The sequence below is a fragment of the Triticum urartu genome, chromosome 5A (genome assembly GCF_056163025.1).
Source record: "Triticum urartu cultivar PI428250 chromosome 5A, HENAU_Tu73, whole genome shotgun sequence".
Classification (NCBI taxonomy): domain Eukaryota; kingdom Viridiplantae; phylum Streptophyta; class Magnoliopsida; order Poales; family Poaceae; genus Triticum; species Triticum urartu.
Window position 1 is genome coordinate 494899920 of NC_141877.1, and position 72089 is coordinate 494972008.

At 47.2% G+C, this 72089-nt stretch overlaps 2 protein-coding genes, 1 long non-coding RNA gene and 1 pseudogene across 7 annotated transcripts; all 4 read right to left on the reverse strand.

Annotated features, from left to right (window-relative positions):
- Positions 1–27772: 27772 nt before the first annotated feature.
- On the reverse strand, positions 27773–28075 carry LOC147972229 (respiratory burst oxidase homolog protein A pseudogene; annotated as a pseudogene).
- Positions 28076–28784: 709 nt separating this feature from the next.
- On the reverse strand, positions 28785–32180 carry LOC125510018 (respiratory burst oxidase homolog protein B). Its single transcript, XM_048675107.2, has one exon. The coding sequence runs from the start codon at positions 31799–31801 to the stop codon at positions 29039–29041; it is 2763 nt and encodes a 920-aa protein (XP_048531064.1). The 5' UTR covers positions 31802–32180; the 3' UTR covers positions 28785–29038.
- A 3811-nt stretch (positions 32181–35991) lies between these two features.
- Positions 35992–38970, reverse strand: LOC147972230 (uncharacterized). The gene is made up of 4 exons (XR_015602470.1): positions 37533–38970; positions 37296–37437; positions 36530–36591; positions 35992–36335 (listed from the first exon to the last, which is right to left on the reverse strand). It is a non-coding gene; the product is annotated as an uncharacterized LOC147972230 (long non-coding RNA).
- Positions 38971–41028: 2058 nt separating this feature from the next.
- Positions 41029–52901, reverse strand: LOC125510019 (uncharacterized). 5 transcript variants are annotated; one of them, XR_007284440.2, is made up of 8 exons: positions 47135–47850; positions 46869–46983; positions 46642–46757; positions 44232–45536; positions 42334–42439; positions 41971–42011; positions 41731–41893; positions 41029–41408 (listed from the first exon to the last, which is right to left on the reverse strand). XR_007284440.2 is itself a non-coding variant. In XM_087521368.1 (8 exons), exons 2-8 carry the CDS (start codon positions 47267–47269, stop codon positions 41406–41408), a joined length of 1878 nt encoding a protein of 625 aa, XP_087377494.1. In that variant the 5' UTR covers positions 47270–47277; positions 52783–52901; the 3' UTR covers positions 41029–41405. The 5 variants fall into 5 exon arrangements, 4 of the variants coding, with proteins under 4 accessions (XP_087377494.1, XP_048531066.1, XP_048531067.1 ...); XM_087521368.1 differs by lacking the exon at positions 42334–42439 and adding an exon at positions 52783–52901 and having other exon boundaries at positions 47135–47277; XM_048675109.2 differs by lacking the exon at positions 42334–42439 and adding an exon at positions 47940–48085 and having other exon boundaries at positions 47135–47277.
- Positions 52902–72089: the final 19188 nt, after the last annotated feature.

The window sequence follows — 72089 nt, forward strand, 5'->3', positions numbered from 1 at the left end:
ACCATCCTAACCAAGCTCCACCATAAGCTTTTACTTGTGTAGGTGTGAGAAACCGACAAGAATTTGTACCAATTGGGCTATTTCCTTGTCCTACATTGGAGTGATCATCGATTCACTTTCAACTCCGGTCAAGGTACATTTGGTATTCGTTCTTCTCTTTCTACCACTCACACTTGTCTTGGAATGATGGATAGGCCAAGTACTTCTACCAACCCACTCTTCATGGAGCAAGACGACATGAACTCCTTCGTCACCAAGAGTCACCTCTTTGGTGCACAACGTGCTTTGCATCAAGAGCAACAAGCTATGAGTGAACGCATCGACAACCTTGCCGCCGACTTGCGACTTTCCGAGCAACGTACAAGGGACTACTTCGACCACAAGCTCGATGATCACAAGCAAGAGAATGACACAAGGATGGACGAGATTCGTGCTTTGTTGCTCAACCGCTCTTCTTCCACTTCAAGAAGGAGCCGTTCAAGTCACCATTCCGACTCAAGTACACCGACATCGAACACTCCTCGTCGAGCCACGCGCACCGACCGTCAAGCAAACCTCAATCCTCTTCGGGATACCGACTCTCAAGAGCACCGACGACGTCAAGCCGAAGAAGCCTTTGCGCTAGCTCGGGAACGACAACAACAACGCCAACATGAAGAGGAAGAACGCGTGCGTCTACACCAAAATGCACAAGATGTCGAGGCTCAACGTCAAGAACAACAATTCCGTGACGCTCAAGCACTTGAGGCACAACAAGCTCTACGCGATGCGAGTCGAGCCGTTGCCGACCGAGGCCGACAAGCACGTGAACAAGAGGAAGCACTTCGCGAAGAACTTCATGAACGATGATTTCAAGCTCGCCTGCATCGTCTAGTTCCCTCTCGAGCTCGACGCGTTCCTCCACAAGCTCGCCAAGACCATCAAGTTCATCAAGAGCATGAAAACAATGGGAATCCTCCGCAGGAAGAGAAACACGAGGTTGAAAACCCTCCGCGTCAAGAGCACCACGAGTTGGACAATCATCTACAACATGGGCGTCATCATCCCCGACCCCAACACAATGAAGAGCAACGCTACGGCAAGCTCAAGTTCACCATGCCCAAGTTCAACGGAAGCAACGATCCCGAAGAATACCTTTCATGGGCATTGAAAGTTGACAAGATCTTCCGTTTGCACAATTATGAAGAAGAGAAGAAGATCGCGATGGCATCCCTTGAGTTCCAAGACTATGTCCTCATTTGGTGGGAACAAGTCATTGAGCGCCGCGAGGCAAGAGGTGATCCACCCATCACTACTTGGGCACAAATGAAGGATGTCATGAGAGCACGCTTCGTGCCTACCTACTACAACCGCGACCTCTTCAAGAAACTCCAACAACTCAAGCAAGGAACCAAGAGCGTTGAACAATACTACAAGGAGATGGATATTGCAATGATAAGAGCCAATGTCACGGAAGACGATGAACAAACAATGGCACTCTTCTTGAATGGCCTCAACCATCCCATCAAGAAGATCGCCGACTTCCAACCATACTCAAACCTCATCGAGCTAGTGCACCAAGCCACCAAAGCGGAACGACAAGTGCAAGATGATTTCAAGTATGCCAAGTTCTCGTCCAAGACCTACGGCTCCTCTTATCAAGCTCCCGCGACTTCGGCAACTCCTACCTCAACTAGAGAATCACCAAGTACCGGCGACAAGTCAAGTTCCAAGAAAGCTTCGTCAACTACAAGCCATCCTCCTATGAGAAACTTCAAGTCGAGAGCTTCATCATCATCTACCCCGACCGATGAGACCGTCAAGACGAGTTCCTTCGAGTGTTTCACTTGCGGAGGCCGAGGCCACAAGTCCTACGAGTGCACCAACAAGCGAACCATGGTCTTCAACGACGATGGCACTTATGACTCCATGAGCGAAGGTGCAATGGAAGCCCTCGAGAAAGTCGCCACGCACCGCCAAGTGAACAATAAAGAAGAACAAGTATTTTTTGATGAAGACTCAAGTCCCGCACTTGTTGTCTCCAAAGTCTTGACCCTCCAACATCACCAAGAAGAAGACCAAAGATGCAACATATTCCACACCAAGGCCGGCATCAATGGACGATCCGTCAAGGTCATCATCGATGGAGGAAGTTGTCATAATCTCGCAAGTGAAGAACTTTGCTCCAAGCTCCAATTGCCAAAGACGAAGCATCCACATCCATACAAAGTGCAATGGCTTAGCGACTCCGGCACTATCCAAGTTGAGCACCGAGTACAAGTCTCCTTCAAGATCGGCGCCTACGAAGACACCTTAGAGTGCGACGTCGTTCCAATGACCGTTTTTCATCTTCTACTTGGACGGCCATGGCAATTAGATAGAGGAGTCGTACACAATGGCCTAACGAACCACTACATCTTCAAAATGAAGGGCAAGGAGTACGTCCTCCGTCCAATGTCGCCAAGTCAAGTGATCACCGACAAGCACGCCACCCATCGTGGAGATCATAATGAGAGAGCGAGCCACCAAAAAGAGAGTGAGCGCCACAAGCCAAAATCGAGTGCCTCCACGATGAGCGAAAACAAGAACCTAGTTCTATTAGCCACCAAACGTGAGATGAGAGAAGTGTGTGAGAACCCATCTAGTGTCCTACACTACGTCCTCGTGTGCAAGGACAATGCACCACAAACTAACACTTCTTACACTCTTCCTCTAGTGTTGTCTTCTCTTTTGCAGGAATTTCAAGATGTTTTCCTCGATGAGCTACCTCCGGGACTACCTCCACTACGAGGCATTGAGCACCGCATCGACCTCATTCCCGGAGCACCGCTTCCGAACAAAGCTCCCTACCGCGTCAACCCCGAAGAAACCAAAGAAATCCAAAGGGAAATATTGTGTCTCCATGGTGTGCCAAAGACAATTGTCTTGGACCGCGACGTCAAGTTCCTTAGCTACTTTTGGAAGACCCTATGCGCCAAGCTCGGAGTCAAGCTACTCTTCTCCACACCATACCATCCTAAAACCGACGGCCAAATGGAGGTGACAAACCACACACTCTTCGCTCTACTTCGAGTACTCATCAAGAAGAACATCAAGGAGTGGGAGGAGTGCCTACCTATCACCAAGTTCGCCTACAACCGCGCAAGACACTCAACAACCAGCAAGTCGCCTTTCGAGGTCATTTATGGATTCAACCCATTGTCACCATTGGACATTCTTCCTCTACCACTCCAAGAGTGCATCAATTTGGACGCAAGTGCGCGTGTGACATGCCTCAAGAAGATGCATGAAGATACAAGAAACACCATCGAGCGCCAAGTTCAACGCCTTGCGACCAAGCTCAACTTTCAACAAGCAACCTGTGGTCTTCAACATTGGTGATCGAGTGTGGCTACACCTTCCCAAGGACCGCTTCCCACAAGAACGCAAATCCAAGATTCGACCACGAGCGGATGGACCCTTCAAGGTGCTTGCACGCTACAACGACAACGCTTACAAGATCAACCTCCCGCGTGACAAGTACAACGTGAGCGACATCTTCAACGTCAAAGATCTCTCTCCCTTCCATGGTGATGAAGATTTTGATCCGAGGACGGATCTTCCCCAAGGGAGGGGAGATGATGCGGAGCATCCCAAGGTCATCCCCATGGACCTACCATCGTCTCATCAAGTGCCTACCGGACCCATGACTCGATCACGTGCAGGAGCCCTTGAAACCGAGGTGACATCTCTCCTCTCACAATTCCACTTCGATGCACATGAAGCATGGCTACTACCTCATACAGATACTTTGTGCATACTCAGGTACAATGGAGAAGCTAAGGAGCAAGGACAAGAAGAAGAGGAAGAGGAAGATGGATGAGAAGACGGAGAAGAAGAAGGGCTGCCGGAAAAGTCCCAGCCACCGGACGACTGGCCGGGACCGGACATCCAGCGCCTGAAGCATCAGCCGAGTCCCAGCCAGCGGACGTCCGGTCCAGGCCGGACGACCGGTGCCCCGACACCCAAAGCAAACAAGCGGACGTCCGGTCCGGACCGGACGACCGGCGCACCTGCACCCAAACCAAAGTCAGCGGAAGACCGACGCCTCCAGACGTCCGGCACCCCCATCACAGAGCGGAACCAGCGGACGACCGGAGGACACCGAACGTCCGGCAGCTCCTGAGACACCGGACGACCGGTCCCCAGCGGACGTCCGGTACCTGTCTGCGCACAGTGTTCGGGCCCGAGGCCCATGTACCCCTTCACTTCGCCCCCATTTGCACTTAGACTATAAATAGACCCCCCCCCCATTCATCCTAGCTAGGGTTAGCGTTGGTTTAGCTCATACTCAGAGATAGAGCTTCGCTCATCCACATCGGATCTACACCTCGTGAGAGACCGCGGCCTCTTCGGAGAAGATCCACCTTGGATTCAAGACCCCTTTTCAAGGGAAGATCCCCTTGTGGATTCAAGACCTCCTCATGGAGAAGAACCGGTTATCGTGTATCGTCCCTAGTTGTCCGTGGATTCGTGTATCGTTCTATGTACTCGAGGATCTAGCCCATGTGTGACTTATTCGTGTCGGTTTAGTGATTTCCTCTTGTGTTTCCCTTCCGTTCATCCTCGTGTTCTTCGTGTTTTCCCCGGGATCCGCTCCTTTCGTGAAAGATCGGCCGATTAGGGTCTCTACCCTACATCACGTGAGTTCAATGCAGGTGATTATGTATTGCTATACAACTCTCATTTAAGATTTTTTGCAGGAAAACTTCTCTCTAAATGGGAAGATCCTTACGTTATCGAGGAGGTCTATCGTTCCGGTGCCATAAAAATCAACAACTTCAAAGGCACAAATCCGAAGGTGGTGAACGGTCAAAGAGTCAAACATTATATCTCAGGTAATACCATAAATGTTGAAACCAATATTATTGAAACCGTAACCCCGGAGGAATACATAAGGGAAACTTTCCGGAACGTTTCAGACTCCAAAAAGGAATAGGTACGTGGTACGGTAAGTAAACCGACTCCAAAACAGTTCTAATGACAATATTTCTTTGTTTTGGAATATTTAATAAAATAGGAAAATAAGAAGCAGACCGGAAATGTAACATCCCAAATTTTCAATTTGGAATGTTATACATTAGATCATCAATGCATATCATATTTCTTTTGCATTCTGGTTGATCCTAGAAATTCTACGCAACTCAATGACCCACGAAGAGAGTTGGGGATTTTGATATTTTCATATTTGAGTTCTCTCAAATTTTGAGAATAGGATCATTTGATTTTATTTATTTTATCATCAATTATTTCTATTACAAAAATATGAGAGAGGGAATAAAATGACTTTCCCAAAACAAAGAAATATTGAGGATTTAATAATAAAATCAAATAAGTTTTTATTTCGGAGTTTTTCGGTGTTTTATTTGAATTTAGGAAAAAAGTGCATTTTTCAGAATTGCATTTAGGTCCCAAATAAATGTTCACCTTGTGAGGCTTGATTTTAGAAGGCCGTGAAAATTTATTTCAGAATTGTTGGAGTCCGTTTAGTATTTCTTTTTATTCTTTTCTTCCGAGCGGATTATAAAAAAAAACCCGCGCCCGACTGGGCCAAGGGCCCAGCCGAGCCAGGCCGGCCCAGCCGCCGCTGCCTCCCACTCGAGTAGCCGCCGGACTCGGGAGGAGTCCGAGCCGGAGCCGCCTCGCCGCCGCCCGACCCCCTCCCCAAGTCAGCCCCCCCTCCCTCTCTTAAATAGCCGCCCCACCGCCGCCCTCTCCTCACCCCGCCGCCCCGCACCGCAGCCCGCCCCCGCCGCCTGCGCTGCTGCCGCCGCGCGCCGCACGTCGCCTACCGCCGCCGTTGCGTCGCCCCGCCGCCCCGCATAGCCACCGCCGCCGCCCGGAGCCCCGCCGGAGTTTCGCCGGAGCCCGAGCCGAGGTAGCCGCCCCGCCGCCGATTTTCTGAGAGAGACCGCTTCGGTTTTTTTAGAAAACCCTAGTTTTCGTTTTTTTAGATCGTTTTTTCGGTTTTTATTTATTTAGCGAGCGTTCGCTCGTTCGTTCGTTTTAACGAACGCATTCATCGTTTAGTTTCAGATAACGAACGTTCGTTCGTTAATCTGTTCTTCGTTTTTCTTTTTTCTCGGATTAAATCCGCGATTTTCTGATCGTGATTCCTGATCCGATTTTCATTTTAGTTTAACTTTTCGCTCGTTTATCGGAATCAGGCGATTCAAGCGCCTAGGGATTCGTCTCGAAACCCTCTATCCGTTTAACCAACTTAAACAAGGTTTTGCTACTGTAAAATTTGCCCTAGATCCAGATTGCTAGAACGAAGTTGTTTTCTTTCGCCGTTTGTCTTTCGTTGCTTCGTTCGATTTGATTCTTTTGCCAACCGGAGTTCTTAAGTTGAACCTTCTGGTTAGATCTCTTATTTGAGTTTTACCTGTGCATTAGATGAGTACTTATTGTATGCTTGTTTGTTTGTTTGCGATAGAGTATCCGGAGTGCGCCGCCTGTTACTTCGAATCGCTAGGTTTCCCGGATCATCAGCAAGGCAAGTAACACTTTGATCATACCTTCTCTACTACCCAGTTTTATTGCATTAGATCAATCCTCACACATTGCATGATTAGGATCTAATTAAATTATGGGATGGGAAGTAGATGAGGTAGTACCTATTACCAGTTTATTTTCAAACCTTTGGGAGTTACTTCTACGTTTGCTTATTATGCCATGCTATGCTAGTAGACGTGGATTGGGTGAGTGAAATCCATGACAGATGTGAGATTGTTAATTAATGGTTTATCTAAGGTGGCAACTTAAACACACATCTGGGTGGATTGAGGCACCTGGGTATTCCAGGACTTGCCTGTTTTCTTTTGGACCGCCACCCAGGCTCAAAGGGATCATAAGACTATTCATACTAGAAACTTCCGTGTGCAGCCACAAGCTATTATGGGCTCTAGCATAGTTGACTAAGTCGTGCGAACTCTTACAGTGGTAGACTAGCAGATGTAGGGGATGTAGGTGGTACGGTCTACCCGATCGTAAGGTGCTAGCGCTTCTGAAAGACTATGTCTCGGTCATCCGTCTTCTCAAACACCGTGTAGTGCGAGAAACCAAACGGAGGCGATCGAGTCTTGTGGGGAAAAGTGCGCAAACCTTTGCAGAGTGTAACAAACTAATCATGATTAGCCGTGTCCCCGGTTATGGACATCTTGAGTATCTAGTACCTGGATTTTCATGTGAATCTCAACATGTTACTCTAAATTAATTTTGTTGGGTTATGTTTAATGATGATGCTTAATTGGGATTGAGAATGCTGTCGACCATTCTCAATGTTTAACAACTACCATGATAGTTAAATAAATTTATTCCTTTGAAGTAGGGAAAAATTGGCTTTACGCAAAAACTGTAACCATAGAGCTTTCCACCAGCCAAATATGCATATAGTATAGCTGTTTCATTCCATTACTCTCTGTGTGTCACATTGCCAGCATATTCCATGTGCTGACCCGTTTTCGGGCTGCAACGTTAATGTTGCAGACTTTTCAGACGACGATTAAGGAGTTTAGGTCGTGGTTCTATACTCAGTGATGTCGTTGGAGTTGATGGACTCACTTATCTTCCAAGCCTTCCACTGTTATCGTTATTAGATGGCCTTAAGCCATATTTATTGTAATAAGTTCTCTTTTGAGACACTCGATGTAATAAGTGTGTGATTGCTACTCTGCTATAAATCCTCCGAGTACTGTGTGGTGTCAGCATTACTGATCCAGGGATGACACCAGAGCACAGAGATCAGACTGTTTGAGGTCTGGTCGCTACAGAGATGGTATCAGAGCACACCCTGATTGTAGGACACGACCACTAAGCTAAAAGACCTAGATCACTATTCACTCTCTTCTCTTCTAACTTCTCATCTTTTCTACTCTTTAGGATGGCGGATGCAAGGAACAAGTTCACACAACCGGATGAAGATACACCCTTTGGACGACACTTGAAGGAAGTCACTAGATACCTGAACATAGGAGTACCAAGCTTCACGGGAACCTACAACGCCACTTTACCTGAAGAAGAGCGCTGGATGATTCAAGTTCAAGTTCCAGGCAGGACGTTCATGCCAGTCACTAAGCCCATAGAGTTTTCATTTGATGCACCAACTTGGAGTCTAGGAAAGAGCATGGCAGCTCACATCGCCATGGGACGCATTGGAGAAGTCTACCGCAAGGATCTCAAGGATACTATCTACCAGATTTGTGGGCGCCGAGATGAACACTGGGAGATGATCAGCACTAGGAAGGATAGATCAATCGCAGCTTTTATCCAGGAATTAAACCAGCACATTCGACGACAGGAGAACCAGATGTGTGCCGACATGATAGATCTGAAGAAGGCTAAGACTAGAATCAAGGAACTGGAGGAAGAACTCAAGGCTACACATGAAGATTATGAAGAAGAAATTGAAGTATTGGTGGAGAAGAATGACGACCTGATCAAGAAGATTGGAATATTTATGGGAGGCCCTACGCCAGTAGATGAAGACGAAGAACCCCAGGAAATTAACCCGGAAGACTACATCATCATCGACGGCACCGACTCGGAAGCAGATAGTAGCGATGAAAACTATGTTGATGAAGCTGGAGCAAATATCATGGAATCTGCAACCGAAGAATATTTCTAGTAGACCACCTCATCAGTAGTAGTAGTCCACCATGTAAATATAGTAGTCCGAGCACTTTTGCGATAGTTAGATCGATTGTATGCCTTTGTTTGATTGATTGAAGTGAATTGTTTGTTTTGCCTCATGTGCATATGGGTAGTGTTTTCTCTTTAGACCCCCTCTATTCTTAGATCTCATCTTTTCTAAACCCACAGATGCCTCCGAGACGTGACCCCGGATTTTCTTTCCCACCGGAGCTCACCCAGTTGATCCAGCAGTAGAACACATTGATGCAGTTGCTAGTCCAGAATCAGAATCAGGGGAACAACAACAACAACAACCCACCACCACCATCACCACCTGTTGACCACTTAGCCCGTTTTCTTAGGCTGAATCCGCCGGTGTTTTCCAGTAGCACCGAGCCGATAGTAGCAGATGATTGGCTCCGCAAGATAGCTAGGGAGTTGACCACAGCAGGATGCACAGATGCGGGGAAGGTGAAGTTTGCCACACATCAGCTAGAAGGACCCGCAGCATCATGGTGGGAGAATTTCACAGCCACTTTTCCTATAGACACTGTCACATGGGACCAGTTTCAGCAGGCTTTCCGTACTGCCCATGTTTCAGCAGGAGCTATGGCCATGAAGAAGCGTGAGTTTCGTAACTTGCGCCAAGGAGGACGGACAGTTGGCCAGTATGTGGAGGAATTTAGTAAGTTAGCACGTTATGCCCCAGATGACGTCGCTACGGATGCAGCTAAGCAAGAGAAGTTTCTGGAAGGACTGAATGATGAGTTGAGCATGCAGTTGATGGTAGCCACCTTCAACAACTACCAGGAGTTGGTAGATCTTGCTCTTATGATTGAAGGGAAGCAGCAGGAAATTGAAAATCGCAAGAGGACATATGGACAAGGAAAGTACAATTCAAGAGCTCAGCAGAAGCCACGTTTTACCCCTAGACCGGGAGGACACTTTCAGCATACCCATGGAGGAGGTAGCTCGCACAATCACAATGGCACCAAAAATGGTAATGGCAATGGAGGAAGCAACGGCCAGAACTGCACCAATCCCTCAACCCCAGCCAAGAAGGACCTAAGTCAAGTCACTTGTTTTAAGTGTTCGAAGACAAGACATTATGCCAATGAATGTCCTGAAGGCCAAAATGGCAATGGAAGTTCTGGGAAGAAGACGAACCCTTTCAACAGGGGACAGGTGAACCACGTTAGCGTGGAGGAGGTTGAAGCTCAGCCCGATGCAGTAATAGGTAAGTTTTGGTTAAGTCATTTACTGCACTAGTTCTTTTTGATACTGGTGCATCGCATTCATACATCTCAAGGGGATTTGTGGATAAGTATAACCTACCAACCCAAGCCCTTAGGTCACCCATGTTAGTAACCTCGCCCGGAGCAGAGTAGGTGGCTAGTCTATGGTGTGACCGGTTACCATTAAGGATTGGTAACTATGTTTTTCCCTCAGACCTAATAGTATTGGAATCTCAAGGATTGGATGTGATATTAGGCATGGATTGGTTATCAAAGTATGAAGGGAATATTGAATGTGCTAGTAAGTCAATTTTGCTTACTACCCCAGAAGGGAGAAGGATCAAGTATGTATCCCGGCATGTGCCAAAGAGGGCCCAAGTAAATTGCCTAACAGGAGTTGTGCAGGAGGAAGTACCAGCGGTAAGGGATTTCCCTGATGTATTTCCAGAAGAGTTGCCAGGCATGCCACCGGATAGAGATATTGAGTTCTTGATTGAGCTATTGCCAGGCACAGGGCCAATATCAAAGAGACCATATAGGATGCCAGCAAAGGATTTGGTGGAAATTAAGAAGCAGATTAAGGAGTTACTGGATAAGGGATATATTCGCCCAAGTTCTTCACCTTGGGGATCGCCAGTACTTCTAGTGGAGAAGAAGGATGGATCGTTAAGGATGGTTGTTGATTATCGAGGATTGAATGAAGTAAAGATCAAGAACAAGTACCCATTACCAATGATCAACGATCTGTTTGATCAATTGCAAGGAGCTAAGGTATTTTCCAAGATCGATCTGCGATCAGGATACCACCAGTTGAAGATTCGAGAACAGGATATTCTGAAGACAGCTTTTACTACCGGATATGGGTTGTATGAGTATACCGTTATGTCATTTGGTCTGACTAACGCACCTGCCTATTTTATGAACATGATGAACAAAGTGTTTATGGAGTTTTTGGATAAGTTCATCGTAGTGTTCATTGATGATATCCTGGTTTATTCGAAGAATGAAGAGGAACATAAGGAGCATTTGCGTTTGGTACTTGGAAAGCTCAGAGAACATCAATTATATGCCAAGTTCAGCAAATGTGAGTTTTGGTTGAAGGAAGTAGGATTCCTCGGACACGTTATATCTGGAGAAGGTATAGCAGTTGATCCCACTAAAGTTGATACCGTGACCACGCGGGAAGCCCCAACAAAAGTTGGAGAGATCCGGAGTTTTCTTGGACTCGCAGGATACTACCGGAGATTTATTGAGAATTTCTCAAAGATTGCGAAGCCTATGACAAAGTTATTAAAGAAGGATACCAAGTTCATATGGACAGAGGAGTGTGAGGCTAGTTTCCATGAGTTGAAGAAATGTTTGGTTACCTCACCAGTGTTGATTTTGCCAGACCAGACCAAAGATTATGAGGTGTACTACGACGCTTCACGTCGAGGACTTGGAGCAGTGCTTATGCAGGAAGGGAGAGTTATTTCATATGCCTCAAGACAACTGAAGCCTCATGAGTTGAATTATGCTATGCATGATTTGGAGTTAGCAGCCGTAGTGCATGCTTTGAAAACATGGAGACATTTTCTCATTGGAAATCATTGTGAGATGTACACGGATCATAAGAATTTGAGGTACATTTTCACCCAGAAGGAGTTGAATCTCAGACAAAGGAGATGGTTGGAGCTTATCAAGGATTATGATATGAAATTGCATTATCACCCCGGAAAGGCTAATGTAGTAGCTGACGCATTAAGCCGTAAGAGCCATGTCAATACATTAATGACGGGAGAAATCCCAAGGAGTTAGCGGATAATCTTCGTGAACTATGTGTGGAAATAGTTCCGAGAGGCTATGTAGCAACATTGGAGATTCAGTCAACTTTGATGGATAGAATCAGAGAAGCTCAAAAAACTGACAAAGAGATTGCCGCTATAAAGGAGAAACTAAGCAAAGGAAAAGCTAAAGGATTTCGTGAGGATGAACACGACACCCTATGGTTTGAAGACCGCGTTTACGTGCCCAATGACCCAGAGATCAGGAAGTTGATTTTGCAAGAGGCACATGATTCACCATATTCAATTCATCCAGGAAATACCAAGATGTATCTGGATTTGAAGGATATTTTCTGGTGGACCAGAATGAAGAAGGATATAGCGGAGTATGTAGCCGTTTGTGATGTATGTCAGAGAGTAAAGGCAGAGCGTCAGAAGCCAGCAGGATTGTTACAACCATTGCCGATACCCGAATGGAAGTGGGATAAGCTAGGCATGGATTTTATCACGGGATTGCCCAGGACTCGTTCAGGCTATGACTCAATTTGGGTTGTAGTTGATCGATTGACGAAAGTAACTCATTTCATCCCAGTAAAGACCACTTACACCAGTGCTAAGTTCGCAAAGATATACATGACCAGGATCGTATGTCTGCATGGAGTTCCAAGGAGTATCGTATCAGATAGAGGAACCCAGTTTACCTCAAAGTTCTGGAAGCAGTTGCACGAAACTTTGGGTACCAGGCTAGAGTTCAGTAGAACTTTTCATCCACAGACAGATGGACAGACCGAGAGAGTCAATCAGATTTTGGAGGATATGCTGAGAGCTTGTGCGCTAGATTATGGATCTAGTTGGGACGACGAATTTGTCATATGCAGAGTTCTCTTACAACAACAGTTACCAAACCAGTTTAAAGATGGCCCCTTTCGAAGCCTTATACGGAAGGAGGTGCAGGACACCGTTGTCATGGGACGAAGTTGGAGACCGTCAGTTGTTTGGTCCTGACTTGATTAAAGAGTCTGAACAGAAGGTGAAGTTGATTCGCGATAGGCTCAAGGTAGCCCAGTCTAGACATAAAAGTTATGCAGATTCTAAACGCAAGGAGACAGTTTACGAAGTTGGAGATAGAGCTTATCTTCGAGTATCTCCACTTCGGGGAACAAAGCGTTTTGGAGTTAAAGGGAAGTTAGCACCACGATTTGTAGGACCATATCGAGTTTTGGAACGTATGGGGGAAGTGGCCTACAAGTTGGAATTGCCCAAAGGATTGTCAGGAGTTCATGATGTGTTCCACGTTTCTCAGCTGAAGAAGTGTCACGCGGAGATGGCTGACATACCGTTGAGAGAGACAGTGCCTTTGGAAACTGTTCAGTTGGATAACGATTTGACCTACGAGGAGAAGCCAGTCAAGATCCTCGAGTTTGCCAACCGAGTTACTCGCAGCAAGGTTATCAATTTTTGCAAAGTTCAGTGGAGCCACCACTCAGAGGATGAAGCCACCTGGGAGCGAGAGGAAGATTTGTTCAAGGACTACCCTCACCTATTTTCTAGCCAACCCGAATCTCGAGGGCGAGATTCATCTTAAGGGGGGTAGGTTTGTAACATCCCAAATTTTCAATTTGGAATGTTATACATTAGATCATCAATGCATATCATATTTCTTTTGCATTCTGGTTGATCCTAGAAATTCTACGCAACTCAATAACCCACGGAGAGAGTTGGGGATTTCGATATTTTTATATTTGAGTTCTCTCAAATTTTGTGAATAGGATCATTTGATTTTATTTATTTTATCATCAATTATTTCTATTACAAAAATATGAGAGAGGGAATAAAATGACTTTCCCAAAATAAAGATATATTGAGGATTTAATAATAAAATCAAATAAGTTTTTATTTCAGAGTTTTTCGGTGTTTTATCTGAATTTAGGAAAAAAGTGTGTTTTTCAAAATTGCATTTGGGTCCCAAATAAATGTTCACCTTGTGAGGCTTGATTTTAGAAGCCCGTGAAAATTTATTTCGGAATTTTTGGAGTCCATTTAGTATTTCTTTTTATTCTTTTCTTCCGAGCGGATTATAAAAAAACCGCGCCCGACTGGGCCAAGGGCCCAGCTGCCGCCGCCTCCCGCTCGAGTAGCCGCCGGACTCGGGAGGAGTCCGAGCCGGAGCCGCCTCACCGCCGCCCGACCCCCTCCCCAAGTCAGCCCCCCTCCCTCTCTTAAATAGCCGCCCCACCGCCGCCATTCTCCTCACCCCGCCGCCCCGCACCGCAGCCCGCCCCCGCCGCCTGCGCTGCTGCCGCCGCCGCCGCTGCTGCGTCGCCCCGCAGCCCCGCATAGCCACCGCCGCCGCCCGGAGCCCCGCCGGAGTTTCGCCAGTGCCCGAGCCGAGGTAGCCGCCCCGCCGCCGATTTTCTTAGAGAAACTGCTCCGGTTTTTTAGAAAACCCTAGTTTTCATTTTTTTAGATCGTTTTTTTTGGTTTTTTTATTTAGCGAGCGTTCGCTCGTTCGTTCGTTTTAACGAACGCGTTCATCGTTTAGTTTCAGATAACGAACGTTCGTTCGTTAATCTGTTCTTCGTTTTTCTTTTTTCTCGGATTAAATCCGCGATTTTTCTGATCGCGATTCCTGATCCGATTTTCGTTTTAGTTTAACTTTTCGCTCATTTATCGGAATCAGGCGATTGAAGCGCCTAGGGATTCGTCTCGAAACCCTCTATCCGTTTAACCAACTTAAACAAGGTTTTGCTACTGTAAAATTTGCCCTAGATCCAGATTGCTAGAACGAAGTTGTTTTCTTTCGCCGTTTGTCTTTCGTTGCTTCGTTCGATTTGATTCTTTTGCCAACCGGAGTTCTTAAGTTGAACCTTCTGGTTAGATCTCTTATTTGAGTTTTACCTGTGCATTAGATGAGTACTTATTGTATGCTCGTTTGTTTGTTTGCGATAGAGTATCCGGAGTGCGCCGCCTGTTACTTCAAATCGCTAGGTTTCCCGGATCATCAGCAAGGCAAGTAACACTTTGATCATACCTTCTACTACCCAGTTTTATTGCATTAGATCAATCCTCACACATTGCATGATTAGGATCTAATTAAATTGTGGGATGGGAAGTAGATGAGGTAGTACCTATTACCAGTTTATTTTCAAACCTTTGGGAGTTACTTCTACGTTTGCTTATTATGCCATGCTATGCTAGTAGACGTGGACTGGGTGAGTGAAATCCATGACAGATGTGAGATTGTTAATTAATGGTTTATCTAAGGTGGCAACTTAAACACACATCTGGGTGGATTGAGGCACCTGGGTATTCCAGGACTTTCTTGCTTTCTTTTGGACCGCCACCCAGGCTCAAAGGGATCATAAGACTATTCATACTAGAAACTTCTGTGTGCAACCACAAGCTATTATGGGCTCTAGCATAGTTGACTAAGTCGTCCGAACTCTTACAGTGGTAGACTAGCAGATGTAGGGGATGTAGGTGGTACGGTCTACCCGATCGTAAGGTGCTAGCGCTTCTGAAAGACTATGTCTCGGTCATCCGTCTTCTCAAACACCGTGTAGTGCGAGAAACCAAACGGAGGCGATCGAGTCTTGTGGGGAAAAGTGCGCAAACCTCTGCAGAGTGTAACAAACTAATCATGATTAGCCGTGTCCCCGGTTATGGACATCTTGAGTATCTAGTACCTAGATTTTCATGTGAATCTCAACATGTTACTCTAAATTAATTTTGTTGGGTTATGTTTAATGATGATGCTTAATTGGGATTGAGAATGTTGTCAACCATTCTCAATGTTTAACAACTACCATGATAGTTAAATAAATTTATTCCTTTGAAGTAGGGAAAAATTGGCTTTACACAAAAACTGTAACCATAGAGCTTTCCACCAGCCAAATATGCATATAGTATAGCTGTTTCATTCCATTACTCTCTATGTGTTACATTGCCAGCATATTCCATGTGCTGACCCGTTTTCGGGCTGCAACGTTAATGTTGCAGACTTTTCAGACGACGACTAAGGAGTTTAGGTCGTGGTTCTATACTTAGTGATGCCGTTGGAGTTGATGGACTCACTTATCTTCCAAGCCTTCCACTGTTATCGTTATTAGATGGCCTTAAGCCATATTTATTGTAATAAGTTCTCTTTTGAGACACTCGATGTAATAAGTGTGTGATTGCTACTCTGCTATAAATCCTCCGAGTACTGTGTGGTGTCAGCATTACTGATCCAGGGATGACACCGGAGCACAGAGATCAGACTGTTTGAGGTCTGGTCGCTACAGAGAGGACATGAGGCTTCGACGAGGGTGGAGGGCGCGCCCTACCCCCTGGGTGCGCCCCCTGCCTCGTGGGCACCTCGTGCGCTTTCCGGACTCCGTTTTCTTGCATGATATTTCTTTTGGTCGGTAAAAATTCATTATATAATCTCCCGAAGGTTTTGACCATCGTATCACGCAAAAATCTCCTATTCTTGTTTCGAGCTGTTTTCTGCCAGGGTTGTCAAGGCCAAGCATCATGTCATCTCCCTCCTCCTCCAACAATGAGGGTAACGATGCTTGGATAATGAAGATAGAGCTGAAGAGAGAAGAGCCCGGAGAGATCAACAAGGATGAAGGGATCAAGAAGGCCACGGAGGACCAAGTTCCGGCAACAGAAGACATCCTTCAACTTGATCACAATCTTCTTACCCCAACTGAGATCGAAGCTTTCAAGATGATTGAGTTAGCTCGTATACAAAACAAGTATCTCACACGTGAAAATATTTTGTTGAAGGAGCATATCATCGCACTCAAGGGCATTATCCGTAAGTTGGAAGACCTCCTACACTCGATGTGCGACAATCCATCATCACCAACACCCTCTTCACCGACAAAGAAGGAGATATAAACACATGGGTATGGCCACTCCCCTTGGCAACTTCCAATCTTGGGGGAGTGCCCCGGTATCGTATCACCATCACTTTTATCTTTACCGTTTTTCTTAGTTCGATCCTTTTGATAATATCTTGATCTAGTAGAATAAAGTTTTAGTATGATCTAGTTGTGAGTTTTGCTTTATGATCCCTCTATGTAATCGAGTCCGTAAGCTATATAATAAAGATTTGTGTTGAGTCAAAGGCTTGATGATTTTGCTATGATCTTGAGGGAATTAAATAAAATAAAAGAGAAGAAATAAAAATAAATAAAGAGATCATATGGATCTTATGGAGAGTAATGACTTCACATATAAAAAGTGTGATGAATAAAAGTTGTTGAGAGTTGACAAACATAGTTTTGGTCATCGTTGCAATGAATAGGAAGTAATAAAGAAAGAGTGGTTCACATATAAATATACTATCTTGGACATCTTTTATGATTGTGGGCACTCATTAAAGTATGACATGCTAAGAGTTGACGTTGGACAAGGAAGACAATGTAATGGGTTATGTTTTCTTACATCTGAGATAAATTATATTGTCATGGATCATCCAACATGTTGAGCTTGCCTTTCCCTCTCATGCTAGCCAATTTCCTTGCACCAGGTAGAGATACTACTTGTGCTTCCAAATATCCCTAAACCCAGTTTTGCCATGAGAGTCCACCATATCTACCTATGGATTGAGTAATATCCCTCAAGTAAGTTGTCATCGGTGCAAGCAATAAAAATTGCTCTCTAAATATGTATGACTTATTATTGCGGAGAAAATAAGCTTTATACGATCTTGTGATATGGAAGAAATAAAAGCGACGGGCTGCATAATAAAGGTCCATATCACAAGTGGCAATATAAAGTGACGTTCTTTTGCATTAAGATTTTGTGCATCCACCCATAAAAGCACATGACAACCTCTGCTTCCCTCTGCGAAGGGCCTATCTTTTACTTTTATCTTCTACCTTACATAAGATTCATGGTGATCTTCACCTTTCCTTTTTACATTTTATCCTTTGGCAAGCACAATATGTTGGAAAGATCCTGATATATATATAGCTAATTGGATGTGAGTCTTCATGAACTATTATTGTTGACATTACCCTTGAGGTAAAACGTTGGGAGGCAAAACTATAAGCCCCTATCTTTCTATGTGTCCGATTAAAACTTCATACCTATAAATATTGCGTGAGTGTCAGCAATTGTGAAAGACTAAAAGATGGTTGAGTATGTGGACTTGCTGAAAAGCTCTTATATTGACTCTTTCCTATGTTATGATAAATTGCATTTGCCTCAATGACTGAGATTAGAGTTCGTTGGTTCTCAATGAAGTTTATGATTCATACTTGAAATTGTGATTGAATTGTTACTTTAGCATAAGAGATCATATGACTATATATATATATATGTATATATATCATATATATATATATGTGTGTGTGGTTGTTCTAAGAATGATCATGATGCCCTCATGTCCGTATTTTATTTTTATCGACACCTCTATCTCTAAACATGTGGACATATTTTTCGATTTCGGCTTTTGCTTGAGGACAAGCGAGGTCTAACTTTGAGGGAGTTGATACGTCAATTTTTAGTATCGATATTTATTGTATTATGGGCTGTTATTACACATTATGTCACAATACTTATGCCTATTCTCTCTTATTTTACAAGGTTTACATAAAGAGGGAGAATGCCGGCAGCTGGGATTCAGGGCTAGAAAAGGAGCAAATATTAGAGACCTACTCTGCACAGCTCCAAAAGTCCTGAAACTTCACGAAAGCTATTTCCAGAATATATAAAAAATACTGAGCGCAAGAAGTTCCAGAGGGGGGCCACACCCTGGCCACGAGGGTGGGGGCGCGCCCTACCCCCTGGGCGCGCCCCCTGCCTCGTGGGCCCCCTGGTGGCCCTCCGATGCCCATCTTCTGCTATATGGAGTCCTTCGTTGAGAAAAAATTCATAAGCAAGCTTTCGGGACGAGACTCCGCCGCCACGAGGCGGAACCTTGGCGGAACCAATCTAGGGCTCTGGCGGAGCTGTTCTGCCGGGGAAACTTCCCTCCGGGAGGAGGAAATCATCACCATCGTCATCACCAACGATCCTCTCATCGGGAGGGGGTCAATCTCCATGAATATCTTCACCAGCACCATCTCATCTCAAACCCTAGTTCATCTCTTGTATCCAATCTTTGTATCCAAACCTCAGATTGGTACCTGTGGGTTGCTAGTAGTGTTGATTACTCCCTGTAGTTGATGCTAACTGGTTTACTTGGTGAAAGATCATATGTTCAGATCCATTATGCATATTAATACCCCTCTAATTATGAACATGAATATGCTTTGTGAGTAGTTACGTTTGTTCCTGGGGACATGGGAGAAGTCTTGCTATTAGTAGTCATGTGAATTTGGTATTCGTTCGATATTTTGATAAGATGTATGTTGTCATCCCTCTAGTGGTGTCATGTGAACATCGACTACATGAGACTTCACCATTGTTTGGGCCTAGAGGGAGTCATTGGGAAGTAATAAGTAGATGATGGGTTGCTAGAGTGACAGAAGCTTAAACCCTAGTTTATGCGTTGCTTCGTAAGGGGCTGATTTGGATCCATATGTTTCATGCTATGGTTAGGTTTACCTTAATACTTCTGTTGTAGTTGCGGATGTTTGCAATAGGGGTTAATCATAAGTGGGATGCTTGTCCAAGTAAGGACAGCACCCAAGCATATGATCATGATGAAAACTAGCTTGACGATAATCCCCATGTGTCCTGGAAGCGCTTTACTTCATATAAGAGTTTGTCCAGGCTTGTCCTTTGCTACAAAAAGGATTGGGCCATCTTACTGCACCTTATTTACTTTTATTACTTGCTACTCGTTACCAATTACCTTATCACAAAACTATCTGTTACCGATAATTTCAGTGCTTGCAGAGACTACCTTGCTGAAAACCGCTTATCATTTCCTTCTGCTCCTCATTGGGTTCGACACTCTTACTTATCGAAAGGACTACGATAGATCCCCTATATTTGTGGGTCATCAGGGTTCCGGGGGTTCAGTTTGTGAGACGTGGGTGTGCACAGAGACCATGGATCACGACAAGAGTCCGTGACCGCACGGTCAAGCCCTCTGCGGAACACGTAGGATGCCTCTTACAGATTACCTGCGCATTATCGAGTGATGAAGCAAGCACAAGTAGTAATCAATATATATAGAGAGAGATATGAACATGGTTCACCTTGTAACACACCCCGCACTCGCCGGAATATACTCAGAATCCCATCACCATTTTCTTGAAGGGCGCGGTAAGCATAGTTTCCCCGAAGACACATATGGCCAAGTCTTCAATTCATGCGCAAATCAACAAACAGAGACGTGGACGTGGCGATGAGTACACTATGAAGGTGTTTGTTTTGAGGAGTGGTAATGTAAACGTAAAGGTAATTACCTTTACCGTTACGTTTACAGACTGTATGGTAATGTAAGTAGTTCCCGGCGGCTGGGTTGGCGTGGATGGATCAAGAGGCTGCTGTGCTGGAATAGGAGGAGAGGATCGAGGGGAGGCGGCGGCACTGCACTCAAAGAGGGTCGACGAGGAGTGGCGGCGCTGCACTCAGAGGGCATCGTGAGGAGGTGACGACGCAGCCCTCGGAGGGGGTCGAGGGGAGGCGCAGTGCTGGACAGATTGAGCAGAGGAGTCAACTCTGACGAGGAGTATCGGTTTTAGCCTGGTTTTCCATAAATTAACCAGGCAATTCTTACTCTCTTCTTAATCAAGTCTTTTGCCTTGTTTCAAAAAAACTCTAGAGAGGATGGAGTCGTGGGGGGAGGCCGGATGGGCTCCTAGGTGGTAACGTACGTTATCGGTGCGGGGTTGGCTGTATCGATTGAGAAACAATTCCTTACTTAACACTATCTTAAATTTCGTTTCCTTATTTGACACTGAAAAAAAATTTCTTCCTTATGTAACAACGAGTCTAAATTTTATGCCTTTTATAACACTTTCGTCTATTTTGAGCCTAAATGACAACTGAAAAGATCCTTTTGCCCCTCATGTGGTATGTGTGTGTGTGCGGGGCAATAACACACGCACGCAACATCAGCACGAGGGCAGTAGCACACACAACACACACACAGCAGCACGCACACACACAGCACACACACACACACGCAACACACTCACAGGTAGCAGCACACACGCACGCATCAACAACACACACACGCAGCAACACACACAGCGAAGTAATATACATCCAGTATTGTAGTAAGTTCTTTCAAAATTATATCATACATGATTTTCTCCTTCATAAACTCCGCCACACCAGAAAAATATCCTGCCTCCGCCACTGCACGCACCACGCATGCACACAACAGCATGCACATACACACGCAGTAGCAAACTCACAAACAGCAGCACACGCGCGCGTGCACACGCACACACACACACACACACACACACACACATATGCAGCAGTAGCACATACATACGCGCACACAAACAGACGCAACATCACAGGCAAGCGCACACAAACATACCACATGAGGGCAAAATGGTCATTTCAGGTGTTATTTAGGTTTAAAATGGACATAAGTGTTATAAAAGGTATAAAATTTAGACTCCTTGTTAGATAGGGAACAAATTATTTATCAATGTCAAATAGAGCATAAATTTTAGACACGGTGTTAAATAAGGAATTCTCTAATCGATTGATAGCTAGCCTGTATCTGTATACGGAGGAATGCGATTACAGAGGCAAGGCAACAAACACTTGTAACGTTTTCTGTTTACGCCGTAAACAGGTGACGAGCAAGAATTGGCTAAAAACACCTCTTATAGAGGACGCGGCATGTAATCCAACAGAGATGTGGACTAGGAGTAGCTACTACGAGGGCGGATCAATGTAGGTCTGAATGGGTGTGGCAGCACGAGACCAATACGTGAAATACATTGTACTCCTTTCGTTTCATAATAGATGATCCAATTTTACACTAACTTTAGTATAATGCATGTTTCTACTTTTTTTAAGACAACCTCGCGAAGCTTTTTATTAATTCGTCACAATGTTTCTAAGAACGGATGGTAGATTTTCCGGGTGGCTTAACCACACATGACGGCTAACACCAGAAGATAAAACATACTTCGCTAAGTTGTGAGCTTCATAATTTGAACTCTTACTTTCATGACTAAAAACACCGTATTCACACCTCTCTCGCAAAATCATCTGCACCCACACACAGCCCAGCTCAACCTGGGAGAGCGCACAGCAGCCCAACAATGGCCCAACAGGCAACCACACATGGCAAAGTAAGCAACTTTAAAGAGTCTTCATCTATCCAGCTTTCAGCAATCGGAAATCCAAATTGGTTGCAGTTAATTTTGTAGCTCTACTTTGTCGAGATTCTAGGGTCATGCTTTTTTATTCTTCCTCAGCTATTTAATATTCCCTCTGTCCCATAACATAAGAACGTCAAAAACGTTCTTATATTTTGGGACGGAGGGAGTAGTTGATAGTAGTTAAGAAAGCAACGAAATCAACTAAAATGTAAATATTTTGGTGAATGTTAGGAAAAGTTTTTCCAAAGAAAAGCACCATACAGTCTTAGTTGCAAGGTTAGAAACGGAAGATGGATATACATTGGTCCTAAAATTTTAGGAAGAAAGTGTAGCTCTCTTGAGAGATCCTAGCCACCAATTTTGCCTCTACATTTCAGATGTGATTTACTTTTTTCAATGAATCATCTCTTGAGAGATCCTAGCCACCAGCATATAGTATGTGACGCGCTACCAACAGTACGTATTGATCTCTTTTTTTTTAACATCAGTACAGACACAAGCGCTTATATACACGCGCATACACTCACCTCTATGAACGCACACACGCGCACCCTATCCCTATGAGCACCTCTGAAAGACTGAGCCGGCATATCATCTTGAAATTTACGAAGTCACCGTAGGCGCCTCGTCGTCGACGGAAACGTCTCCTCCCATTGAATGCGCATCGCCGGAAACCCTGAAATAACTCCAGGAATAAATGCAAGCACCAGGATTTGAACCCTGGTGGGCTGGGGATACCACAGTCCCTCTAATCATCCAACCACATGTTGGTATGTGTTGATCTCTAGTGGTACGGTGACGATGTATATGGGAGTATATGATGATGGAACTCACAGTCGTAACGGGCGCTGTCCGGTGGCCCCAACCAGGTGGCAGTGCCTGTCTGCACCGCCGGCACAGCACCCTGTGAGGCACTAGCGAGCAGGACGAAAAGCATGAGGAGGAGCTGGAGCCTGCCGGCGCGGCTCAACGCCGCCCCCGCCGAGGTGATGATGGCCCCAGGCCGCGTGCAATGGGTGCACGAAACAAGCAAGGTGAACGTGGGAGGGGCGGAGAAATCAACCGAACAAGATTACACCACCAACCGTCAAGCTAATCATTGTTTGCATGCTTGGACTCGAGTCGATGGAACATATTAATTGATGTGTCCGCCCGTATGTGGACACATCCCCCCCCCCCCCCCGCGCGCACACACACACACATGTCGGTCCTGTGACGGCACGGGCGGAATCCTAGCCCACCGCCGTTGTCGCCCCTCCTTGGACTCCCCTGGCCATCGCCGAAGGGTGCTGGCTGGAGGCGACAGTGGCGGGGGGAGCTTGCTCGCGCGCCCTAGCGTTTACCATGGTGGGGGAGGCTCCACTCCTGATCTGCGCACTTCTCTGCTCCGCGTCGGCGACTTCTATCACACGGTGTGACGACTCCTTGGGCTTGGTCCGGCAGACACCAGGTTGCGTGCTCCAGTGGAGGTGGCTCTAGGAACTTCTGGCTACGTCACCGCCCATGTCCCGGTCCCACCGGATCTTCCCGGGTTAGCATGGCGGGGTGGCGGCCTGGTTTCCTGCTGGCTGGAACGTGCCCTTCTAGGGCAATCGATCCACTTTCCCCATAGCCCTAAGGCTGTGTCTCAATCTCCTACGCGAAAACGATAAGATACTGGAGACGGGGTCGCATGGCATGGGTCTTCGACTCTTGGTCTAATTCCACGACGGAGAGTCGGCATGGTGTAAAGTGAAGATTGGAGGAATAGAGCGAAATCCCCGTCTGGGGTATTCCAAAGGTGTAACCTACGCAACGAAAAAGGCAGGGGAGATGGCTGACGGGCTTGGCGATACTATCACGGGAGGATGCTGGATCTGATTGGGCGGCTGGATCTGGGCTGTTGGTTTTAGTTGGTGGTGAGAAGATGGTTTATCTTGCATGTGTCGGTGCATCGGCTTCGTGGGAGGCGGGCGGTCTAGCGGAGCTGCGGTGCGCGCAGGTGTTGGGTTGGGCGGTGCGCCAGACTAAACCTTGTCGGGCTATTGCCGGCGGTCGGTGTCCATGCACTTTGTTTCACTTTCTTTGAGGTGTCGGCGTGGAATCCATCCCTTGCACATCCCCAGATCCAGTTCTTTAGGTGAAAAGCTGAAAGAACATGCGGTGCCCCCATGTTTGGTTTTGGTAATTGATGACAATCTCTATGGACTAATGGTTGCCTTGAGTTATATTTGAAGGTTTTGTCCATACTTGGAGTACATGTGTTGGTTTCAAGGAGAGTTTGTGTCGACCAAGGTGTTATTCAAGGAATTATCCAAAGATTGGTCATGTGAGAGTTGAGCTTATTGCAAGCATGTCTTGAAGAAGAAGATTGTGTGATAATTCATGTCTACCTTCAAGACATCATTCAAATGAAGAGAATTGGAAAGGTTCAAGGATGATCAAGACTAAGTCAAGAGTGAATCAAGTTGATCAACTCACAAAGCGCAGAAGATGTACCGAGAGGGATCAAGTGATCCCATGGTATGGTAAGAATTGTCAATTACGCTTTGTGTACTAACACATGGTCTTCGTGAGAGTTCTTTGTGGGGTTAGGTTGCGGTGTGCAAGTTCAAGTGGAGCATCACGAAGAGATCAAATGCTTGAAGCTTGCCGTCCTTTGTGGTGATAATGGACTTGTGAAGATGTGCGGAAGAGTGGCTCACTCATAGTGGAGTATGGGGGAGCAATCAACTAGTCTTCATCGAGTCAACACAATCAAGAAAGGTGGTCCAACTTGAGGGAGTCAAGATTGTCATCATCTAGCTCAAGTGGACCATGTGCAAGGCAAAGGTTTGCCCTTAATAGGTTTTCTATTTTACCAGTCTCATGATGGTAGTTGGGAGACCGCGTCATAGGATCAATTGCCGTACTATCAAGGGGGGCTCTCGATGAGTAGCTTGATCGTATCGTTCGTAGAGAGCTCAAACCATTGCATCCTTGCATCATCTTTCTTGGTTCTTGTTTGGTTCTCTTTGTGAGTCTTAGAGCTTATGGTCATCTTGATGACAAGCTCGAGTTCATCGAAAACGGAGTTCACATGCATCTTCTATAATGTTTTCGATGTTGGAGGTTTTGCCAGTTCTTCTCGGTTGGAGGTTTCACTCCTCTATTTGTTGGCATACCTCCCCTGCCTCTTCTTACTATATCCAGTCGCTGTTTTGATGCTACTCGTCGTCTTGTTTCCAACAAGCTTGAGTTTGCTCAATTCGGAGCTCATATGCAGAAGTTATGGCAGTTCTGGTTTTCTTGAGAGTCGTTTTTGTCTGGTCTCAGCGGTAGTACCGCGTGCCCCAGCGGTAGTACCGCTTGGAGCTCTCAGCCGTTGTACCGCTGCTTCCGGGCGGTGGTACCGCCAACTTGCTCAGCAAAGACTTGGGCGGTTGTTCCGGCCAGGCACCGCCCAAGTACCGGTCAAGCCTCTGTTTTGATGCGGTACTCGGACGGTGGTGGCCCGGTTGGTCCGGTCGTACCGGTACCACCGGTGTCCGGAGCGGTTCGACCGCTCAGGACTTAGCCGCCCGAGTGCTCAAGGCCATGCGGTTGCACCGGCCCGGTACCGCTCGACTACCGCACTCAGGGGTGACTCCCTTCTGTTCCTATGCGGTGGTTGAGCGGTGGCTGGGCGGTTGGTCCGGTTGTTCTTCTCAACCGGTGCTACCGCCTGGTCGCCCGGTTGTACCGCCTGGTAGGGTTTTGCACGTATACTGTGAGTCCCGGTACAGGAGCGGTTGTACCGCTCGTGTGCGGGCTGAGCACATAACGGTTGGATTTTCCCCCTCCTATAAAAGGGGGTCTTCTTCCCCATTGACCCCAAAAACCTTTTGAGCTCGTGTTCTTCCCCCATTGTTGACCTTTTTTGAGCTTGCTAACTCTCAATCCCTCCATGGATTCTTGCTAGTTTTTGAGGGAAAAGAGAGAGGAGATCTAGATCCACATTTCCACCAATCACTTTCTCCTTTATGTGAGAGGAACCCCTTGGATCTAGATCTTGGAGTTCTTAGTGTTCTCCTTCTTGTTCTTCCTCTCATTTTCCTCCCTAGCATTAGTTGCTCCGGTGGGATTTGAGAGAGAAGGATTTGGGCACTCCGTGTGCCCTTGCCATTGCATTTGGTGCATCGGTTTGAGTTCTCCACGGTGATACGTGGAAGTGAAGTTTGAGAAGCTTATTACTCTTGGGTGTTTGGGCACTCTAGAGCTTGTTCCTCTTGGGTGCCTTGGCGCCCTAGACGGTTGGTGTTGTTCGGAGCTCAATCATTGTGGTGTAAAGCTCCGGGCAAGCGTCGGGGTCTCCAATTAGGTTGTGGAGATCGCCCCGAGCAATTTGACGGGTACCGGTGACCGCCCCCAAGGGTTGCCAAAGTGTACGGGTTCGGTGACCGCCCCCAAGGGTTGCCATTTGTAAGGGTTCGGTGACCGCCCTCAAGGGTCCCTTAGTGGAATCACGGCATCTTGCATTGTGCGAGGGCGTGAGGAGATTACGGTGGCCCTAGTGGCTTCTTGGGGAGCATTGTGCCTCCACACCGCTCCAAAGGGAGATTAGCATCCGCAAGGGTGTGAACTTCGGGATACATCATCATCTCCGCGTGCCTCAGTTATCTCTTACCCGAACTCTTTACTTATGCACTTTACTTTGTGATAGCCATATTGTTTCTTGTCATATATCTTGCTATCACATAGTTGCTTATCTTGCTTGGCATAAGTTGTTGGTGCACATAGGTGAGCCTAGTTGTTTTAGGTTTTGTGCTTGACTAATTAACCGCTAGGTTTATTCCGCATTTGTTCAAACCTAAATCGTAATCATTTTAAAACGCCTATTCACCCCCCTCCCCCTCTAGGCGACATCCACGATCTTTCAAAAGCTAATGCCCAGTCAGGTCGGGTGACGGCGTCGACATTGTCGCTTCCTCCTTTGGGGTGTCATATTGAAGACTTAGGATCTCATTCGAACTCTCTATGTGCTAGATGCTCATGGCAGTGCAGTCGGCAGACGCACGACCGACAATGTGGTGGTGTATGTCTAGTTTGGCAATGATGATGATGGCCAGCAGTATAGGGTTGTGACAATGCTTTGATTGTCAGATTTTCTCGATGTACTCGACATGTCACTTTTGGGTCTCGCTGTGTCGTTGCTTTGTAGGAGCTGCCCTTGAGGTGCCTAGGTGGTGACCATGATTGGTGGCTAGTGGTCTTCGAGGAGGTGTTGGTTGGCGCAAACTCTGCCCATTTCTCCTGTGTTTCGGTTGTCTTCATAGTCGGAGTTGTCTGGGCGCCTGACTTTTACCGGCGGGCGACTGTTTGACATGGACCGACATGGATTCTGACATTTGCAGCGACGAGGACTTTATTAGTGGAAGTCGATGGCAAAGACAGAGCCGCTAGCTCATGGAGGAGTGTTGACGATGACGCTTGGTGACGACCTCACCTTTGTTTTTCTTCTGACCATTGTTGCTCTATGTGGACTGTTGTAACGGGTTTTTTCGGTCTTCTATTAATTAATCAAACAACCCTCTTCTTTCCTAATGTCAAAATTCTAATGGGCCGACATCGAAAAACCGCTACATAGCTATGCACGTGGAATGAGACCCATACTTTCTTGAAAGTCTCTCCGAAGTTTAGCGCTTTTGTTCGTTGTGTGTGTACATATATCAGGGCTAGTACTATTTTTAAAGGGAATACCTGTACAAAGGGCATTTGGATTATTCTTTGGAGGCAAAAAAACAAATGTAATGGTTTACCCAACTTATCGCAATCAACCAATATCTACATTGATGTATGTACTAAATGACACAATTTTTCTTGCAAAAAGAAAAACTTCTTGTGACTGGGGGCTGGCTGCGGAAACTAAAAATTCTCCTTGTGGAACTCAAATTTGTTGCTCGTCTTCCTCGAGAAATCTTGCACAAGCTGCCACAGCTCCTTGATCAGCACCAACGCGCCGCAGGTGTGCTTGAGGGTTGATGTCCTTGTAGACGTTACGCCAGTTCGGACGGGTGAAGTGGGTCTTCATGCGGGCGCCGGAGACGACGTCGATGGCGTGCTTGGAGTGGTTGAGGGACTGAAGAATGGCGACGAGTGCCGACCGGGCGCCCCCTTCCTTGTAGACGCTAGTGTAGTAGTTATGGAGCTCGATGATGCCCTTCTTATCACTCTCGGCCACCTCGTCCATGACGTCGCGGAACTAGTTGAAGGAGCCTTCCTCCCTCGTCACCTAGTAGAAGTAGGTTGTGCCTCGTCTGAAGCACCGTGCCCCTCTGACCAGCCTGGACCCGTGCCTTCGCCGCCACACGAGGGTAGAAGGAAGCCCCGCCACCACCGACACGGGCCAGGTTGCGCCCGACGGCGCCTTTTGGCGGTGGCGAGGAGGAGGGAGTAGGGATGGGAGCTCGCTAGCCGCTACTCGCGGGAGCGGCGGGCGCAAGATGATAAGGTTTGTCTGCCCTGCTCCTAACTCCTGAGCGGCAACAACCGAATTATGCCACTAAGTACTTGAACTGCCAAGACATCTTACATTAGTGAATAGAGGTCGATGTGGTACTTCCCTAAGCACCATGCATTGTACGAGGCCTAAGTTGACTCGTAAGTATATGATTTTGTATGAAGAGCATTCGGTTATGGTGACATACACACCATAATAAGTCTCTATGAAGTTTAGCATTTTTTTTTCTTTTTGAGACCGACTATACATTTGATATTTTGGGGGGTAATTCAATTTTCCGACCATTAGATTAAGATTTAACGGTCATCCTTCTTTCTTCTTCCTCTAGCTTTTCTTTGGCCTCCAACCGATTCCTCCTCTCACAAGATCAACTTATTCAAATTGCAAATTCAGTCAACTTACATATAACTATTGTGTTTTTGTTAGTTGTATGTGTACATACACCTGAAGTGCTGATTGTATTTTTCTTTAGAAGGGAATATCTGTACAGGGGGGCATTGGATATTATTCTTCTATAGGCAAAAAAATCGATGAAACTCTTGACCCAGCTTGTCAAAATCAACCAACACCTACTTCGATCTATAGAACTGGGTGTGTACTGAATTAACAGAGTTTTTCCTCACGAAAAGAGAAACTTGTTTCTTTTCTTAAAAAAAAAAGGAGGAACTTCTTGTGACTGGGCTGGCTGCAAAGTTAGAAATTCTCCTTGTGGAACTCGAATTTGGTGCTCGTCTTCCTCGAGAAATCTTGCGCAAGCTGGCGCAGCTCCTTGATCAGCACCGGCGCGCCGCAGTAGAACACTCCGACGCGCTGCCCGGCGTGCTTGAGGGCGATGTCCTTGTAGACTTTGCGCCAGTTGGGCCGGGCGAAGTGCGTCTTGACGCGGGTGCCGGAGACGACGTCGACGCCGTGCTTGGCGTGGTTGAGGGACTGGAGCATGGCGATGAGCGCCGACCGGGCGTCCCCCTCCTCGTAGACGCTGGTGCAGTAGTTATGGAGCTCGATGATGCCCTTCTTGTCGCTCTCGGCCACCTCGTCCATGACGCCGCGGAACCAGTCGAAGGAGCCTTCCTCCCGCGTCACCCAGTAGAAGTAGGCGCGCCGCGTCCGGAACGACGCCGCCGACACGCTCCTGTCGCTGGGGCTGCCGGACTCGATGTCGCCGTCGAGCCGCTTCATGTTGTTGATGATGTCCTTGATGATGGAGATCATGGGCGTGGCCCCGATGCCCAGCCCCACCAGCAGCACCACGTCGTACTGCTTGTAGTCCTGCGCCGGCGCGCCGTACGGCCCGTCGATCAGCACCGTGGGGAAGCTGCTCGGGCTGGGCATGGCGGCGCCGCCGTCACCGGCGTACTCTGCCCGGAGCAGCCCGCTCTTGCCGTCCGTCGGCGGCCGGCAAACCTTCTCGAAGACGCTCTTGAGCTCCCGGGTCCAGTCGCCGAGCGTCCTGATGTGGACGCTGATGTAGTCGTCGTGCGGCGCCGACGTGATGGAGAAGGGGTGCCACTGGAACGGCGAGACGGCGGCGCAGTTGACGAAGATGTACTGCCCGCTCTTGCACCTGAATCCCTGCGGCTTGGAGAAGCGCAGCGACAGCACGTTGCCGGGGTACACGGCCACCTTGAGTATCTTCACCGGCCGCACGCTCGAGCGGAGCGCCCGCGCCAGCCGCTCGCACGCGTACATGACCATCGGCGCCGCCAGGTACATCCACGTCGACTTCTTCTGCCACTTCTTGGTGAGGTAGAGGAAGTGGCCGTGGACGATGAGCAGCGCGTAGACGATGATGAAGAGGTGGTGCGTGTACCAGAAGGCGTTGAACCCGGTGAGCCGGCTGAGCGGCCCCGGCAGGCGGACCCTGCCGCGGCGGAACCACGGCGTGGCGAGCGTGAAGGCGACGGCCATGAGCGCCAGCATCACCAGCCCCGTCCACCCCTCCGTGCCCTTGACGAACCACCAGTAGTTGGGCGGCTTGACGTCGCCGAAGAAGGGCTTCATGGGCTCGTACTCCTCCTCGGTGGCGTGCAGCAGCCGCGGGAAGTCGCACGCCAAATGGGAGATGATGTGCATCCCGGCGCCGACGGTGATCCCCGCGGCGATCACCTTGTGGAAGTTGAGGTTGTCGTCGAACGGCACGACCCGCCCGGCGGCGGTGCGGTTGCGGAGCCACGTGATGGTGTTGCGGCACACGGGGAGGAGCACGAGCGCCATGTTGAACTTGAGCGTCTCGGCGCCGCCCTTGGCGACGCACACGCAGTAGCCCATCACCTCGAACACGGCGCGCCGCCGGTACTGCACGAACTTCCAGGCGAAGAGGCCGGCGCAGATGGAGAACCACAGGATGATCACCCAGCAACGGCGCCAGTTGTCCTCCAGGAAGTAGCTGGCGCGGCGGTACCACCGGCGGAGCGGGTTGGGCTCCGTCGTCGGCTTGAGGTGCTGGCTCAGCATCTGGCTGAGGTTGCGGCTGCTGGTCGTCCCGCTCCCGCCCCGCGTCGGCTGGGTCGGCGGCGCCTGCAGCAGCAGCGTCTCCAGGTTGGACAGCTCGATGTAGCCGAGGTTGTCGGGGTCGAGCTCCTCCATGATGAGCCGGGCGTACTCTTCTGTGCGCTCCGTGATCTTCTTGAGGTCGTTGGCGGCGGCGCTGAGCCCGATGATCTGCCCGACCTCCGCCTCGGTGATCCTGCCGTCGGCGTCCTTGTCCACCATGTCGAAGAAGGTCTGCAGGCGGCTGTCGAAGCTGGTGTCGGAGATCTGGTCCCAGAACTCGAGCAGCTCCGCCTTGCTGATGCTGTCCCCGGAGATGTCCCGGCGCCGGGCCAGCGCGTCGAACAGCTCGCCGGCGAAGGCGAGCTCCTTCATCCCGATGCACTTGCCGAACTTGGAGCGGTGGAGGAGTCCGCCGTTCTCGGCGAGCTCGTCGAAGCGCTTCTCGACGGCGGGCCAGCCGTCGGGCTTGCTGATGAACTTGAGCCCCTTGAGCGCGTGCGCGGCGGCGGACTTGGACCGGTCGATGCGGCTGGGGCGGCGCTTGACGGACGCGATTTTTCGGAGCTCCTGCGACACCTGCTTGATCCTTGTCGACGCGTTCCGGAGCACGCCGCCGCCATGGGTGCCCCTGCCGGCGTACGAGGAGGAGCGCGTCTCCAGCGCCCGCGCCAGCAGCGTGACGTCCGGGTCCTCCTCGCCGCCGGCCGCCGGCTTGACGCTGTGCACCGCCACCGAGTCGTCCCGCACGTCGAGGGTGACCTCCACGTAGTCGTTGTCGTCGTCGTCGCCCTGGTGGTGGTTCCCGCGGCCGCCAGCGCGCAGCGGCGCGGACACGGAGTCCGCGAACCGCGCGCTCTTCCGCGTGGCGGAGCGCTTCCCCACCAGCGGCCCGCTGTGCGGCACGACCCTCTCGCCGCCCGCCTCCACGATGTCCCCCGCCCCGCCGCCCCCGTGGTTATGCATGACCGGCGGCCGGCTCTCGCTACCCCGCCCCCAGCAAAGTCAACCGGCGAACAGAAACCTCCAGGATGCGCAGCCAGGAATGAGCGCGCCGCGGAGGCTGGATATAATGGACGTACTCGCGGCCGGAGACCTCGTCGTGATTAGACTCACGTAGTAGGTGTGGAGGAGGAGATGGCAATGAGACCACGCACCGGAGCGCCAAGTAAGCAGTTCAATCGCTGCGCCGTACTACTAATATACTAGCAGCTAGCCGGGAGGGAGAGAGGGACTGTTTCAGCGCGGCGCAAAGTCTCGCGAAATTTATGTCGAAAAATTGAAGTCTGGTGAAATTCTCCGGCGACCCTTTCAGCCGGGCAACTCACCTACTCCGACCTACGCTACGCAGGCGGCGCGGCGTGCCCTCTTGGTCAGAACAAAAGGTCGCTTGACCGCGACCGCGCCGCGCTTGCTCCAACGGCCGCATGCAGATGCACGCACGCACGCGGTTTACGTACACGCACCAGGGGCTGGAGGTTGGAACAGGTCTCTACTCGCTGCTTAGCATTTATTGAGCATGAAACGACGCCGTAGCCTCTCGGTCGATGCATAGATGCGACGAGAATGGTTCCCTTTTTGGCGCTGAAACTCTTGTCTTGCTCGAAATGAAAGAAATCGGTGCACGCAACCGTGAAACTTTTAGTTTGCAGAAGATAATTAACGCGCAGTAGGTGTAGCAAAAAGAAAACAATGGTTCAAGTTGTTAGAAACATTAGAAACACACCCAGAAAAAAAGGTGTTAGTAAAGTTTTGAATTCCGAAAGAAAAAAAAAAGAAAAGAAGAGCTCGTGGAGCACTGAAATTTCAGCTGCCGGAGTAATCAGAAAATACCCGGAGGTTACCAAGCGATTTCTTGTTTGAATGAACTTTTGACTCGCGCAAAATTCACTTAAGATTCAAAAGTATCAACAACGGAAAGTTGCCTCGTAATGCGGTTTCTCGTGAGGTATCAAAGATTCGTGGTTACCGGACGATAACCGAATTTTCCGCCCGGTAACCAAATCACTCGTTAGGCAATCTCCAACGCCTACCGTCAAATCACCTGCAACCGTCGGAACCGCTCGGTTTGAACGTGGTGTGTCCTCTAACGTGAGCCTGTATACGTCCGATGAGTGGTCCGGACGCATTTTTCCTCGTAAAATGGAGACAAACTAGGTGGGGTTTCATTGGAGTCCGGACATTAGCCACGCAGGACTCCGACACCCCCGGCCCACTGAATCCTCCCTCCTGGTCCTATTTTTCCCAATCTGCCCCTTCTCCCCCCCTTGCTCTGCACCCCCACCCTCCTCCTCCGCCGCCGCCGTTGTACCTCTTCCGTCGGCACAGAGGCATTACCGGACCTCCGCAACCAGCATCGACGTGCCCACTCGCCTTTTACGACGGTGTTGTCCACCCAGAACTTGTCCGTAGGCAGGAACAACCCCCCCCCCCCACCACCACCACCACCACCCCCGGTCGAATTCGGCCATGGCAATCACCACGCTCGGTAGGTGTTCGGTCAAATGGCGTTGAGCTTATTTTGAATGACATGTCGTTTTTAGAGTACGAAGGATGACGGGATACGCGACTATGGAGGATGAGTTGTTGTGCAATGGGCGGTTCGACGTATCCACAGGTTTCGTAGACAAGAGAAAGGGAGGACCTTTTGGCAGCAAGTGCATGAATCATTTCACACGCGAAAGCACATTGTGCCCTACGACATGCACATCAACCAGCAACGCAATGTGAGGTCATTGTCGTATCGATGGTATGCCATCCAAACCTCTGTCACCAAGTTTTGTGGCGCGGTTGATAAGTTGAAGGCAAGGTGGCCATTGCGCGCGACAGAGGAGGAGATCGTAAGTTCTGCTTCTTCTTCCTCAACTTGTTGATTGATTGGTTCATTCATTCATTCAATGTTGCTCTACACATTGTGTAACCCGCATGCACTGTCGCCACCCGTGATGTAACACATGATGGAGGGACGGCCATTTTATGCATATGCACTGTTGGGTGAAGTTGAAGGGGTAGTAAGTGTGGGACATCAGGATCCATTAATCTCGCTGAATTTGACATATTGTTATACTAGACTTATTTACATGCTATGTATGAATGATTTGTGCTATTTTCTATCCGAACTTTGATAAAAATTCGCCTTGTTTGCATGAATCTCGCCTGATTAGTTGAAACCCGGCTTGAAATGTATGCGGGCAGCATTGGATGGTCGCCTTCCTCATCAGTATTTATGGGTCAGTATTGGAGATGCCCTAGGGCATTTTCAACGGCGACCCGTAAATTTCCTCCAGCATCCGTCTGCGGACAGGGGGGCCAGTCCGCGGAGACGGATGCGGGAGACCGCCATTCAACGTTGTCCGCATACATTTCAACCCGCATTTAAACTAATCGGACGACATTCATGCAAATCGACCGATATTCATTAATGTTTGGATAGAAAATAGCACAAATCATTCATACATAGCATGCAAATTAATTCTAGTACAACAATGTCTTAAATTCGACTAGATTAGCCGAATGTGTAACAAGTTTTTCATCAACAGATCATGGTCTCCCACACATACTTCCCCTTCAGCTTCATTCAACATTGTGTGTACGTAAATGGTCGTCCATCTGTCCTGTGGTATATCAAGGCGGTGCTACATAATGTCTAGACCAACATTGTGTGAACGAATCAATTAACAAGTTGAGCAAGAGAAAGCAAACTTATGATCTCGTGCTCTGCCGCGTGCAATGGTCACCTTGCCTCAAGCTGAAGAACCACATTACAAAACTTGGTGACGCTAGTCTGAAAAGCGTACAAGCGATACGATAATGACCTCACATTGCGTTCTTGAATGATGTATATGTCGTAGGGTGTAATGTGCTTTCATGCGTGAAATGATTCACGCACTTGCTGCCAGAAGGTCCCCCTTCTGCTCCTGCATACGAAATTCACGGATACAGCCAACCACGCATCGCACAACAACTCATCTTTCATGATTGAGTAGATCACCATTTTTCGTACTCTAGAAAACGACATAGCATTTGAAAATAAGCTCAATGGCAGTTGACCGAACAACTGACGAGTGTGGTGTCCGCCATGGAGGTTGTCGACAGGGGGCGAAGTGTACCTGGGTACAAACGATCCAGGGCGGATATCGCCGTCATCGAGGCGAGCGGGCGCGTCAGTGCTGGTTGTGGACGTCCGACGATGCCTCTGTGGGGGCCTGAGACGTGCAGCAACGGCGGCAAAGATGAAGAGTGCGGATGCAAAGTAAGGGGGAAGGAGCGGAGTGTAAGGAAATTTTGCCGGGAGTGGGATTGGGTAGGCCGGCGGTGTCGGAGTCCTACGTGTCTGCTGTTCGGACTCCCGCAAAGCCCCCGTTCCCTCCCATCACATTTTGTCTCCAATTTACGGGAAAAAAACACGTATGAACAGCTCAGCGAAACGATACAGATCCACGTTGAATGACTTCCACAGTCCGGACGTATGCGGGCGGTTTAAGAACCGCGTCGAAGATGCCCTCAATGCCCTTACTGATGAGGCGAGATGGACGTAGCTCGTGAAAGAAAGAAAAAACGACGACACGTGCATGTTGTCAAAGTGTCAAGCTCCCGTGCGGCTTCCAGGCGCGTGCAACATGGGCCTCCAGCCGTCTGCGCGAGCAGGAGGAGGGAGAACATATCCAGTGCACCGGCTCCACTGATGCAACGGATGCACCGAGAGAATCTGGACCACGGGATAGAGAGCAGACGGGCTGGATGTTAGCAGTAGGTGCCAGGTGGTACAGTTTGCATAATGGACCTTGTAAAGTTATTCAACTACGCATGTAGTCCCTCCAAGATTCTTCCATAGTCTCCTTCCGTTTGCTCTGTTCCACTCTGTACCTCTGAGGCTATCTGCAAGCTACGGTTAGGGACCGATCGACTCATTTTTTAGGTGAATAGAAAGAGTGTTCATAAGTTATGTAAATGCACAGCTGCCTTTTCTCTTCTTTTTTGCTTTAGCTTATTGTTAACTAACAAATCTGCAATCTGGCCATTACATGGAAAAGAATGATAATATCCAAATATCCTTATTTATATGACAAAATTAAGAGGTGTGTTTGTATGACAGTGTTAATAATTACATATCAAGTGTCATAATCGCTGGAGAAGTTGCACTAAGGCTTCAAGATGCACTAAAGTAATTTCATCCGGCTACAATTGTCTCGTAGAAAACTTGACAGTACCATATTTAAATTTCTTGTACACCACTGTCGTATACACAGTCGGATTCACTCATTGTGTACATATATATGACGCACATATTTCATAAGGATAGCTTGTTCTACACAACTCTTGAACAGAAGGTCCACCATGTTCTGTTGTCAATAACTTTACTACAAGAGATACATTACGTTTCAGATGCCAATATATCCTGAATTAGCAGCTCCCCTCATCATCTGACAGAGATATCTTGGCTGACTAGAAGAGACAAAGTAACTATAAATGAGCTTGCAGCTGAACATCCAGACAGTATCTGAAAAAATAGGAACATCATCTATTTTTAGAAGCGTATCCAATATGAGAGGTCAACCAAATTATCTGATTGGGTAAGAATAAACTTTATGCTAAAGACCATTTCAGTGACACTGCTTAAGATTTGTGTACCAGATCATGGCTCTTACTCCTAAAACCATTGGTGAGTGTTGATTGCAAAAAAAATATTCTTACTTGCTGCCATTACAAAATATATTCTTGTTCCAGATCTTGACCTTAATGTCTGCTCTTCATTCCTGCAAGTACATGAGGTACAGAAAAATTTAAAAGAAGGGGACTACAACTAACCTGAAATTGTTATAAATCAAGTGAAGAATCATATTTTCTTGTAGAGAAAAGGGATACACCCCTTGCTTTCATTTATTAGAATGAAACCTGCAAGTGTGATTTCTCGGTTGCGAGCATCGGACTTAGTTTAGAAACAGTTGAACAAAAATAACGATAGCCATAGGCACAGGTCGGTCAGAGTACATCTCCAAGTAAAATTCACATGTACTACAATTACATGTATCAAAAATTTGTGAGATGATTCCAGGCATGTACGCTAGATCAGTATTGTTATTTTAAAGAATTGTTTGAATGTGGATTGCAACAAAGAAAAAAGGCATGAATAAGAAGAACTAGTAATGAATTCAGAAAGTTCAATTGGACATTAAAGTGCAGTTTCATTTTACGATCAACAAAGTGAATCAAAATAAGACACTTCAAAGTATATTCTACTCCAGACATGTACGCTAACTCGCTTTTTCACATACAAGTCATAACATTCATGCACAAATCTTACTTTATAGGCTGCAGGAGATATGGAAATTGTTTACGAATTAAGTATGGGAACAACGAGCACATCTCTTTGCCTGTTTGCTACACCATTGCTGCAATTGGGGGAAATTGACAGATGGGAGGAAACATAATATTTGGATAACTCAATAAGAGATCATACCCTGGATACTTTAAGCTGCAGAAGATGGCCGGCTTTGCGATGGCTGGGTCAACGTTGCCCAGACCTACAGCACGGCGGCGCTACATGTAAGCGCTCGTCGGTGGCGCGGCCGTTTCAGGGGAGAGGGGGCGCTTGTACAGAGCTGGAATTAGGTACAAAATACAGTAGGGAGAAGGTCAGAGTGGCCCAGCAGAGGGGGATGTGGAGGGGAGAGAGGCGATGAAGCAAATTGCTAACCCTAGCTTGCAAATCCTCGGTGTACAGGTACAGAAGGGAGAAGAGCGAAGGGAAGAAGACGATGGGATCTTGGAAGAACTGCTTGTGTAGTTGAATGATTTTACAAGGTCCATTGTGTGAAATGTACCGGCTGCCACCTTATACTAAGATCCAACCCGTCTGTTCTTCATCCAGTGGCCCAGAATCAGTCGGCGCATTCGTTGATCCAATTCATCCGGTGCACAGGATACGTTCTCCAGGAGGAGGGCAGCGCGCGCACGTGGAACATGCGTGGACTAATCTTGGTTCCGCTGGCCGGCCGGCGAGCCGAACGACGGCACGCACGCGCGTCAAGTTGCGGCTACACCAACTCCAGGCGAACCGTGCACGTCGCAGCACCGGTCACCCGTTTGAGCCGGCTTCTCCGCGCGCGGCAGCCATGGGATCAACGGGGCCATGCAAGTATGCAACCGGCCGGCCACGTTCCACGTAGTGCATGTCCAGCAAAAGGGGCTACTCATCCAGCAAGTCCATCGGCAGCTTCGTCCGTGCGTGCGTACGAGTGTGCATGTACGCATCCGGCAAGCAACGGCCGACGTCGCCGCGTGCGAGTCCACCGAGCTGCCGGACTCCATCGACACCGACGGACCCACGGGCGACGAAGCCCACGCGGCGCACGTAAGCCAGCAGGGACGCCGTCGATCCCCGGCCGTATCGGCAATGGCATCGGCATCGGCATCGGCATCGGCATGGTCACCATCCACGCGGCCGCACGCACAAGCCGTCAACCCGCCCAACGTCAGTGTTAAATGTCACATCAACTTTATACGGAGTACTATATTAACTAAACGAAAATGGTGGTTTCCATCACCCTTTTTTTAACTATAAAATAATACAGTAGTCAGATATGCATGCGGTCAAGAAGGCTCAACGTGTGCTCATGGAAAACCTGGGGCTGGCCGCGCCTGATGAGCAGATCACGTCTCACAACCTGCTTAGATATGCGGCCGAAGAGGAACATTCATCAGAGGTTACTAAACTTGTTCTAGAACCCAGTGCTTTAAAATACCTAAAATACAGTCATTGAACTCGCTAAGGCTTCGTTCGGTTGATGCGGTTTCCATCCACACGGGGAACCAACCCCTGCAGGGATTGGGTGAATCCCCTCATGTCACCCACCCCCCGCCAACACCTTGACCACAAATCCCTTTGTCTTAAATTCTGTTCGGTCACTCCCTCACTCCTTTGGCAAAAATTTAGCAGTCAGCTCATTCAATTAAACATGCTAAGGACGTCAAAGGTAGCATCACAGGTACCACATCAACAAACTCAAAAGCACATCTGCTTTTGCATCATCAGAGGGAATCAAAAATCACCCCGTATCACCAATTCCTCAAATCAAAGTCCATGAACCCTAGGAATTAAGGGTGTGAGAGGGGCATCAAGAATAGGAGGGAGGGATTACTGGTCCACCGTCGGGGTAAGGTAACGCCGGCAATGGGTTTCTCTGGTCTCCATAGCTCGCGCCGCGGCTGCTCCGGGTCGCCGCCGAGCTCATGCCGCTGCGACTAGATGCGGTGGCGCCGCTTGGGCACGCCGCGGCGGTCTCCTCCAGTAGCGCTGCTGCTGACCCTCCTTCTCCGAAGTCGTCGCCATCGCCGTCTCCCTGCGAAATTGAGATTCGAGAAAGGGAGCGAGGGGTCGGGGCGAGAGAGAGAGCGCCGTTTCGCTCGCGAGAGAGACGGGGTTTGGTTCCATGGGGTGAGACGCGTGGGCCATTTCCCGGCTGTTTCCACGGGGTTTGGAAGGGATTTGGGAGGGACTTAATCCAGGCCGGGTCTAACCGAAGGCTGCTATAGGCCAGACCGGGATCTGATCCCGGCCGGGACGAAACCCACGGGGATCGACGGGTTTTGTCTCTGATCCCGGCGAGGGTGGGGATAACCGAACATAGCCTAAAGGGGTTTACATACAGCCTCTGACATGTTTTTGTGTACATATTTTGTTTAGCAGGCATACAGTTGACTGGTCCAACCACCATGTGAACGACAACCGTAAGGACAACGTGGCGAGGCGATGTGACATTTTGCAATAAAGCACTGATAGCCCCACCTGTTAGCTGGGGGTCAAAATTTTGCAATAAAGCCTTGATGGTCCCACCTGTAAGTTGGGGGTGAATTTTTTGCAATAAATCCCTGATGGCCCCACCTGTCAGTTGGGGGTGAAATTTTTGCAATAAAACCATGATGGCTCCACTTGTCAGTCTATTAGTTGGGGGAAGAAATATTATGGAAACTAAAACAAAGAAGCATGTCCGACAATTTTGCTACTCTACATAAAAGCTCGTTCTCTCCAGCTATTGCCCTTACCTTTCGTGAAATTGTTCATTGGTCAATGGGTGTGAGCCCCTGTATATAACCCCAACATATAACCTCGTCTCCCCTCTGTGCACCACCTCCTAAGGCCTTCCAAACTTATTACCCATCTCCGCACTAGATCCACCACCACCCACCATTCAAATTAAACCCTATTCTCGCCGAAAATTTGTAGGAGTAATCATCTTCGGAAAACAAAAATTGGGACTAGGAGAACACGAAGAGGTCACCGAAGGACGACATACGCCAAGTGAGGACACAAACAGATTGTCATCCCCGGAGGCCAAAATACACCGAGTGAGAGGACATCCCAGGTACTTGTTCATCAGGTATGTTTTCCTTCGCTTTTTGATTTCATAGTCACCTTTAGGCCGCGCTTGGCAACCATCTAACTTAATACAGAAGTATTAAATTTACAAGTGTATTTTACCAGACATAGTGATTTCCGGCCGGAAACAAAACCAACAGGCAGAAATCTGTATTTTTTTATGGATGTATTTAAAAGACAAACAATAATCCAAAGAGAGCCTTAACCCACAATAAAAACATTTCTAATGGAAAATGGGGTTTACAGAAAGTCGAACGAACTATGATTAGATTAGTACGTCGACCTAGGTGAGACCATTCACGCTCTGCCAAGCACGCTGGCATGGCATCAGAGCCTTGCCAATCTTTACCAGCAGAGAAAAAGCATGGGGTTTGTACCAGCGAAGCAAGTAAACCAAACAAAACATGATCAGACCCAAAAATTGCAGATGCATCACCTCTCAGGCGTGAGAAACCAGGCAGATCTCAGGACCCAAAATGGTAAGAAATACTCCCTCCGTTCCTAAATATTTGTCTTTTTGGAGATTTCAACAAGTGACTACATACGGAGCAAAATGAGTGAATCTACACTATAAAATATGTCTATATACATCTGTATATGATAGTCCATTTGTGAAATATCTAAAAAGACAAATATTTAGGAACGGAGGGAGTATATTCAGTTACAGTTTTCACCAACCAAACCTTGCAACATCAATGACTGCGAACACTGCCACAGATGGCAGGCAATCATGCGTGATGATGACTGGCCAAACAGGAAATATATAAGCAGCGAGCTGGCTCCTGCATGGATAGCATTTCTATCACAGCACACAAATCACAACCAGCCATATATTACAGTACGGTACGACGGCATCTATTGCCCATCTGGAAAACAATGTGACATACTGCAGGTTCAAAAATTTCCTAACAATCATGATATGTTTGTACAATGGTTGGTGTATGCGGAGCTCGGCACTGTGTGAAGTATAACAGATGCTGTATAACAGAGAAGAACGGCAAAAAACATTTGGTGGCATTGAGCTGTTGACAGAAGTATGCAAAAAAGCTACTCAGTTGCTAGCAAGATGAATCAACGAGAACTGTGAAGGTTGGAGTCTAGAAAGGTATTCCCTGTTGGAAATCGACTACGACGGCAGTTAAGCTATGCATCATTCTTGGCGGTGGATCTCATCCCTGTCATTTTTAGCAATCACTGCACGTGGAAGAAGTAAAGCATGTCAGTTGTATTGATTTTTAAACACACAAAAATGAAGGAGCAAAAGGCAGCCAAAATATAACTGCAGGTCCCTCTTAACACATAATGCTTGTGCACAATCTGTCAATCAGCTTATGCACGATCATGGCAATTTTTTACACTAGTGTAGTGTCAAAAATGCTCTTATATTACGGGGCGGAGGGAGTATCAGGTTGTGCTATGGTATTGATGATTAACAGCTCTTTCACTAATCAGTAATCACTATCAGGTTGTGGTATTGAGTACCAAATTCAACAGCAGTGACCACTACTGTGCTAACCTTTGGGACAAGCCTTGATGACCGTCTGGGTACTGTAGAGGGCTTGGTCTGCTTAGCAGCAGCACTTCTTAACCTACATAGTATATTTCTTGTAGCCACACCCTGCAACTCCTCAGGATCACACGGTTTTTCTTTGTCTGCAGATTCATGACTGTTACCTGTCCTGCAAAATATAAGGTTTATGTAAGTAAGGAACTACTTCAAAAACAGAGGTGCTAACTATGTTTACACAGAACATACTTTGCACCATGATTCGTGGCCAGGGGAGTAACAGCATTGTCCTGCACAAGAGGATAAAATAAAATAAATCAACCGAAAAAACGACAAATGAAAGCAAGCAATGAAGCAGCTTCCAGATACACAGGCACACAGAGATATAATTAATAACTTTGTATACTAAACACACAAATGGAAATGAAATTTCAAAGGAAACATAGTAAACGAAAATGATTTTACAACACATTATACTATTTCTTTTAAGTGATCATTTCGCTAATCCCTGTAGAAAAAGAAAACACTAGATTCACCAAGCCATGCTATATGAAGGCACTGGTAGTGAATACCAAAGATGCCAGTTAATGAGGTTACCCAAATATCAATTACCAAATAGATAGGTTTGCAGTTGCAGAGCTAAGATTTGGGCATGTGGAGTTGGCCACAGTTAGGCCAGAATGATACAGGCAAGCTTTCCTTCTTTCTTCCCCTTTTACTACAAAGTATAAACCAGTAAAAATAAGTCAGCCATGCATCTACTAGTTTAGTGAGAGTTGACACTATGACTAGTTGAAACCGTTGCATGGATGACTACAAATAGAAGACGCCATCTTGAAAGTTGTTTGAAAAGGGGATGTAGGCACCAATTCATTGTAACAAATGAATAGGAAAATTTGTGCAGGGAAGATGTATCACTAGTAGGCCTTAGATGATACAGCTCAACCACAGAAACACGACACCTTAACAAAGTGCTTACTTGGCCATATAGAAAACCCAAGAAAAAAGAAAGAACAATCTTCGCTACAATAACAGGTCATTCCTAGTATAGAAGGTCATTAATATTGGTATTCTACCTAGAAAGTTTCCTTGGTCAAATTAGAAAGTTATTTATGAATGGCACAAGAATGTCAATATTATGTTACTATTTTCGAGTCCTATTGGATATTTTTGCATCAATACTTCATTTTGTATAGAGAAAATATTAAACTATTTTGAATGTCATGAACTGACAAATCAAGAGTTCACATGTCAGATACAAACCCTACAAAAGGCAGTTGGAGCCATGCAAGTTTGCATGAAACTTGTCTAAAGTACCAATAAGGGACGGCATTTGATGGTCATGGAGATTGAGAAGGTTAAGATGACAGCAAGAACCCTGTAAGTGGGTTCATAAACATGTTGGTCCACTAGGCCCATGACGGATGTGGCGAACTAGCAATTCATTATTCCCAGCTCACATGATGTGCCTAAGCGATGGCGCTTTTGCATCCGCCCTCTACTATGAGGAATTTGACAAGGTTCTTGTCATAAAATTAATCCACAGTATGTCAAAGTTGAGGACCACCTTCAAGATTGGAATGGCATGGCAAAAAGTTGATACGACCTTTCAATTAGAAAATGAACAGTGTTTAGAGTTCTTGAGTTCTTTTAGAGCAAAGAGAACATTGATGCAGGCAGGGAAAACATAATATGTATATGCTTCTTGATTTCCATGCCAGTCATCTGCATGCGCATGTGGGGATATTACCAACGTGTTGGGTCAAAAGGGCCAACGTTGATGTGAACGATGTGGACAGTGTGGTCTAGCAACAATTACAGTTATCGAAGCTGCAGGGAGGAAGGTTAATACTACCTTTCAGCTAGAAAATGAAAAGAGAGTTCTTGAGTTCTGTGGCCCAAACAAAATGATGCAGGAAAAACATGATTTTAATTCAACAGGACACAGCAATTCAATGAAGTGCTTGCTTGCCCAGCCATATAGGCAAATTCTGTGTTTGTACACAAAGGAAAGTTAAACATAAAAGATAGAGAAAAAAGATCCAGGCCAAGAGAAGACAGGGACAATGTTTCATGCACGTCAGAAGGTCATTAAATACGGATTTCCTAGTTTGTAAATATTTCTTCCTGAAAATAAACATTACCAAAGTGCTTTTGGGACCACTCATTTTGGAAAAACAATTGACTGAAAACAGTAGTAGAGGCTCCTACTAAAATAAATCAGTTAAAAAAAGATTTATGTACATCATATGTAGGGTGAGAAGGACCTTTAGATCCTCATTTTGGGAAGTTCGAGATCATGAGGTCATATATCTTGTAAGATTAAACTTTTTATTAATTAAATTATCAAAAAATTCAAGATTCCAGAAAACGTAGAATGTAAAATTAAGCAATAAGATAGGACATGAGTAATTAAGATGCAGATATCACAATCATCATCATGCATATTTCTATATTTGGTATTAGGCACAGTTAATTTTCTAGCTAGCATTGAAGTACAACGAAATTACCGAAGCAACAGATGATCGTGTTGGGTCTGTGAGGTCGAAGTTTCCAGCAACGCCGCGATCTGCAGAACTAGCATCTGACTGGGCATTTGCGGCAGGTAGTGCAATTACCGCCTGATTGGCTAGTTGACGAACTGACAAGCTGCCACCATGACCATTATCTTCTTCCATAGCCACTGCTGCTGTTGGTACATTTTCCATTAGGAGTCCATTTGTATCACTGTTGCGGGTACGCTGATCCCCTGAAGTAACATCTAACATTTCCTGTTTGCCCACAGATGGTGGACGAGAGTTTTTGTCAGTGTCACTTATAACCACATGCCCTGGGGAAGATGACACAGCTTTGTCAGTATGAGCATCCAAAACATTCTGAGTGCAGCCATTCTTGACACAAGCTTTGGTTTTACCAGGACTAAATGTGCTTTCATTAGTTGGTTGTATGGAATCATCGGTCAGGGGTGCATTGCTTCTTCTAGGCAACATGGAGACATCAGCAGATTCTTGAGGAAGCACATTGCTACCCAAAGCACCAGCCACCATATCAAGTGACACGTTGTTCTGAACATCAGATGCAGATGAAGAATGTACCACTGGAGGTCCCTCCTGAGATACAGAAATTTCAACAGCAGTACCAGGCAATGTGGATGCAGATGACCTCAAGTTTACAGCAGTGGTATCACGTGGATTGGATTTGGAGCGATAATTCTCACCATCAGTTGAACCTAGTGATGAATTGGTGCAAGCAGCAATGCTCTCAGGTCCCTTATCTTGTATATCTATAATGATATTATCTGGTGGCAACATTGTGTTCTGATCATTCTTATTCCTAAGGCTGCTAATAGAATTGGTGAACATATCACTTTCAGAGTTATGTGTGCTTGGAGGGAGGTTCACTCCACCCTTGAAGCTGCCAACCCAATCTCCTGGAGTGGAATTAAGATCAACAAATAGATCAATTCCATCTTCATCCATCAGAAAAAGTTTAAAAGGAGATTTTACATTTGCCGAGTTCTCATTAGACAAGCCACTGCCCTTATCTATGCCATTTGTACCAGCTTTCATATGGCTGGGAGGCTTTGATGCCACACCATTAGGACCAGGATGACTTGCTACGAAAGAAATTGTGTCATTCACAGGAGCAACTGAAACATGATTTCCATTAAGCTTTGGGGCTGTTGAGCACGTTGCAATACCATCAGCAGTTTGTTTCACATTATGAGCAATCCCTTGTCCAGAACATGAATTAAAGCAGTCTCCTTTGCCATTGTTACTAGAAATCGGAGGAAGATTCGTTCTGGTACCAGAGTCCTGGTTCAAGATACAGAAACAAATGAAGAAATGATACGCACTGTATACAAACAGAAACTTTGACAGGCATTATGAGTATACAGATCACAGAGAAACACCATCTTAAACGTAAGACAAAAATCAACTAACAAAAACGATGATGATAATTGGTAAATCCAAAAGAGTATCCTATTTTTTGAAAAAGCATGCTGCAGAAGATAGGTTTCATATAAAAATATTATGGTCCTAGATTTGCAGCTTACTGGACAAAACACCACTACAGCTATTTGTAGTAACAATCCATTACTTGAATTCAAATCCAACCACAATTCAGCGACAAATCGTTATCTATGTAGTATGTACACGTGTAAATTTTACAGCTGCTAATATCCACCTTGTTCATTTCAAAGAATAATCGTAGTTTTTACTCCCTCCATTCCAAAATAAGTGTTGGGGCTAGGCAGTAAGAAACAAGTGAAACTATATTTCACATTTTCATGAGTGAGAAGATTCATCCTATCTTTTATAGGAATGGGCCAACTAGCACGAAATGTCCAAGGAATTCAAATCTTGGATGACTCTGGCAAATTATAGAAGTTGGGTGGAACCTCCTTTCACCCTAGTGCAGTGCATGTCAAGAGTATTGTACTATCAAGACGAAGTAAAATAATATATTTCTGATTCAAGGCCAATCTCATCTAAGGCACAGAAATAGTTTCAGGTATCAAGTGAAGAGGACTGGGAAATATATGACTCTATTCGTTACACAAGAAAACTAAATAATCTAACCCGCACATTTCTCTTGGCCATGAAACCGGACAAGCTGATAGCCTGATACCGAAAAATTGAATAGTATGATTTGACTAGATAAAATTCAGTTTACGGAACACATGCCAAGAAATGCCTAGATTACCCAATATGTCGAATTTGAACAAATGAAATTGATTTATACTAAAGTATGAAATTGCCTGGATTACAAAATGTTAAAAAGCATGCATCCAGTACTCAGTTAGACAATCGGAATCCTAGTTGTATTGCATTGCATTGCAAGGATAAACATTAGGTTGAATCAGAGAAAATGATGTATTGTAACAACATAAAATTGACAGAGGTAACAATTACTTACACTTTTCAATTTTCTATCTGCTTGTTTTCTAGACACTTTTTTATGCTTTAATGGTGGCCTAACATCATCATCATCTCTGTCACTATATGGGCCTCTTTTGTGGTTATCTTGCTCACCTGCAATCAATTAGGTTTTGTCAGATATATACTAACATCCACATGTCCCTGAGTGTGTCCGCCAGTAAACATTGGCATCTGCCAAACTAATAAAGAAGTTTCTACACATACATTTGGATGCTTCTTTGGTATTTGGTAACATGGCAGGAGAGGTAGCAGGAGAAGCCTGTGTAGAAGTAGGACCAGTCAAATTTTCCTTTTCAGGTCCTGAATTATTTTTTTCATTCTGGAAAAAGAAAGATGGTGCACATCAGTAGTCAATTTATTTCACCCTTGCAAAGCAAGAAAACAACTGACAATAACACTAGGTAACATCTTCGCCTTAAAATACATACATGTACTCAAAGTTGAAGCAGATGGTGTATACTGAAACTCACCTCGAGATAAATGGCCAGCAAGCGAGCTAGCTGAGGGTGGGTCTTGTTTGCAGGAAGGTTATACTCCTTGCACAAAGATTGGAGGCTTTGGAGACTAAGGCTGAGGAGGTGTTTCTCGTTTTTCTCCCACCCCATCAGGTGGACTGTAGCAGCACAGGGAAGACACAACAGCATTAGGTACACTTTGACATGAGGCAACGATCACGAGTTACACAAACAGTACTCAATATTCATCGGAATTTGGAAGCATCGGTATGCCCAAGCACGACAACAACACGCAAGCGAGTAGAGCACACGACTCAATCTGAGAGCACCAATTGCCCAGCTTTACATAGGGCTGAAACACGCGAGCACTTGGGAGCTCGTTGCGCTTGAAATTCGAGCGCGCATTGCGTTCCCCTAAAGGAAGGTGAACATCTCAGAACCACGAAACACATGACTCCACCGTCCCTCCCGCCGCGAACCCCACGCCACCCTCGCCACGCGGACGGAGGGGGCGCGGAAATGGAAATTCCCGAGCGGATCCGAGCGGAGCCAGATCCAGGCGAGCGGAGAGGCCACCGGGGACGGGGCGCGGCCCACCGAACCCAGCCCGCCAGCCCCAAGCGAAAAACCCGCCCAACTAGGCAACAACAGCGCACGCGCGGGAGAGATGAGAGGGCACCGGCGGAGCGGCCCCTCCTACCGCCGCGCCCCACGACGAGCGGCGACGCGGACGGCGAGCCCCGGGCGAGCGAGCAAGCCAGGGAGCAGGGCGTGGCGACGTCGAATCGGCGCTAGGGAGCGCGGAGGCGCGGAGATTTACCTGGAGCGGCGGGCGGGGCGGGCGGGGCGGCGGGAGGCGGAGGAGGAGGAGCTCCGGGCGGGCGGGCGGGAGGGGAGGGGAGCTCCGGGCGGGCGGGCGGCTGTCTGGTGTGGGGTTCGGTCAGGGGAGCGTGGCGGATTTGGGGAGGAAGGAGTACGGTGGCGTCGGGGCGGAGCTGCGCGTGACCGTGACGGCGGGGGAGGGTTGGCACGGGAGGGAGGGGGCCGACCTGCGGGCCCCGCGGATCGATTACTGGATCGGGGCCGTTGCTGGTTCAGCGCGGCACGTGCCTGCCTCTGGGGTCGGGTCGGGTCAGGTCCGGCCGGTCTGGCCGGACCGGATTGGTTCCAGCGGGGCCGTGGGTTCCAGGAGCGGCGCGGCGGAGCAGGTACTACGAAATTTGAATTTTGATTTTGGGGGCTTTTAAAAAGGGCAGGAGTTCACTCCGATTTGTCATCCCCCACCTGCGTACACAATGGAGAAACAGTATGCCACCACAAAAGGCACGCACTAATGCTTGCTGTGCGTTTGGAAAGAAACGGTGCACGATGCCTCGAAGCACTCGTAGTTTGGCTTTTCTTTTTTCTTTTCTTCTTTTTGGATGAATGTAGCTTGTCATTCATGATTCATTTTCTTTAGTAGCGCATGTCTGCTGGCTTGTTGAAGATTAGGAAGATGGAAACTATCTGAATAGAACGGTAAGAGCAAACTACCTTACCAGCTACTCCCTCCGTTTCAAAATAGATGACTCAACTTTGTACTAACTTTAATACAAAGTTAGTACAAAGTTGGGTCAAAGCTAGTACAAAGTTGGGTCATCTATTTTAGAACGGAGGGAGTACGAATGAATACTCGATGATGCTAATATATTGGATTGTCAACCACGAAAAAATAAAGCAACGATACAATAGCTAGTCAAGAAGATTTGTTTTGGTGGGAGGAGGGAGGAAGCTAGATAATAAGTTGGAGCACAACGTATCTTCAAAGAACAGAAGAGAGGGAATTTACTCCTTTGTTTATAATAGAAAAGGGAACTATCTCTATTTTCTAGTTAAGCTATGCTACTACACAATCAAATATACAAACTATTATTGTGATACTTTCAGCATATGGCGGCTTTGAGCTTGCATGCCCATGTTCTTCCACAGAGGCTGACTTTATGCATATTTGGCTCGGCCTCTATGACTGGCAACGATCAGGATCTGGCAACATATCATCACAACCTACGTCTTCTTTCATCACCACTTCTTCTACTAGTTCATTTTCCTAACGGCTCCATGCTTGTCACAACTAAGAGTATGTTGACTCCATTTAGGAACATGCAACTTTTCACCGCGTGTTATTTTTTCTTTGATTGCTCTTTGTCACTAATCATTGTCCATTGGCGCTTTATGTGTGTTGTTGGCATGAATCGGTTGAGGTCATCCACAATTTCAATTATTCATTTGAAGGTTGCACGTGATATTTATCGAAGTTGATATGAATAAGTGAAACTTTGAAGGATGTGATCTCCACTACAAATTTTAGGCGGCTAGAACCAGCTAGTCATCATAACTTTGAACCAAACTCCTAGAGAAATCTAATTGCGTTGGTACCTTGTCTAGCTACTTTACCTTCCAAAGGTTGACTCATCATTTTGTTGTTGTATGTGGTGTGGATTTCTGTCAAGATACACTTATAGTATTCATTCTCGTTGTGATTGCCCCAAGTTTAATACCTAATTATTAGGCCAATTCTGGGTATAATAGGTCATTAGGTATTTTTGTTTCCCATTTTATAAAAGGTCATTAGGTAATTTTGCTAGCACAAAACCATGTGAACAACCGAGGTGTTTTTATAGGAGCTATGCATACATGAGTAAATACCAATGTGACTTAAGTAGTTTCATAAAGATGTAATATCTAGTTGTCTCTTAGAATATGCGGGCTTCAACCTTTAATGTACTCAAGATTGTAGTTTGAATCTTCAACCCCTCTACATGTGACCTATTCCATGTTTTCAACCAAAGCAAAGGATGAAAAATACCAACTCTCGAGTCTTCGACTAAAACAAAGGATTCGGGGCTGTTTGGATTGTGACTATCTTTGCCATATATTGCCACATGATTTTTGCCACACTTGCCTTAGTTGAGTTGCTCAAATTGTTAGCCACACTTTGGCTTGCCTAAGGGAATCTTGCCACACTTTTTGTGTCTATGACATGTGGGGTTCACTGCTCATAAAATAATCCTTGCCTTAGGTGTGGCTAGAACCAAACACCTACCTAACTTGGTCAAACTTGCCTAAGGTTAGGCGTGGCAAAGTGTGGCAAAGTGTGGCTGCAAACCAAACAGCCCCGAAATATACAAACTCTTAAGAAATATACAAATGATGAGTTTGTAATGTGTTGCATTGTGCACATTCTTGCCAACAATGTGCTCAACGAATTACTTTATAACTATTTGATTTTGTTTCCCTTTGTTTTGAATACTTCTTATAAAAACTCTTGAGTTGGACTCCACTTATGTGCATATGATGGGCTGCATTTTCCCAAAATTACAGCACCTATTTTGAATGGTTGATTATATTTTATAATTAAATGATTGCATTTTTGTCTTGATAGGCTTTGCATCCCTTTTATCAACAATGAATCATCCCATATATTATACTATCTATCCAAAGACGTTCTTCCAATCATTATGGGAGCCCCGCCATTTCTCTTGAAGTGGAAGCACATCCTCTAGCTTTTTCCATGTAGTGGAACCTTGCAGTCCTTTTATCGAGCATTGGTGGTTTGGATTAAGATGGAGCTTAGTGATTTTAGTTTCTTGTATGGTTTTTCAAGCTTTTGATTTTACTTTAGGTTTAGCTACAAGGGGCCATAACACGGAAATGTAGAGGATGTGCTTGCACTTTGAGAAGAGCAATGACGGGCCTCCCACAGTGGTGGACAAGAACATCTTTGGAGAGAATGGAGTAAAATGTATAGTGTTGCTCACGATTAACAAAAAATATTGGAAATCCTAGCAAGGAAAAAATGAATGCAATCACTATACTAAGTAATCATAGTCCAAAAGGGTGCCATAAAGTTACGGAAATACAACTCACTCACATGCACACAAGTGGAGTTATTAATGGCAACATGTGCACAATGCAATATAATTAAAACTCATAGAGCATAAATCATTGTATTGTTCACACACCAAGCCATCAAATAGTTAAGATTTGGTATTTTTCATGCTTTTGTATTGTTGAAGACCCAAGAGTTGTTTTTTTCATCCTTTTCTTTGGTCGGAGATCTGAAATTGGTCACATGTAGATCGATTTGCAAATTTGAACTGCATTCTTGGGTGCCTAAGACTGAAGTCGAGATATTTGAAGATAGCACAAGCTTTTCCAGAGCTTCAAGAACCTGACGAAGGTCACACTACTATCGACTGATGTATGTTGTCCCACTTCCTATAAAAATACTTTTGTTATTCACTTGGTTTGTTTTTGGCCAAAATGAATGACCCCTTGCAAAAGGAAAAAACAACACCTAACGATCACATATGAAACTTAGGCCAATGGCAGCAACAACTAAATACTATAAGTGATGTTGTGTTTGTCATTAATTTGTGTGCACTCATATAAAGTTGACATAACAACTACAACACCATGGAAAGTCCAAAATAGAGTTTTTGACATAAATATACGACATATGCGAAAACAATGCGAGTAGTCAACCTTCTAGAATGGTAAAATAGCTAGTCAAGGTACCACCACCAATATGTTTTTATGGAAGTTTGGTTAAAGTTTGTAATGGTTGTAGTGGTTCAAGGCGTTTGTCAATTTCTAGATGGGAACACATATCATCCAGAGTTCAATATCAAACTAAGAACACCACACCATACCTTTAATCCTCTCTATTCCCAACAGTGAGTCAGAGCCGACATGGAGGAGAGATGCCAGGAATAGGCACAAGGGTTGTGCGAACTAGAGAAGGGTAAATTGACGTGTCTATATGACCGCGGATTCTAGGATTTAGACACATGAAAAAGTGAGTTATTGGATCATAGTTAGTCTTATATGTGTCATACGCTAAGGTGTGGTTGTCGGAGACACTACACGTAGCGATGAGTGTTTGAGTGAGAACTTCATCGAGGTATTAAGGCATGGAGATGAATAAGCATAGGAGAAATGCTCTCAATTGAGATGGAGAGTCAAGTGAAGATTATAGGGATTGAACGAGGGGATGGGGATAATGGGAGGAATGGAAGTTGTTGGTTGATAGTGTTGGCGATTTTTATAGGAAGAAGATAGTGGGAAAGCGTATTATTTTGCTAGAGGAACGAAGGAACTCGTGTTCTAATTCCTGTTCCTTCTTCTTTATGCCACCTTAAATATATAGCAATATTTTGTCAAGACTAACTTGGAAGGTATGCATTGATGGGATTATGTGGCTGCACATGTGGTTGGTTGAGAGAGATAGAGGAGTGCATGGTGGTTGGTGGAGTCAGACATCTAGAACTATAATGGAACACATGAAGCGGTGTGATGGGTGGCTATATATAGAGGCAAAATGGGAAGGGCGTGATGGGGCAAGACCGATCTGCCATCCATTTCTCGCCCCTTCGATGACTCCCTACTATCCATCATCGTTCCCAGAGTAGGCAAATATTCAAGGTAGGAAAAGACAGTTTGGTGTCTATTTTGGATGCAATGTTATGATGTTTTGCTCCACCTTGCTTTCTTCACGGATAATTAGTTCTCTCTTCCTCCACCGTTCTAGTTGTAGTTATGGATGGATCTTTGGCTCCCTCTCGGTCTCTGACACAACGAGACTCGCCAATTTAATAGTTTGACTCCTTTCAAAATAGATTTACCTGGAGCGGCGGGCGGGGCGGGGCGGGGCGGCGGGAGGCGGAGGAGGAGGAGCTCCGGGCGGGCGGGCGGGAGGGGAGGGGAGCTCCGGGCGGGCGGGCGGCTGTCTGGTGTGGGGTTCGGTCAGGGGAGCGTGGCGGATTTGGGGAGGAAGGAGTACGGTGGCGTCGGGGCGGAGCTGCGCGTGACCGTGACGGCGGGGGAGGGTTGGCACGGGAGGGAGGGGGGCGACCTGCGGGCCCCGCGGATCGATTACTGGATCGGGGCCGTTGCTGGTTCAGCGCGGCACGTGCCTGCCTCTGGGGTCGGGTCGGGTCAGGTCCGGCCGGTCTGGCCGGACCGGATTGGTTCCAGCGGGGCCGTGGGTTCCAGGAGCGGCGCGGCGGAGCAGGTACTACGAAATTTGAATTTTGGTTTTGGGGGCTTTTAAAAAGGGCAGGTGTTCACTCCGATTCGTCATCCCCCACCTGCGTACACAATGGAGAAACAGTATGCCACCACAAAAGGCACGCACTAATGCTTGCTGTGCGTTTGGAAAGAAACGGTGCACGATGCCTCGAAGCACTCGTAGTTTGGCTTTTCTTTTTTCTTTTCTTCTTTTTGGATGAATGTAGCTTGTCATTCATGATTCATTTTCTTTAGTAGCGCATGTCTGCTGGCTTGTTGAAGATTAGGAAGATGGAAACTATCTGAACAGAACGGTAAGAGCAAACTACCTTACCAGCTACTCCCTCCGTTTCAAAATAGATGACTCAACTTTGTACTAACTTTAATACAAAGTTAGTACAAAGTTGGGTCAAAGTTAGTACAAAGTTGGGTCATCTATTTTAGAACGGAGGGAGTACGAATGAATACTCGATGATGCTAATATATTGGATTGTCAACCACGAAAAAATAAAGCAACGATACAATAGCTAGTCAAGAAGATTTGTTTTGGTGGGAGGAGGGAGGAAGCTAGATAATAAGTTGGAGCACAACGTATCTTCAAAGAACAGAAGAGAGGGAATTTACTCCTTTGTTTATAATAGAAAAGGGAACTATCTCTATTTTCTAGTTAAGCTATGCTACTACACAATCAAATATACAAACTATTATTGTGATACTTTCAGCATATGGCGGCTTTGAGCTTGCATGCCCATGTTCTTCCACAGAGGCTGACTTTATGCATATTTGGCTCGGCCTCTATGACTAGCAACGATCAGGATCTGGCAACATATCATCACAACCTACGTCTTCTTTCATCACCACTTCTTCTACTAGTTCATTTTCCTAACGGCTCCATGCTTGTCACAACTAAGAGTATGTTGACTCCATTTAGGAACATGCAACTTTTCACCGCGTGTTATTTTTTCTTTGATTGCTCTTTGTCACTAATCATTGTCCATTGGCGCTTTATGTGTGTTGTTGGCATGAATCGGTTGAGGTCATCCACAATTTCAATTATTCATTTGAAGGTTGCACGTGATATTTATCGAAGTTGATATGAATTATGTGTGTTGTTGGCATGAATAAGTTGATATGAATAAGGTTGCACGTGATATATGTAACATCCCAATTTTTAATTTGGATGCTAATCATTAGGTCATCATATGCATTTATGCTCTTTGCATTTTTGTTTAATTTTATTTGAATATTTTGATCCTAAAGACCTTAAGCAACTCAAAGACCATTTGAGAGAGTTGGAGGTTTTATGAAAATTCCATTTTGATTTTTATTTAAAATGGTAAATGTGGATCAAAGTGAATTTTTTTGAAATTATTTTTCCAAAATTATTTCCAAATAAATAAATAATGAGAAAGATATTCTTAAAAACAGAGAAAATAATGTAAATTTAGTTTTAAATAAAATATCTATTTTATTTAAAATTTTATCGAGATATTATTTGATTGAATTAGGGAAAATTGAATTTTTCAAAATTGCATTTTTAGCCCATTTTTTTTTTCATATTGTCCTAAATATTAGGAGAGGACCGTGAAAAATTATTTATTCGATTTTAGAATTTTTATTTTTAGATTTTTTTCTTCTGTTCGACGAATTATTTTAAAAAAAGTTCCTAGTCCGGCCCAGCTGAGCCGGGCCTTGGCCCAGCAGGCCGCCGCCGCCTTCCCGTGCGGGAGACCGCCCCGCCGCCGCCTGCAGAGTCCGAGCTGGACTCCGCCTCCGCGTTGTGCCCCTTCCCCAAGTCGCCGCCCCCTCTTAAATAGCCCCCCGCCCTCCTCCTCCTCATCCCGCCACCCGCCGCCGCCGCCTGCAGCCGCCCGCGCGTTGCCGCCTCGCACCCGCTGCCGCGCCGCCACCCCGCCTCGCCACCGATGCCCGACGTCGGAGCCGCCTGATGACCCACAAGTATAGGGGATTGTAACATCCCCACTATCACACTACAATGATCTCTCTCTAACAGTGGCCATGTTACCATGATCACTCAGTCAATCTGCCACTTGTCCAAAACCAAACTCAAATTCAAATTCAAATTGCATGTCAAATTATTTTCTTCAAAAAATTAAAATACAAAATGTTTGTTGGGTTGAAAATATTAACCACCTAATTATCATGTAGAAATCAACACCAATTGGTTCACCATTTAATTCCTAGGAAAATATAAAGTGGTCCAACAACATATTAGTTAACCTATTCAATTTCTAAAAATGATTGAACAATTCCATTGGCTCTAAAACTTTTTATGCAACACCAAAATATTGTTCTTGAATTGTGTGCCAGATTTAAAGTTATACTAAATTCATTTTGTCACTCAAATTAATATGAAACAATAGCGAACTTAAATACATAAAAGGGAAAATAGAAAATGGCCTAGCTAACTGATGTGCAACTGGGCCTTTGATGACCACAGTGCTTTCGGCCGAGCCCAATCGCGTCTTCTTCCTCGGGCAGACGAGATTGCCGCCTTCAATACGTCATCTCCGGTGCTCCATCGAGCCCGCTAGCCTGCCCTGCTGCTTCGCTGTGAGCCTCGTCTCCTCCTCAACCTGCCCTTGTTCCTTACCGTGCCCCGTAGGCTAGCTTCCGTAGAGCACCGCCGCTACCGCCGCTTAGCCGTCGTCAGTAGTCGCCGTTGACGCCGATGCCGACCTCGTCTGCACGCGCCCGTAGCGCCCTTAGATGCTCCCGCTGCGCTCGCCTGTGCGCCCCCTGGCTGCTTTGTCCGCGCGCCGCCTCTGCCGCTCGTGCGCTGCGCCCCCTGGCTAGCGCTGTGACCGCCGGCGCGCCCGTGTGCGTGCGTGCTGTGTGTGTGGTGTGTGCGTGCGTGCAGTGTGTGTGCATTGAGTGGGTGGTTGAGCCCGCCTCTGCCTGGCCACGCCCACCTCCAGCATCGCCACGCCGCTGCACTGCTGCTGCTTCTCTGCCCGCTGCTGCTCCTCTGCTACAGTAACGTTCAGTTACTGTAGCAGTAGCCAGCTTTGCATCTATTACGCCGACTGGCCCTCTAAACAACCTTAAAACAGCAACTAAACAAAGCTTGACATAGCTAAAATAAATATGTGCGGATAGTACACTTGACAGGGTTCAATTCTTTCCATTGGACCAAATCCAAAAGTTGGCTGGATTAATTCCTATGAAAATCACAAAATGCTAAGTTCTGTTAAGCGAAGAACTGAAAAACAACTTTATTTTTATAGCGACTTTAGAGCTGTTGATGATCAAGCTAATGAACTCTAATATGGATAAAAGTGATACTAACATGTAGATGGTAGAAAAATGCTCATAATTGATGTAAGACACGAGATCATAGGATATACAGATCAACAACTATAGCCTCCGAAAAACAGCTAACTGATGTTTTTAAAAACTGATGCAATCCTCACACTTGGACAATTTTCAGGAATTCCAGAATATGTCTAAAACCTTTGAAAATTCATAGAAAATAAACCGTAACTCGGATGAAAATGTTTTCTACATGAAAGTTGTTCAGAAAAACGAGACGAATCCGAATACGGGGTCCGTTTACCTGTCAGATGCCTCTAACTATCTGAACACGGAATATTCCCCCGCCGGTCATCTGTCTAACACAGGTCCGGAACCGGGAATACCTTCCTAGTTGAATTCCCTCTTCACCTATAATGTCTAGCACTGCTTAGTTCATCTCTAACACCGCCTATTACTATGTTATGCTTTATGATGCTTTGTTTGTTGTATATTTATTGGTTCTTCCCCCTCTTCTCTCTGGTAGACCCCGAGACCGATGTTGCCCCTGTGATCGACTACGTCTCTGACGACCCTTCTTCCTTTACAGCAGAGCTTCCAGGCAAGCCCTCCCTTTGATCATCCCTATATCACCCATTCCATTCTCTCATGCTTGCACTAGATTTTGCTACTGTTATTGTTTGCTCCTATTCTGATGCATAGCCTGCTTTTGTAACTTGCTCATTGTACCTTACCTGCTTATCCTAAACTGCTTAGTATAGGTTGGTTAGTGATCCATCAGTGACCCCCACCTTGTCCCAGTTGCCCCGCTTTATGTTCGATGACTCGATCAACGTGATCGACGTCCAGGCCCCGACACCGCACATCACCCCCCTTAGTTGTACGACTCTGCAAAGTTACTATCAAGTGCCGAGGGTGATACCTCATCAGCACTTCTGATGTTAATCATGTAGTGTAGCTATTTGTTCATGGTCATCGAGGGTGATTCCTCCTTAACCACTTCTGATACGACTCTGTCGTGCAACCCCTCAAGTGTGAACCTCGAGGGTGCTTCCTCCTACGTTCACCTTGATGATTACATCGAGTGGAATCCACCGAGGGTGGTTCCTCGGGGTTTCCCCCTGGTGTTTGGACACACGGATACTTGGACTTTACAACTGTTACTTGGAAAGACGGGTCGACCCTGAGGGGTACCCGCGAGTGACGTGGAGATGGGTTGACCTAGAGGGTACCCAAGAGTTGAATATGAGGCGTGGCCGGGCATTCTTAGCCCTTGCCGCAAGTCCTCGAGACGGGGCAACGGGGTCACATTTTTCGTGAGTCTCTGCTCGTGACCGCACTACCAACACACTAACGGTTTGGATATGTGATCCGAGAAGGCCTCTGGCCTGATAGCACTAACCATCACATGGGCATAGTATGTGAAGGAAATATGCCCTAGAGGAAATAATAAAGTTATTATTTATTTCCTTATATCATGATAAATGTTTATTATTCATGCTAGAATTGTATTAACCGAAAACATAATACATGTGTGAATACATAGACAAACAGAGTGTCACTAGTATGCCTCTACTTGACTAGCTCGTTGATCAAAGATGGTTATGTTTCCTAACCATAGACATGAGTTGTCATTGGATTAACGGGATCACATCATTAGGAGAATGATGTGATTGACTTGACCCATTCCGTTAGCTTAGCACTTGATCGTTTAGTTTGTTGCTATTGCTTTCTTCATAACTTATACATGTTCCTATGACTATGAGATTATGCAACTCCCGTTTACCGGAGGAACACTTTGTGTGCTACCAAACGTCACAACGTAACTGGGTGATTATAAAGGTGCTCCACAGGTGTCTCCGAAGGTACTTGTTGGGTTGGCGTATTTTGAGATTAGGATTTGTCACTCCGATTGTCGGAGAGGTATCTCTGGGCCCTCTCGGTAATACACATCACTCAAGCCTTGCAAGCATTGCAACTAATAAGTTAGTTGCGGGATGATGTATTACGGAACGAGTAAAGAGACTTGCCGGTAACGAGATTGAACTAGGTATTGAGATACCGACGATCGAATCTCGGGCAAGTAACATACCGATGACAAAGGGAACAACGTATGTTGTTATGTGGTCTGACCGATAAAGATCTTCGTAGAATGTGTAGGAGCCAATATGAGCATCCAGGTTCCGCTATTGGTTAATGACCGGAGACGTGTCTCGGTTATGTCTACATAGTTCTCGAACCCGTAGGGTCCGCACGCTTAAAGTTCAATGACGATCGTTGAGGGAGTCCTGGATTAGGGGGTGTCCGGATGGCCGGACTATACCTTCAGCCGGACTCCTGGACTATGAAGATACAAGATTGAAGACTTCATCCCGTGTCCGGAAGGGACTTTCCTTGGCGTGGAAGGCAAGCTTGGCGATACGGATATGTAGATCTCCTACCATTGTAACCGACTCTATGTAACCCTAACCCTATCCGGTGTCTATATAAACCGGAGGGTTTTAGTCCGTAGGACATCATATTCAAACACAATCATACCATAGGCTAGCTTCTAGGGTTTAGCCTCTCTGATCTCGTGGTAGATCTACTCTTGTACTACCCATATCATCAATATTAATCAAGCAGGACGTAGGGTTTTACCTCCATCGAGAGGGCCCGAACCTGGGTAAAACTTCGTGTCCCTTGCCTCCTGTTACCATCCGGCCTAGACGCACAGTTCAGGACCCCCTACCCGAGATTCGCCGGTTTTGACACCGACATTGGTGCTTTCATTGAGAGTTCCTCTATGTCGTCGCCGTCAGGCTTGATGGCTCCTACGATCATCAATAGCGATGCAGTCCAGGGTGAGACCTTCCTCCCCGGACAGATCTTTGTCTTCGGCGGCTTCGCACTGCGGGCCAATTCACTTGGCCATCTGGAGCAGATCGAAAGCTACGCCCTTGGCCGTCAGGTCAGATTTGGAAGTTTAAACTACATGGCTGATATCCGCGGGGACTTGATCTTCGACGATTCGAGCCACTGCCGAGCGCGCCACACTGTCACGACGAGCATGATCTAGCTCTGTCGCCGAACAGTGCCCTGGAGGCCGCACCCGCATCGGCTTCGACCCTTAATTCAGAGCCTACTGCGCCGATCGAGGATGAGCGGTTGGACGCCGCCTCGGGGGCTGCGATCCCAACGGCGATCGAGCCGAACACCAGCCCCGCACTCCACGAGACTCGTGACTCCAAGAAGCTGGACTCCTCTCCGGACTCCGAACCCTCCGTGCCCCTGCCGATCGAATCCGATTGGGCGCCGATCATGGAGTTTACTGCCGCGGACATCTTTCAGCACTCGCCTTTCGGCGATATTCTGAAGACGATGAAGTCTCTCTCTTTATCAGGAGAGCCCTGGCCGGACTACGGTCAACAAGGTTGGGGTACGGACGATGAGGAAATTCAAAGCCCACCCACCACCCACTTTGTAGCCACTGTCGACGATTTAACCAACATGCTCGACTTCGACTCCGAAGACATCGACGGTATGGACGCCGATGAAGGAGACGATGAAGAACCAGCGCCTATTAGGCCTTGGAAAGCCACCTTGTCATATGACATATACATGGTGGACACCCCAAAAGATGGAGATGGCGATGGAATAGCGGAGGATGACCCCTCCAAGAAACAGCCTAAGCGCCAGCGTCAGCGGCGCCGATCAAAATCCCGCCAAAACAAATACGGCGATTCTAGCACGGGAGATAATAATACTCCGGAAAGTGCCAAAGAAAACCCCCTCCAGCAAGATTTAGCACAGGAGGATGGAGAAACCAGCCCTGATGAGACAGCGGCAGATAGAGAGGTCAAGGACGATAATTATATGCCTCCCTCCGAAGATGAGGCAAGCCTCGACGACGACGAATTCGTCATGCCAGAGGATCCCGTCGAGCAAGAGCGTTTTCAACGCAGGCTTATGGCCACGGCAAGAAGCCTCAAGAAAAAACAGCAACAACTTAGAGCTGATCAAGATTTGCTAGTCGACAGATGGACTGAAGTCCTTGCGGCCGAAGAGCATAAACTCGAACGCCCCTCCAAGAGCTACCCAAAGCGAAGGTTGCTACCCCGATTAGAGGAGGAAGCACTTGATGCGGCCGACCGGCCACCTTGTGGCCGCGACAGAGAGGCCTCTCGGCCCTCCACTCAAGCCGCACCCCGTACCAAGGCACGGGAATATGCGCCGGACTTACGAGATATGTTGGAGGACAAGGCAAGGCAAACAAGATCGATCTACGGATCGCATGGGCGCCCCACGGCTCGAGACGGTAACCGTCATGCCGGCCACAAATTCGGCAGGGCCGAACACAGTAGACAAAGCTCATTGGAGCTACGTCGTGATATAGCCCAGTATAGAGGCGCCGCACACCCACTATGCTTCACAGACGAAATAATGGATCATCAAAACCTCGAGGGTTTCAAACCCGTAAATATCGAATCATATGATGGCACAACAGACCCTGCGGTATGGATCGAGGATTATCTCCTTCATATCCACATGGCCCGCGACGATGATTTCCACGCCATCAAATACCTCCCACTCAAGCTTAAAGGACCAGCTCGGCATTGGCTTAACAGCTTGCCAACAGGATCAATCAGTTGTTGGGAGGACCTGGAAGCCGCATTCCTCGACAATTTCCAGGGCACTTATGTGTGACCCCCAGACGCCGATGACGTAAGTCACGTAATTCAGCAGCCAGAGGAATCGGCCAGGCAATTCTGGACACGGTTCCTAACAAAGAAAAATAAAATAGTCAACTGTCTGGACGCTGAGGCCCTAGCAGCCTTCAAGCACAATATCCGTGACGAGTGGCTTGCCCGGCACCTGGGACAGGAAAAGCCGAAGTCTATGGCAGCACTCACGACACTCATGACCCACTTTTGCGCGGGAGAAGACAGCTGGCTTGCTCGTAGCAACAATATGACCAAGAACCCGGGTAATTCGGATACCAGGGACAATAGTGGCAGGTCGCGTCGCAACAAGCAGAAGCGCCACATTAACGGCGACAATGCTGAGGATACGGCAGTTAATGCTGGATTCAGAGGCTCTAAATCCGGTCAGCGGAAAAAGCCATTCAAAAGGAATCCTAGGGGCCCGTCCAGTTTGGACCGAATACTCGACCGCTTGTGCCAGATACATGGCACCCCCGAAAAGCCGGCCAATCACACCAACAGGGATTGTTGGGTGTTCAAGCAGGCAGGCAAGTTAAATGCCGAAAACAAAGACAAGGGGCTGCATAGCGATGACGACAAAGAGCCCTGTCCGCCGAACAACAGTGGACAGAAGGGTTTTCCCCCACAAGTGCGGACGGTGAACATGATATACGCAACCCACGTCCCCAAGAGGAAGCGGAAGCGCGCGTTAAGGGACGTATACGCGGTAGAGCCAGTCGCCCCAAAGTTCAACCCATGGTCCTCCTGCCCGATCACCTTTGATCGAAGGGACCACCCGACTAGCATCCGTCATGGCGGATTCGCCGCATTGGTTCTAGACCCAATTATTGACGGATTTCATCTCAGTAGAGTCCTTATGGACGGCGGCAGTAGCCTGAACCTGCTTTACCAGGATACAGTGCGGAAAATGGGCATAGATCCCTCGAGGATTAAGCCCACCAAAACGACCTTTAAAGGCGTAATACCAGGTGTAGAGGCCAACTGTACAGGCTCAGTCACACTTGAAGTGGTCTTCGGATCTCCGGATAATTTCCGAAGCGAGGAGTTAATCTTCGACATAGTCCCATTCCGCAGTGGCTATCACGCACTGCTCGGGCGAACCGCATTCGCCAAGTTCAATGCGGTACCGCACTACGCATACCTTAAGCTCAAGATGCCAGGCCCTCGAGGAGTAATTACGGTCAATGGAAACACCGAACGCTCCCTCCGAACAGAGGAGCACACGGCGACCCTTGCAGCGGAAGTACAAAGCAGCCTCTTCAGGCAGTTCTCCAGTCCGGCCATTAAACGACCGGACACCATCAAGCGCGCCCGGAGTAACCTACAACAAGACCGCCTGGCATGATCCGAGCAGGCGTAGCAATGCGGCCCCAACCCCAGCCCTCGCAAAAATGCGATGCCAGTACTTCGCGTATATAACTACGCTCTAGAAATACCATGGGTACAGGGGGAGGGGCACCATCACGGCACGCCCGAAACACGGCTTAAACCGTACCAGGGGCTGCCAATTTTTTAATTTTCTCTTACTTTCAGGATTCCACTCTTCGGAAGGCTTGTTTGGCAGTTCAATTGCCGCACAAACGATGCAAGAACCAGGGAAGCAGACAAGCCACGCCGCATTACGGAACTCCCAGGTGGTCTCTATCACGAGCAGTATACCTATTTCGCATACTATTCCGCAGCTTGCCCCTGGAACGGACATGTTACATAGTCCAACCTTTTGCTTATCGCATTAACTGTATCGTTCTGCTTTGATCGCAGCCCTCTTTAATAAACAATGCATAGCTTCTGTCTATTTTTGCATTACTCTTTTTTAATATATGTTCCTTAACGACATATTGCACCCGTACACTTTGGTACAGCCTAAATACGCCAGGGGCTTTAGTACCCCTCAATATGGTGTGAGAAATCTGAACACTTTAACAAGTGCGGCACCCCGAACTTATAGCATTATATGCATCGGCTCCGAATCATGTCTTGGGTCAATAGTTGGGTTTGCCCGGCTCCTATGTTTTGGTGCCTTACGTTCCGCTATATCGGCTAAGGTAGCACTAGGAGAACCACTGCGATTGTGCCCCAGTTGAGCTGGGTCGAGCACCTCAGTGGAGAAAGCTAAAACTGACTGTCATGATGAAGCGAGAGCTGGTCGCTGTTCGAAAGGTTTTTCGAGTCGTTAACGACTTATGCCGCTTAGAGCGAGGAGCCGGCTCTGTCTGGCCAAGGCGTGGATAGCGCCCCGAACTCGGTCTTCCGAATACCAGGGGCTTCGCCGAAATTTAAAATTATAGAATTCTATGGCTAAGTGAGAGTGTTCACGCATTATAGTCCGATTGCCTTGTTCGTTGGGCTGAGCGCCTCCCTCGAAGGACGCAAACATGGGAAAAAGAGCGCTCAGGTTTATCCCCGAACACCCCAGCACTAGCGGCACGAGGGCAGAAGCTGACGACTTACCATCTCTCAGAATTGATAAACAGCCGCACAGAAGGTAATATTAAATTCAAACAGCATTGCTTAGCGCATATGAACAAGTTTTCAGCGCACAGGACAAAACGAGCGAGTTTTACTCAAAAATTACATCTCTGGAACATTCATCCGCCACAAGGTAGGCACCCTTCAGAACATCCTTATAATAATTTTCAGGCTTGCGATGCTCTTTCCCCGCCGGTGGCCCGTCCTTCACAAGCTTCTCAGCATCCAGCTTGCCCCAGTGCACCTTAGCACGGGCAAGGGCCCTACGGGCACCTTCAATGCACACGGAGCGCTTGATGACTTCGAGCCTTGGACAGGCCTCCACCAGCCGCCGCACCAGCCCAAAATAGCTCCCAGACAGAGCCCCTCTAGGCCACAGCCGAACTATGAGGCCCTTCATGGCCTGTTCGGCCGCCTTGTGGAGCTCGACCAGTTGCTTCAGCTGGTCGCTTAGGGGCACGGGGTGTCCGGCCTCAGCATACTGAGACCAGAACACCTTCTCTGTCGAGCTGCCCTCCTCGGCTCGATAGAATGCGGCGGCATCGGACACACTCCGGGGAAGATCTGCGAACGCTCCTGGAGAGCTCCGGATTCGGGTAAGTAACAAGTAACTCACGTTTATGTGTTTGCTTTGCATAAAGAATGCCTTACCCGCCGCTATCTTCTTCACCTCATCCAACTCCTGGAGGGTCTTCTGGGATTCGGCCTTGGCAGACTTGGCATTTTCAATAGCCACCGCGAGCTCAGACGCTCGCGTCTTTGAGTCAAGCTCCAAACTCTCATGTTTTCCATGAGAGCCTAGAGCTCTTGCCGCACCTTGCCAACCTCGGCCTCATACTTCTCGCGCTCGGTGCGCTCCGTGGCCGCCGTCTTCTCGGCTTCGAGCAGCGCCTGCTTAAGGGTCGCCACCTCAGACGTGGCCCCTACAATAGCCATGATATTCCTGTCATTTTTTGCAATTGCACCTTTTTATATATATTTAAACAAGGTATTTCTTACCTTCATTGTCCTCGAGCTGCTTCTTGGCATGCCCGAGCTCTTGCTCGGACCGCTCGAGGTTCTGCTTTAGCGTGTCCACTTCCATAGTCAGTGCGGCGGACACAAGCAGAGAAGCCTGCATACGCATATTGACTCCTTTTTTGTTAGACTCCTGCGAATTTTATTTGATCCTCTATTCAGCTTTTCTTCCTGAACGCCAAATAGAGCATCAGGGGCTACTGTCTATGCGGTAATATTATTTACACATTCTTTACTTACCTCAAAGCCTATTAAAAGACTAGTACAAGCTTCACTCAGTTCGCTCTTGGCGGACTGAACCTTCTGGACCACCGCACTCATAATGGTGCGGTGCCCCTCGTCGATGGAGGCACCTTGGAGCGCCTCCAGCAGATTGTCCGGCGCCTCCGGTTGTACGGGGGTCACCGGCACGGTGGGCTTGCTCCTCTTGGAAGGAGGTCCCCCGCCGGACTCTGGAACCTTTGAAGATTTCGGAGCAGTGTCCTGCCTAGAGCCGGACTTGGAGCCCTGGGGGGTTTCATCCCCTTTACTCCTGGAGTCTGGGAGGTCGCCTTGCGGCACCTCCAGGACCACCTCCTCCTGGCTTGGAACCTGTTGGGACAACACTTCGGTGTCATCCGTAGGGCGGGGGGAGGAAGCCGTCGGAAGCGAGTTCACATCCGACGAGTCCAGTGAGCCGCTCGACGACGCGTCGGGCCGGTCTTTGGGTGGGCTGCATAAACATATTCGACATAAGGAAAAGTTGTGCAATAAACGAATACTATGAACTACTCTGGTATCCGGATACTTACGATTTCGCCAGGGGCTTGGCCCTGGTCGGCCACTCTTCTCCGCCGTCGTCGGCGTCGGTGGAGTAGTCTGAAGGAAGGGTTCTCCCCTTCTTAGACCCTCCGGCCTCCCCAGAGAGGGCGGCCTTCCTTTTCTTCCCTTCCCCCGCTGGAGGGGGAGAGGTCTCTTCTTCCTCCTCATCTTCATGGGAGGAGTGCGCCTCGGAACCGTCGGATGATGGATCCGACACCTCCTGGCGCCGGGCACTCTTTCGAGTCCCCGTGGCCTTTTTCGCGGCCTTCTTCTCCGGCACCACATAGGGTGCCGGAACCAGCAGCTTCGCCAAGCGAGCGTCCGCTAGGCCTTCGGGCAAAGGAGCCGGACAGTTGATCTGTCCGGACGTCACCTGCCAATCCTGTCAAAGGTAAGGGAGCTTAGATCCCGCATGGAGTCAAACTATGAAAAACTGATACCCTGTAAAAGGAAAAAACAGCTTACCGCAAGAGCGTGACGCTGCGTACTAAATCCGCGATCCTCGGTAGCAGATGCGGGGCCTCGGCGCCCTTGAAAAGCACCTTCCAGGCATCTTCGTACGTCGTGTCGAAGAGCCTGCTCAGAGTTTGGTGCCGCGCCGGGTTGAACTCCCACAGGTTGAAAGCCCGTTGTTGGCACGGGAGGATCAGGCAGATGAGCATAACCTGGACTACGTTGACAAGTTTGAGCTTCTTGTTCACCAGGGTTTGGATGCATGATTGGAGTCCGGTCAGCTCTCCTTTTTTACCCCACGACAGGCCCGTCTCCTTCCAGGAGGTGAGCCGCGTAGGGGGTCCAGATCGAAACTCGGGGGCTGCGACCCATTCAGGGTCGCGCGGCTCGGTGATGTAAAACCACCCCGATTGCCACCCCTTTAGGGTCTTCGCGAAGGAGCCTTCGAGCCATAAGACGTTGGCCATCTTGCCCACCATGGCGCCTCCGCACTCCGCCTGGTTGCCGCGCACCACCTTCGGCTTGACATTGAAAGTCTTGAGTCATAGGCCGAAATGGGAGCGGATGCGGAGGAAAGCCTCGCACACGACGATAAACGCCGAGATGTTGAGGACAAAGTTCGGGGCCAGATCGTGGAAATCCAGGCCATAGTAGAACATGAGCCCCCGGACAAATGGGTGAAGAGGGAAGCCCAGTCCGCGGAGGAAATGGGGGAGGAACACCACCCTCTCATGGGGCCTAGGGGTGGGGATGAGCTGCCCCTTTTCGGGAAGCCGGTACGCGATGTTGTTAGACAAGTATCCGGCCTTCCTCAGTTTTTTGATGTGTCCCTCCGTGACGGAGGAGACCATCCACTTGCCTCCCGCTCCTAGGGCTGGACCAAAAGCTCGTAGCTCGTGAGCTTAATGAGCGCTCGATAGTTCGGCTCGTTAAGCTCATAGCTCGCTTCTTAATGAACAGAGCCAATCATTGATTATAGCTCGTTAAGCTTAACGAGCTTAACGAGTGAGCTAACGAGTTTCACGAGTAGCTCGTTAAGCTCGTTAGCAACAACACAACACATATTTTTATCTTATGTGGCAAACTTTTTGTAGCATCTCAGCCCATCTATTTAATCTAATCGACATATGAGGCAACAAGCTACTTCATTTCTTTTTGTAGTCACCATATTTCATCTTGAAAACCATACCTACACATTCATCATGTACATCATAACATATTATAATCTGTTAACGAGCGCTCACGAGCTTAACGAGCTTCAAACGAGCCGAGCCGAGCAGGGTTTTCTGCTCGTTAATCCTAACGAGCCGAGCCTTAACGAGCACGAGCTTAACGAGTACGAGCTTAACGAGCCGAGTTGCTCGTTAGTCCACCCCTACCCGCTCCGGACATGGCTGGAGAAGGTTGAGGTGGGGAGTGCGGACTTGGGCGCTGGAGCTCGAGTGCGCGAAAATGGATAGGCAAAGGAGGAAGAAGGCGTAGGTGAAAAGATGGATCCTTATCCCCTTATATGGGTGGACGCGACTATGCGTCCCCACCAGCCTGGTAAAACTCGCTTATCTCCCAAGCGTCGTAATCAATGGCGCGGTTGGGTTACCCATGCCCGTATTGATGAGAATCCCGGAATAAGGGGACACGATCTCTGCTTTAACAAGATGTGCCAAGGAAACCGCCTCGCATAACACACTGAGATGGGACAGTAAAACGGTTCGAATAAAAGCTTGGCTGTGGTGTGATGTCACACTACGGAATACGTCAGCAGATTAGATTTGTGCAAATATTATTCTCTCTATGGCAATATGTGGAAACTTATTTTGCAGAACCGGACACTATCTTTGTGTTCAAAATCTTCTATGAAGTACTTGGAGGAGGAACCCGCCTTGCAATGCCAAAGACAATATGCGCGCCGGACTCGTCGTCATTGAAGCCTGGTTCAGGGGCTACTGAGGGAGTCCTGGATTAGGGGGTGTTCGGATGGCGGGACTATACCTTCAGCCGGACTCCTGGACTATGACGATACAAGATTGAAGACTTCGTCCCGTGTCCGGAAGGGACTTTCCTTGGCGTGGAAGGCAAGCTTGGCGATACGGATATGTAGATCTCCTACCATTGTAACCGACTCTATGTAACCCTAACCCTATCTGGTGTCTATATAAACTGGAGGGTTTTAGTCCGTAGGACATCATATTCAAACACAATCATACCATAGGCTAGCTTCTAGGGTTTAGCCTCTCTGATCTCGTGGTAGATCTACTCTTGTACTACCCATATCATCAATATTAATCAAGCAGGACGTAGGGTTTTACCTCCATCGAGAGGGCCCGAACCTGGGTAAAAATTCGTGTCCCTTGCCTCCTGTTACCATCCGGCCTAGACGCATAGTTCGGGACCCCCGACCCGAGATCCACCGGTTTTGACACCGATAATCGTAATTAGGGTTTTTGTCTTTTGATGTACCGAAGGTTGTTCGGAGTCCCGAATGTGATCATGGACATGACGAGGAGTCCCGAAATGGTCGAGACATAAAGATTGATATATTGGAACCCTATATTTGGATATCGGAATCATTCCGGGTGAAATCAGGATTTTACCGGAGTACCGTGGGGTTACCGGAAACCCCCCGGGGGTTAATGGGCCTACATGGGCCCTAAGGGAGAAGAGGAGGGCCGGCCAGGACAGGACGCGCACCCCTCCCCCTAGTCTGAATAGGACAAGGAAGGGGGGGGGGGGGCGGCGCCCCCCTTTCCTCTTTCCTCCTTCCCCTTTCCTTCTCCAACAAGGCAAGAGGGGGGAGTCCTACTCCTGGTGGGAGTAGGACTCCTCCAGGCGCACCCCTAGGGGCCAGCCGCACCTTCCCCCTCCCTCCTTTATATACGGGGGCAGGGGGCACCCCATGACACACAAGTTGATCTTCGTGATCGTTCCTTAGCCGTGTGCGGTGCCCCTTCCACCATATTCCACCTCGGTCATATCGTAGCGGTGCCTAGGCGAAGCCCTGCGTCGGTAGAACATCATCACCGTCATCACACCGTCGTGCTGATGAAACTCTCCCTCAACACTCGGCTGGATCGGAGCTCGAGGGAAATCACCAAGTTGAACGTGTGCAGAACTCGGAGGTGCTATACGTTCGGTACTTGGATCGGTCGGATCGAGAAGACGTACGACTACTTCCCCTACGTTGTGTCAACGCTTCCGTTGCCGGTCTACGAGGGTACGTAGACAACACTCTCCCCTCTCGTTGCTATGCATCACCATGATCTTGCGTGTGCGTAGGAATTTTTTTGAAATTACTACGTTCCCCAACAGTGGCATCCGAGCCAGGTTTTATGCGTTGATGTTATATGCACGAGTAGAACACAAGTGAGTTGTGGGCGATATAAGTCATACTGCTTACCAGCATGTCATACTTTGGTTCGGCGGTATTGTTGGATGAAGCGGCCCAGACCGACATTACGCGTACGCTTACGCGAGACTGGTTCTACCGACGTGCTTTGCACACAGGTGGCTGGCGGGTGTTAGTTTCTCCAACTTTAGTTGAATCGAGTATGGCTACGCCCGGTCCTAGCGAAGGTTAAAACATCACCAACTTGACAAACTATCGTTGTGGTTTTGATGCGTAGGTAAGAACGGTTCTTGCTAAGCCCGTAGTAGCCATGTAAAACTTGCAACAACAAAGTAGAGGACGTCTAACTTGTTTTTGCAGGGCATGTTGTGATGTGATATGGTCAAGACATGATGCTAAATTTTATTGTATGAGATGATCATGTTTTGTAACCGAGTTATCGGCAACTGGCAGGAGCCATAGGGTTGTCGCTTTATTGTATGCAATGCAATCACGCTGTAATGCTTTACTTTATCACTAAGCGGTAGCGATAGTCGTGGAAGCATAAGATTGGCGAGACGACAATGATGCTACGATGGAGATCAAGGTGTCGCGCCGGTGACGATGGCGGTGACGATGGTGATCATGACGGTACTTCGGAGATGGAGATCACAAGCACAAGATGATGATGGCCATATCATATCACTTATATTGATTGCATGTGATGTTTATCTTTTATGCATCTTATCTTGCTTTGATTGACGGTAGCATTATAAGATGATCTCTCACTAAATTTTAAGATAAAAGTGTTCTCCCTGAGCATGCACCGTTGCCAAAGTGCGTCGTGCCCAGACACCATGTGATGATCGGGTGTCATAAGCTCTACGTCCATCTACAACGGGTGCAAGCCAGTTTTGCACATGCAGAATACTCAGGTTAAACTTGATGAGCCTAGCATATGCAGATATGGCCTCGGAACACTAAGACCGAAAGGTCGAGCGTGAATCATATAGTAGATATGATCAACATATTGATGTTCACCTTTGAAAGCTACTCCATTTCACGTGATGATCGGTTATGGTTTAGTTGATTTGGATCACGTGATCACTTAGAAGATTAGAGGGATGTCTTTCTAAGTGGGAGTTCTTAAGTAATATGATTAATTGAACTTAAATTTATCATGAACTTAGTACCTGATAGTATCTTGCTTGTCTATGTTTGATTTTAGATAGATGGCCCGTGCTGTTGTTCCATTGAATTTTAATGCGTTCCTTGAGAAAGCAAAGTTGAAAGATGATGGTAACAATTACACGGACTGGGTCCGTAACTTGAGGATTATCCTCATTGCTGCATAGAAGAATTATGTCCTGGAAGCACCGCTGGGTGCTAGGCCTGCTGCTGGAGCAACACCAGATGTTATGAACGTCTGGCAGAGCAAAGCTGATGACTACTCGATAGTTCAGTGTGCCATGCTTTACGGCTTAGAATCGGGATTTCAACGACGTTTTGAACGTCATGGAGCATATGAGATGTTCCAGGAGTTGAAGTTAATATTTCAAGCAATTGCCCGGATTGAGAGATATGAAGTCTCCAATAAGTTCTATAGCTGCAAGATGGAGGAGAATAGTTCTGTCAGTGAACATATACTCAAAATGTCTGGGTATCATAATCACTTGACTCAACTGGGAGTAAATCTTCCTGTTGATAGTGTCATTGACAGAGTTCTTCAATCACTGCCACCAAGCTACAAGAGCTTCGTGATGAACTATAACATGCAAGGGATGGATAAGACGATTCCCGAGCTCTTCGCAATGCTAAAGGCTGCGGAGGTAGAAATCAAGAAGGAGCATCAAGTGTTGATGGTCAACAAGACCGCCAGTTTCAAGAAAAAAGGCAAAGGGAAGAAGAAGGGGAACTTCAAGAAGAACAGCAAGCAAGTTGCTTCTTAGGAGAAGAAACCCAAATCTGGACCTAAGCCTGAAACTGAGTGCTTCTACTGCAAGCAGACTGGACACTGGAAGCGGAACTGCCCCAAGTATTTGGCGGATAAGAAGGATGGCAAGGTGAACAAAGTTATATGTGATATACATGTTATTGATGTGTACCTTACTAGAGCTCGCAGTAGCACCTGGGTATTTGATACTGGTTCTGTTGCTAATATTTGCAACTCGAAACAGGGACTACGGATTAAGCGAACACTGGCGAAGGATGAGGTGACGATGCGCGTGGGAAATGGTTCCAAAGTCGATGTGATCGCAGTCGGCACACTACCTCTACATCTACCTTCAGGATTAGTATTAGACCTAAATAATTGTTATTTGGTGCCAGCGTTGAGCATGAAAATTATATCTGGATCTTGTTTGATGTGAGACAATTATTCCTTTAAATCAGAGAATAATGCTTGTTCTATTTATATGAGTAATATCTTTTATGGTCATGCACCCTTGAAGAGTGGTCTATTTTTGATGAATCTCGATAGTAGTGATACACATATTCATAATGTTGAAGCCAAAAGATGCAGAGTTGATAATGATAGTGCAACTTATTTGTGGCACTGCCGTTTAGGTCATATCGGTGTAAAGCGCATGAAGAAACTCCATACTGATGGACTTTTGGAATCACTTGATTATGAATCACTTGGTATTTGCGAACCGTGCCTCATGGGCAAGATGACTAAAACGTCGTTCTCCAGTACTATGGAGAGAGCAACAGATTTGTTAGAAGTCATACATACAGATGTATGTGGTCCGATGAATGTTGAGGCTTGTCGTTATTTTCTCACCTTCACAGATGATTTAAGCAGATATGGGTATATCTACTTAATGAAAACATAAGTCTGAAACATTTGAAAAGTTCAAAGAATTTCAGAGTGAAGTTGAAAATC

Excerpts from the sequence above, each read along its gene's own strand:
- LOC125510018 (XM_048675107.2), bottom strand. The coding sequence starts at position 31,801 with ATGCATAACCACGGGGGCGGCGGGGCGGGGGACATCGTGGAGGCGGGC.
- LOC125510019 (XM_048675108.2), bottom strand. The coding sequence starts at position 47,308 with ATGCTGTTGTGTCTTCCCTGTGCTGCTACAGTCCACCTGATGGGGTGG. Across the intron at positions 46,758-46,868 it reads TACCAAAGAAGCATCCAAAT|GTGAGCAAGATAACCACAAA; the intron begins GTATGTGTAGAA and ends AATTGATTGCAG. Across the intron at positions 41,894-41,970 it reads GCCACGAATCATGGTGCAAA|GACAGGTAACAGTCATGAAT; the intron begins GTATGTTCTGTG and ends TATATTTTGCAG.